This window comes from Amblyomma maculatum, chromosome 4 (genome assembly GCF_055883805.1).
Source record: "Amblyomma maculatum isolate TAMU_Amacu chromosome 4, ASM5588380v1, whole genome shotgun sequence".
Classification (NCBI taxonomy): Eukaryota; Metazoa; Arthropoda; class Arachnida; order Ixodida; family Ixodidae; genus Amblyomma; species Amblyomma maculatum.
Window position 1 is genome coordinate 158,944,315 of NC_139347.1, and position 72,089 is coordinate 159,016,403.

Here is a 72,089-nt window from a genome sequence, read left to right on the forward strand (position 1 = left end):
ATTAATTCAAGCACGCCAGCACGAAGACTGTGATAACGAACGCAGAATTCGTGACTCAGTAGCATCGCCTTCGCTCGCTGTCGACACAAAGCGCATGCGAAAAGGGAAGCTATCGTCGGTCGATAAGCCTACCCATCCTTGCTTATTCTGGGACCGTGCGTCGTATCCGCGTTCGGACTGCCCAGCTCGCCGTGCTTCCTGCCATTTCTGCGGAAGGGATTCTTCGCTCACTCTCACACTTCGTCTCTGCACGTCAAGAAGAGCTTCGCCAGGCACAAGCTAATGATAGTAAGTGCAACCTTCTGCTTGAATACTGCACTAAAGGCTGGCACAGGCAGTCAAGGCTGCCTCTTCACGTTAAGAAGTACTGGCAGCATCAGGGGGACGTCAGTGTTTGTGAAGGGCTTTTTCTGAAGGTAGTCCGCATGGAGGAGGAGGAGGAGGAAACAACTTTATTTACCGCATTACTAAGCTTCAAGAATGTCCTGGGCCAGGGCCACCAAGGCCAATTGATCTTTCAGCTGGTCAGATGCTAACCAAGCCCGCCACGTTGGGGCAGGAGGGTGTGGAAAGTGGGGTGATTGAATCATGAAAACACAATTTTCTAAGTTTGCATAGTGTTCGAAACAATTTGGGCATGCGGGGGAATGTATGATTCGGTATAGAAACGATCTGGCAGGAGTAAGCAGTGTATTTAGTTGTATGCGTCTAAGAATGCATATTTGCGTGGTAGCGAGATATTTATCAGGAAGAAGAAGTGTAGAAGAGTTTCTCTAATAGTGTCATAGTGAATGTTGATTTCTTTTTTGTAGTAAAAAGTAGTGTCGCACTTGGGTGGATAAGGCCTGGGAATCCCAGGCGCCCGGTTTTGAAGTTCGCGGGCGAGGCGATGCACTACCTCATTGCCTGGGCTTCCAGCGTGACAAGAAATCCACCTCAGTGTGACAATGTTATGACGTAGTTTGGTGAGAGCTCTGTGCAGATCATCCTACAGCTCTTTAGTAATACGACCCGCATAAATGTTGCGTATAGACTGCATTGAATCAGTGTATATGGTATATCCTGAAGGGTTAGGGGGCGCGTGTGCGAGGTCTTGAATACTGGCGACTATTGGCAGGGCCTCGAGAGTCGCTGTAGGAGGATGATCTTTGTAAGAACAGAGAGTATGCGTCACTATACATCGCTGTAGCTCTCAGCTGAGTAAGCAGCAGCTCCAACGTCAGTTCGGGATGCATATGTGTAGACGATCGTGGAATCTGTAGGGTGAACATGATTGGCAACACGAGAGAAATGTCTGCCTGGGTTTGTATCGGGTGCAACGTTTTTTGGAATGGGGGTTACTCTGAGGTTATCTGGTTAATTGAGGTTAATTAAGAAGAAGAAATGGGCATGGGCAGGACATGTAGTGCGAAGAGAGGATAACCGATGTTCGCTTGGAGCAACAAACTGGATTCCAAGGGAAGGAAGGCGTAGCAGGGGGCGGTAGAAAGTTAGGTGGGAGGATGAGGTTAAGTTCGCAGGGGTCAAGTGGATGCAGCTAGCACAGAACCGGGTTAATTGGAGAAATATGGGAGATACCTTCGCTCTGCAGTGGGTATAGTCAGGCTGCTGCTGCTGATGATGATATCCGGGAGCGAAGATGGAGGGTAATTATAAGGAGGTCGATAGGTTTGAATGCAACTTGCTGTAGTATCCAATGTCCTTGTTTAGTGCTAGAAAGACGTGCCATTTGCCGGTCCCGATGTTGTTGTGAGGTCTCCCAGGGGCAAAAACAACCCCGTAGGGTATAGGCGCTCCATGAACGTATGTACAGGGACGTTAAGTGCAGCCTTGTACAATATATGAAGCGCAACCTCAATCCTATGCCTTTGGCGACAAGTTAGAGTAAGGTAAGGAATTGTATATAAAATTTTGCTAAGTGCTAATTCGTGGAGAACCTGCCTGTCTTGATCCTCACGTAGCCCGGCGTGCTTATTGACTATGCGGCGAACTAGATGCGTAAGCTGATTGCAAACTTTAACGGTTGTAGATACATGGGCCTGATGGCCTGATTAGTTGACTCATGGATATGAAGTCCAAAGATCCGGCAGGACGATACATGAGGAATAGGTATTGTGAGGTTGATTAGCTGGTGATGTTGTCGTTGATAGAGAGTTTTTGCAATCAGCAGCAAATCGGATTTTTCAGGTGCTGGAAATAGCCCTACTTTATCAGGAAAGCTAACGACTGCATCGATACCTCACTGTAGGGTCTCCTCTACTGCTCCAAAAGACCCAGAAGTGGACCAAAGAGTAAGGTCGTCTGCATAGAATGTATGTTTTAGGTTTGGGATAGACGCTAGAATACGATATAGGGGAGCCATTCCAAGGTTAAAAAGGGTGGGCGACAGAATACCCATATGTGAGGGGGAAAGGATCAGATATAGAATCGGGGAGACGGAACTTGGCCGTGCGGTCGCGGAGAAATGCCGTGAGGTAGCCGTACATCTTTGGACCACAGCCAGTAGAGGCAAGGATGTTTAATAGAGGATCGTGGGCAAAGTTATCAAAAGCTTTACGCATATCAAGAGCCACTACGGCTTGGTTGTTACTTCAATAAAACTCTGCCTAGTTTTATTAAAAATGACCGCCCAAAATTTTGGAACTCTTTAAGCGACCGAAAGAAACAGGTTGAGCGGATTTTAGACAATGGTACTATGATTGACGACCCCGAGCTTATCGCACATCACTTTAATACTCACTTTAGTAGCGTCTTTTCTGATTCATCCGATCTTCAACGTGAGAGTTCATCACATGTTCCTGATCTTCACATCTCATATCAGGGCGTTCTAAATATGATTCTGTGACTAAAGGTTAAATCTTCGCCAGGGACTGATAATATTCCGAATGCCTTCCTCCGTCGTTATGCTGAGCCCATAGCCAGTTTCCTTGTTATCATCTTTCAAGCATCAGTAACATCAGGAACATTGCCCCTAGACTGGAAATTGGCTAGAGTCGTACCAGTATTTAAAAAGAGGGGCCGCCTTTCTGTTCTTAACTATCGGCCAATTTCGATTGTTTCATCCTCCTGCAAGCTCCTGGAGCACATATTGACCAATTACATTAATGACTTTTTGGAAAGACACCACATTTTATCCCCATTCCAGCATGGCTTCCGGAAAGGGTATCCTACCGTTACTCAATTATCTACAGTAACTCATCATATTTCTTCGATTCTCGATATAGGTGGTCAAGTTGACATGATTTTTCTAGATTTTAGTAGGGCATTTGACCGCGTTCCGCATGACAAATTAATCTATAAATTACAAATCATTGATCTTCCTAGTTTCATAATTGCTTGGGTATCTGAATATCTGACTGGCCGTGATCAATATGTGGAGATAAAAAGCCACCCTTCTAACATCTTACCAGTTACTTCCGGTGTACCCCAAGGTAGTGTGCTTGGCCCCCTTTCCTGATTTTTTGTAATGATATTGTAAATGTCATTAACGAATCTACTAAAATCCGCTTATTTGCAGACGATTGCATTCTTTTCAACGAGGTACAGAGTATCTCTGGCCAGCATGCCCTAAGCTCTAATCTTACAAATAATGTAGCCTGGTGTAATAAGTGGGGAATGAAAATTAGCACCGAAAAATCTGTCCAGGATCGTTGACTCAACGCAGAACAGCTACGAACATGCTCTTGGATTGAAGATTAAAGCATACTGAGTATTTTAACATATGCCACGAAAATGCAACCGTCTTCTTTAGATTTTAGTTTCCTATTATTAAACATTCTTATCCATTACCACGCCGATTACTGGCTGAAATTGTGGTCTTAACAGATTTGTTTTCCGATTTTATGGTGGTATTTCTCATCACTAAAAAATGCGAATGATATGACAAACATCGATTGTGCCAACGTACAAATAAAGCATAAAAAGGCCACTTTCCCCTGCTTTCTCGCTTTTGCCCCCCGTCCCTTTTTCTCCTTCTTCATTGTAACCTCAATTTTGCTGTGTGGCTCGCTCACTGTTTTCAGCCCGCAGTCACACTCGCTGGCCTCGTTGAAGCTGCGAAGCCCAAAGATGCATTTCCGGGGCACGCGAGAGGCCGGGTATGCGTTACCAACAAGAAAAAACCGTTTATATTTTCTTATTTTATAGAGGGCATGCTGTTAACTGAGGTCACTAAATTTAAGTATCTGGGTGTGACGCTAACGAACAACTGGAAGTGGAATTCCCATATTAGCGACATCTGCTCATCCGCGTTTCGCAGGCTTTATTTACTGCGACATAAGCTTAAAGATGCCCCTTCACAGATTAAAAAAACTAGCTTATACAGCCTTAATAAGATCCAAACTCCAGTACGCACGCGTCATCTGGGATCCACATACAAAGTTAAACATAGATGCGCTTGAAAAAATTCAGCGAAGATCTGTTCGTTTTATCTTCTCAAAGTACAGTCGCACTGACTCTGTTTCAAAACTTATGCATGATGATGGTATCAAAACTCTGCAGTCCAGACGCAAGTTTGTGCGTCTGAAGTTTTTATTTTTATTAATAAACTGCAAACGTGCTCTTGATCCTAACCTGTATCTATCCTTCTTGCAACGCGCATAACCAGCCATATTATCCCCTTTCTCTTACACCCTATTTTGCTAGGACAAACTTATTCAAATTTTCGCTCTTTCCCCGGAATGTTCATGACTGGAATGATTTACCTGTTCGTGCGTCTGAAGTTTTTATTTTTATTAATAAACTGCAAACGTGCTCTTGATCCTAACCTGTATCTATCCTTCTTGCAACGCGCATAACCAGCCTTATTATCCCCTTTCTCTTACACCCTATTTTGCTAGGACAAACTTATTCAAATTTTCGCTCTTTCCCCGGAATGCTCATGACTGGAATGATTTACCTGAGTATTGCCTTCACTCGCTTGACTTCACTGATAGTGTGCTGCTATCAAATGATTGATGTTGTCCTTATGTCTTGTTTTTGTAGCACTGCATCAATTCATTTTTTTTTATTTTTGTGCCCTGATCAGGTACCATTGCTCCACTTTATGTATCTTGTGCTTGTATTTCATCGTACTCTACATCTTGTATGCCCCTCCTGCCTGGGCCTTTCGCCTGCAGTATCTTATAAATAAATAAATAAATAAATAAATAAATAAATAAATAAATAAATAAATAAATAAATAAATAAATAAATAAATAAATAAATAAATAAATAAATAAATAAATAAATAAATAAATAAATAAATAAATAAAATCTGGGAAGAGGGCGGAGGGTAAAATTTGTGCATGAGGAGAAAAAAAAGGTCCTGAGCAGACACGCCTTTTCGGAAGCAAATTTGTTGAGGAGGAAAGAAATCTGTTGATTCAAGGCGAGCCTCGAGCCGATTGAGCACCTTCCGTTCCATGGTCTTTCCCTGGCATGATGTTAAAGAAACTGGGCGGAGGTTTTTAAGCGCAGTTTTTTTGCCTGGCTTTGGAAGTGGGGTTATAAGTGGTTGTTTCCAAGATGCTGGGAGCGTGCTTTCTTCCCAATGTAACAAAATGTTCTTTGTCCTTTCAGATAGATTTCGAATGAGTGAGTATACGTAATCTGATCTTCACCTGGGACTGACTTCCGCTTTAGCTGTTCTAGCGCCCAGTCAAAATCCCAGAGGGTAAGCGGCTCATCGAGTTCTGTATTGGAAGCACCAGTGTACGGAGGAAAAATACTAGGTAGGGGAGGAGGAATGTAGAGATCGCGGAGTTGGGCTGTTAAGGCATCCGCGTTTAGTTGCAAATAGTGCTTCTCGAGAGTGGGAACAGGAGCCGGTTGAGGCCCGAGGACTTCTCTGAGTAAGTGCCAGGTTCTTCTTTGATTTTGTGTGCCGTTGATGGCGTTACAAATTTTGTTCTATTGTTTCGTGTCAGATGTAACACAGTGTTCTTTAACCTGTCGCGTCAATTAGGTGACACGCTCAGACAGGCGAGAATTGTTGGGCTGAGTGCGAAGGGTGCGCAAGAGTCGTTTCCGCCTCTTCCAGATGCGTAAAAGGTAAGGGTCCGGATTATCTGACGGGGCTGAAGTGGAACTCTTCTGCGTAGCTTGTTTCTGGGCATGCTTCAGTGCTTTTGTCCAGCTCTGAAGACTGCCAGTAGTATGAAAGCTGTCGCGAATAGTGCGAAAGGTATTCCAGTCTGTGTGATAAATTTTACGTTTACGCGGACGGGTACGGCCAGGGACAATGATTTGAATAATGTAATGGTCGCTGAGCAGTTTTTCATCTGTAACCTGCCAGGTGACATCTCACAGTCCGCGACCCACTGTGAGGTCTGGCATGGTGGATTGTTGGTGCCTGTAACCTTCCCGAGTAATGGAGTTTGGAGTATTATAAACAGTTAATTAAGATCCGTTTAATGCGTCGTTGAGTATGCGACCAGGTAGGAAGGTGTGTGGGTAATCCCAGATAACGTGCTGGGCATTAAAGTCCCCACCTATCAAGAAGTCGGAGTCTCGAAATAACGTCGCTGAGGGGTGGTGGCCTTTGCCTTAGCTTGCCCGAAATATCAGTACTATTTACTATTAATCTAAGTGTCACCAAGAAACGTACTGAACTCTCCACTGCCATAAACGCATGCTTCGCTAACGTTATCATCCTGACACTTGGTTCCATGAAAACATACGAGACTGTGAAATTTTCGATTCTTCAAATACTTTTTGCTTCTATCGTTGTGACAGGACAGACAGGGTGGAGGTGTACTAATAGCAATTAAGAAAGCAATAGGATCGAGAGCCATCCACATAACATCGAAATGGTGTCTTTGCAACTACGTTATCGGAGAATAATCCTAGGCGCATCCTAAATTTGTTGCCGAGCTTCACGATGCCGTTAATACCGTGGTCACGCGCTACCCTTCATCTTTAATTGTTTTATTAGGTGACTTCAACTTTGCGGGTATCAATTGGTCTCTAGCACAACCTTACACGTCTTCGTCTACATGCCAGGAATTCGTTAACTTATGCTCGCTGTTTAGCCTTACCCAAATCATCAATCAACCTATCAGAATTACCGAAGTTACCGCAAGCACATTAGACCTAGTACTAACCAATTGTCCGGAATTGTGTTCAGAAATAACCTACAAGCCCAAATTAAGCGACCATTCTTTACCTTTACTAAATTTTTCTGTAAACATTCCTATTGGGAAACCTGCTAGTCACTCTAAAACCATACGTTTGTATCGTCGCGCTGACTTCAACATAAAAAAATAACGAACTAGGCTCGTTCTTGGAAACGTTTTTCGACGGATTAGACTTCCGATCGGTGAATACAAACTGGCCGTTATTCAAGAACAAAATCTCAGATCTCGCTAATCGCTAATTCCCACTCGTGCGATATCTTATCAGCAGCACGCACCATAGTATAATGTTCATCTTAAGCGCCTGTTTAGCCGCAAGAAACGTTTCTTCCGTATAGCTAAGAACTCACGCACTGAACATCATTGGTCTCGTTACCGCTCTGCAGCTGAGACTTACATTTTCGCCGTTAAAAGTGCCAAAACCAATTATCTGAATAATACAATACCGGGCATGTTGCTAAATAATCCGAGAAAATTTTGGAACATCATTAACCCGTCTGAAACGTCTAGAATAGTACTAACGAATTCAAGTGACCAACCGATATCTGATAGCGCATGCGCAAGTGTAGTAAATGATGTGTTTTCAAGTTTTTTTTTTCAAGTGCTGAAACGACGGATTTGCCTGATTTGGCTGATTGCAACTACCTTCCGATGTATCCTGTTGTAATCAATCCTCATGGTATAGCTAAAATTATTGACAATGTTAAAATATCCTCCTCTGCTGGTGTTGACTGCATTACTGCGAAATTTCTAAAAAGTACTAAAATGTATTCATCTCTTGCCTTAACTAAATTTTTTTCTGCAGGCATTGGACAATGGGGAATTGCCGGCTGATTAAAAACGGGTAAGGTGGTTCCTGTGCATAAATCTGGCAATAAACACTCTCCTTTTAACTGCCGGCCCATATCAATTACCAGCATCCCATGCAAAATATTGAAGCATATACTGTTTTCACGTATTGTCAGTTTTCTTGAATCCAACTCGTTTTTTCATCCCTCTCAGCACGGTTTTAGGAAGTCTTATTCATGCGAAACACAGCTACTTTTATTCATACACAAACTTTACACAATTTTAGACCGCCGCTCGGTTGCCGATTGCATCTAACTTGACTTCGCAAAGGCGTTTGATAAGGTTTCTCATACCCCCTTGTTACTAAAACTGCGCACGATAGGATTAGATACTAACATTCTAAAATGGCTGGAATGTTTTCAGTTCGTTGCAGTTAACGACGTTAATTCCACCATTCACCCTGTTCTTTTCGGTGTTCCCCAGGGCACTGTCTTGGGGCCTCTGCTCTTTCTTATCTTTATATACTACTTACCCCAAAAAATCTCTCCTCTTCTGTGCATCTGTTTGCTGACGACTGCGTTCTTTTTCGGGAAATAACAAACGACAGAGACCAGCACTTGATTCAAACTGACCTTAACACTATCTAATCCTGGAGTAAAACTTGGCACATGACACTCAATCCTAGCAAGTGCAAACTTATGCGCATTGCTCGTGTTAATAGGGATCTGCCCCACTATTCCCTTAATGATGTCTTTCTTGAACCTGTTACAACATATGAGTATCTCGGAATTCATATTACTTCCGATCTCAGTTGGTCCACACACATAGAGTACCTTACTAACAAAGCTATCGCATGCTCGGTTATTTCAGACGTAACTTTCACGCAGCCCTAGCTAACATCAAACTTCTTTTATACACCACACTCGCCCGCTCAGAGCTTGAATACGCTTCGGCAGTCTGGAATCCTGGTACTAAACGTTTGATCGACCTACTGGAAATGACATAACACAAATCAGCTCGTTTTATCCTCTCTGACTACCTGCGCACATCAAGCTTAACCACCATGAAACGTAACTTGAGCTCAAATTCACTTGCATCACGACTCAAAACTGCACGTCTGTGTCTTTTTCACAAAATGCTTCATCACGAGTCGATTCGCCGTGAGCTGCTCGTTCCCCCTTCATACATTTCACCTCGAACCGATCACATACATAAAGTAGGCATCACCATCTGCAGAACTAAAACGTTCTTGGACTCTTTTATACCTCGTACATCATATGACTGGAACCACTTTCCTTCTTCCGTTGCGGCAATTACTGATCCTGTTCTGTTTCGTTCTGCTGTGACCGTTTCTAATGTTTAATATTGTATTATTTACTTGTAATGATTTTTTTTTCTTTTGTTTTAGCGATTTGTTGCGTTCTGTTCAAGTTTCACATTTTTCAGTGCTTTTATATACTTTCCCACTCCCCTCTGTAATGCTTTGCCCTGAGGATATAATAAATAAATAAATAAAAAGGTGCATGAACGGTTTGAAAAGCATGTACTGTCTCGGTGGGTTATAAAAATTGAGAATGAATAAATGGGGAGGTGCGTGATCAGAATACTGAGTAAATTCTTGCAAGGGTAAAGGAACGGGCTAGTAGGTAAATCATCTTGGAAAGCAAAACAGCGCACTTCAAAACACAGACACAGAAAGGAAGCAACACAGCGCACGTGCAAGCTCAGCAGCTGTTATCAAATCATTCCCGGCCACTTTTCATACATATGTATTGTGTCGCTGTCTATTAAAAAACCAGTTGCAGCGCTGTGTTGTCATTCCCTTTCTGTGTCGTGTTTTGAAGTTGGTTGGTTGGTTCACAGGAAGGGAAAGGCGCAGTATCTGTCGCACTAGCTCTGTGGACACCTGAACCGCACCGTAAGGGAAGGGAGGAAGGTGGGAGTGAAAGGGGAAAGAGAGAAAGGGGAGCCGTAGTGGAGGGCTACGGAGTAATTTCGACCACCTGGGGATCTTTAACGTGCGCTGACATCGCACAGTACACGGACGCCACTTCGTTTCGCCTCCATCGAAACGCAGCGCCGAGGTTGGGTTCGAACCCGGGAACACCGGCACAGCAGTCGGGCGTCTTACCATTGCGCCACCCCGGCGGGGCATTTTGAAGTTGGTTGGTTGGTTGGTTCATAGGAAGGGAAAGGCGCAGTATCTGTCACACTTGCTCTGTGGACACCTGAACCGCGCCGTAAGGGAAGGGATGAAGGTGGGAGTGAAAGTGGATAGAGAGAAAGGGGGGCCGTGGTGGAGGGCTACGGAGTAATTTCGACCACCTGGGGATCTTTAACGTGCGCTGATATCGCACAGCACACGGACGCCACTTCGTTTCGCCTCCATCGAAACGCAGCCGCCGAGGCCGGGATTCGATCCCAGGAACTCCGGCACAGTAGTCGGGCGTCTTACCACTGCACCACCCCGGCGGGGCCGTTTTGAAGTCGCTGTTTTGCTTTCCAAGATGAGTAAATTCTGTGGGGTGATGTGATCAAGACGAGAGGAGACGTCAGTGGCCTCAAATCGGAGGTCCCGAGAAATATAAGTGCTCACCAATGGGGCACAATAGCTGTCATGCGCCGCATATGCAGGGCATGGTAGCCCGGAATACCTTTAAGAGCACGCGATTCTAGAATGAAAATGAAGTGAGGCTGTTAGGGTAAAGTCAGGAGCCATTGTATAGTGTTCGATTAGTACTCATGTTTCTGCTATTCCACTGTACAATCTGTATTTTATTGCTCACAGCCATTCTCAAGCTACGTTAGCACGCTTCTCTGGAGTGACGGAAGAGGATGCAGCAGTTGTTTCAGTGGATTCAGTGGATATAGATGGATGGGACCATTTGAGAGAATGTGTTAGGAATTCCATGCGTTTTGTGGGTCTCACCGCACCAGTGGCCAGCATTTCGTTGAGGGCACCATCAAACAGTGCTCTCTTGTGGGCGCTCAAAGGCCTTGGGTTGAACCGGATCGGACGAGCTCCGTCGGTGTCGATCCTGTGTCAGAATGTTGGCCTTCACAGGGGCCTCCGTGAACATTGTAGCGAAAGGCCTCAGTGTCCACTTGATTCTGCATCCTTCGGCTGGTGACCCCTTGAAAGACTTCAAAGCCGTGAGAATACCACTTCCAGTGGTGGCGTCCGAATCGCTGTTTGTGGCCAGCAACTGTGACTGCAAATCACCTGGTTGTGCTGTGAACTTAAATGCCGCAGTATTCATGCCGTACTGGTAAGTTCGGTTTCGAAGGTCTATCACGATTTCCGCCTTGGCTATGAAGTTACGGCGCAATATCACTGGACAGGAAAGGCCAGGAAGGTGTAGGAAGCGCTGTTTGATCTTTCGCCGATTGATAGTGACTATTAAACGGACTGCCGAAGTTGCGGGCTCTACGTGAGCAGACGCCAATAATAATGATTGGTTCACAGGAAAGGAAAGGTGCAGCAGCTGTCACACTTGCTCTGTGGACACCTGAACCGGGCCGTAAGGGAAGGAATGAAGGTGGAAGTGAAAGTAAAATAGAGAAAGAGGAGCCGTAGTGAAGGGCTACGGTGTAATTTCGACCACCTGGGGATCTTTAACGTGCGCTGACATCGCACAGCGCACAGACGCCACTTTGTTTCGCCTTCATACGCAGGTGTTTTGCATCACAGGCGTTTTATGCGAAGCATATTAACGTAGGTTTTGGGCCTTCGCGCGACGCCCGGCGGTGGCCACCATTGACCCTGAAGTGGGGTCACGTGACATGACGTCACGTTATGACGTCACACCGGCTGCAGATGGGGCCTCATATCGCGCCGTCGGTCGCCTCCCGGCGGTGGCCACCATTGACCTTGAAGTGTTGTTGTTGAAAACCTTTATTTCCACCGAGAAGCAGCTCCATTTCGGACTCCCCGGCACGCAGGCCTGATGGGCCTTACTCAGGAGCCTCGCGAACTAAGGTCTGGTGAATATGCATTGTTGCTTCACGGCCTCAGCCGCCAGGCGGATGGCTTGCTGCTGCTGAGCGGGGTCCTCACTTCGCAGCAGGGTCTCCCAGGCGTCTCTATCTATATTTTCTTTAGCTCCTGGGCTGTTGTTACATTCCAAATAATATGATCTGAGATCACATGATGTGACGTCACGTGATGATGTCACACTGGCTGCAGATGGGGCCTCATATCGCGCCGTCGGACGTCGCCCGGCGGAGGCCTCCACGCTTCGGTTCGCGCCGTCGCGCGCGACGCGGCGGCGGCACCGCCATAGCTGCATCACGTGATATGTGACGTCACGCCAGGGATGAAGCGGCGCGCGCCCGCCGTCGCGTCAGTCTCTGTGCCCGCAACTGTGCCAGCGTCTTTGCGCCGGGCGTGTATGCGGTCAAGATGCCTACGACGATTAACCTAAAACCACGTCTCCGTTACTTAGCCCCATCCACACTGAGGCAGCTGCTTAACATGCTTCGCATCCACTGGGCTTAACCTTGATAAGCCTCCAATTTTTTGACTCGATCGCCGAAAACAAACGGTAGAGCCTGTGTGTCGTGCACTGTGTGTTTCTCCAAACTCCCCTGATGGGGCTGGGACAGGTGGGTCACCACCGCCTGCAGCGGGGGCTGGCCTGCCACAGAATTTTCATCTGTTGTGGCCGTCGTTTCACCCGCCACCGCTTCGGTGGTGGACGACGGCTGTTGTTGCGGCGCGCGTCTTTCTCTCCCTCTTCTCTTTCTTCTCTATCGTCTGTCTGCACGAGGCAGCGGAGAGCGCACGTTAAAGATCCCCAGGTGGTCGAAATTACTCCCTAGTCCTGCACTACGGCTCCTCTTTCTCTCTTTCCACTTTCACTCCAACCTTCCTCCCTTTCCTTACGGCGCGGTTAAGGTGTCCACAGAAAACAAGTGAGACAGTTACCGCGCCTTTCCCTTCCAATCAATCAATCAATCAATCAATCAATCAATCAATCAATCAATCAATCAATCAATCAATCAATCAATCAATCAATCAATCAATCAATCAATCAATCAATCAATCAATCAATCAATCAATCGATAAGGCACCGGAGACGGCTCAGCTACAGAGCCAGTAGCAGGTCCGTGCATTTTCTTTTCCTTCTTCCTACAGCCAATCAACAACAACCTCCAAGCACTGGGTGAAAGAACGATCGGCTTTTTCGTGTTTGTGTATGCCGTGCGCCCCGCGAAGCGTTGGCGGACTAAACACATTCCCGAAAGCAGAGCAGCAATGCGGCGGTCTGGAACGGAGAACCGGCGCCGGGAGGACGGTGAGGAGGAGAAATTTATGCAAGGCCCGTGTCATCCGAGCTGGCCGCTGCCCGCGGCTGGGAGCGGTCGCCGGCTTCGGGGAAGTGTTCGAACCTCCGAGTTGTTGGGAGCTTCGGACGCGAAGACAGCCGTGTACCTGGCGAGGAGGACTCTCGGAGGGAGAGAAGGGTCGGAGCGAGCACGGTGGACGTAGGGACGAGAGAAGACAGTAGAGACTGGAGTGTCGTGCGGAGAGGCCGCGCTCCGAGTGATACGTACGAAATGCGCGCAGTTTGTAAATAAATACATAATAATCAGGAAATGCCAAGTGTGGGCGAGCTTCGTCGGAGAATGCCAGAGAGGCGGAGCAAAAGACCTTCCTGACTGACGCAGCCGATAGGACCTCCGACATTAAGCGGGACCGACCGGGAACTGGACGGAGGCTGTGGACCCACAGCTGAACGTACACCTGGATCATCGACGATTTCGCAGTCTTCCCCTGCAGCGCAAGTCTGGACAGGTGGGTGTCACGGCTCCTGTTTTGAGGGCACTATGACAACCCCGGGCTATAACATGCGGAGTCGCGAGGGTGAAACAGGGGCCCGAAGCGAGGAAGGGGACAGGCAGATGGAGCTGGTGGCGACTGCCGGGCTGGGAAGCGTTAGCGAAGGGTCAGCACTTTCCATCAGTGACCAGATGGCATTGTTGCAGATTAGACTCAAAATTGCGGATACAGAATTAGGTAGGGTGGAAAGGGAATTAGAACATGCAAGACTTTAACAACGGCAGTGCCGGTGCCGCGCTGATGGCTCCTCTGAGTGCGGAGGAAGATAGGAGGCTGAAGCATACTAACATGTTGAAGGGAGTGCTTTTAGATATGCCAGCGGAAGAGGCGCTTGTCTCGGGCTGGTTTGATGATATCGAGACAACCCTGGATGCTTACAGCGTCCCAAAGGAATGGAAAGCGGGCTTGTTGCCCAGGCTGAACGAAAAGGCTAGGGGAGTGCCGGAAGAAAGAACGATCTGCTTTTTCGTATTTGTGTATGCCGTGCGCCCTGCGAAGTATTGGCGGACTAAACACATTCATGAAAGCAGAGCAGTGGCGCGGCGGTGGAGACCGGAGAACCGCCGCCGCAAGGATGGCAAGGAGGAAAATTTCATTGGCTCCCGCAAAGCGCACTGCCCGTGTCAACAGAGCTGGCCGCTGCCCGCGGCTGGGAGCGGTCGCCGCCTTCGGGGAAGTGTTCGAACCTCCGAGGTGTTGGGAGCTTGGGACGCGAAGACAGCCGTGCACCTGGTGAGGAGGACTCTCGGAGGGAATGACGGGTCGGAGCGAGCAGGGTGGACGCAGGGAAGAGAGAAAACGACAGAAGAGACTGAACTGGAGTGTTGTGCGGAGAGGCCGCGCTTCGAGTGATACGTACGAAATGCGCGCAATTTGCAAATAAATTCATAATAATCAAGAAATGCCAAGTGTGGTCGAGCGTCGGAAAATGTCACAGAGGCGGAGCATGGGATTTGCCTTACTCTGTGTATAAAAGCGCAGGCACTTCTATTCCGGCCACACACCGCAACCAGCGGCGCATTGTCAAGGTGGGTCTCATTACTACCAGAGGTTGACGGAACAGCGGTCACCGTTTGTTCCTAGAGTTTTTTGGGTAATGCCAGTGGCTGCCACGTTGATCTGGGCCAGGTGAGCGGTTGTTATCCTTGCTTCACCGGCGGTCGTTCGCGGAAGTATTTTGTAGCAGCCGGATGGTGCGACGACCAAAATACCCTGCTTCTTGGTGTGGTTCCGGCCCGAGTTGCACCTCGAACTTTTTAAACGGGAGGGGGCGGACGGCAACTTGCACCCACAACTCCGTCAGCATGAGGGGGTGGACGACGACTTGCACCCACAACTGCGTCGGCAGAAGGGGGCGGACGAAGACTTGCACCCACAACTCCGTCAGCAGGAAGGGGCGAACATGTGCAATTGCCGGCTGCCTACCACCTCTGGAGCATCCTTCCCCTGTACAATTTCGGCGGGCTTTCGGACGTCTCTTTTAAGCCTGTTACACTACTCCTCGATGCTGTTTATGGGTGGAATTTCCTCGGCAGTTCTCCAGTCTCTAAACTTGTCTCACTCAGTGATTTTGCTTTTCTTAATTTTTCGAGCTTTCGTTCTCCTTCTATAATAATTACTATGATATTGTGAAAGAAGAAGAAGCGGGCAGTGGCGCGGGCAGGAGCGCGAGCGCTGGCCCCCTAACATTTATTAAACGTCATCTCACGACCATCGATCATCATCAATCTCCTGTTTTCATAGGCTTGCCGCTTCGTAACATTGCCGCTGCCTAGGTTTAATTCCAGGTTGTACCTCTCTAGGCCTTCTATGCTCCCCGCCACACCTTATCTTCCTCCAGTACAGGACCGCGGGAAGCGCGCGACAATATGAAGTTGCATATGAACGCTATATTTTCGCATATCCTAAAATCACATTGTAACAATAAATATACACGCAGCTCTTTCTTATACTTAACTTCTTGCTATTACCATTTTTGGTCTCGTCAAAAACATTACCTAGTGCTTTGTATGGCTACATGATGCGAGTGAAGGACAAACCTTGAAACAAGGATTTTGTTCGGTATTAGAATATTGGGTCGCTTGCATCAATGTGCAGTATCTTACAATATTGCACACTTTCTTCGCAAATAATATTGATGTCCATGAAAGCGGGATTTGGTACAAAAAATTTATTTTTGTTCAGACTTAAAAATGAAACCGAAAATGCGCTTCTAATTGGAGATTTCTTGCCAAGTGCGTGAAGTCACCAATAGTGTTCGTAGCCACTATTCCCTCCCCCCCCCCCCCCATTGTACAGTTACGACGAGGTACCATTACACGTTCGCTATTCAAACCAGATAAGAGCATGAAAACTATACGATAGCACGAGATATTAGAGGTACAGCAACACGTTTACCAGCTATCAGCGTGAAACAAGTGTCGGATAATTGCCAAAGCCAATGGTGCAATCTTTACGACCTTCCTTCAGTCGGAAAAGTTGTTGGGTGTAAGATTCGGTGACGAGCAATTAAAATGTCCGTTTATTTGGGAATCAATAATGACGCATCACAATTTGAAAGCATATGCGTGCTTTCATTTTCTAGTAAAGTGTATACATCTCCACTGCGTCCCAGAGGCAACGCGGAATTTTTTACACCCGATGTTAAAAGGTGACCGCTTAGAGCTTCTTAACGGCACCCATGAAGAGTGCGCGCTTTTCTACACTGTCCCAAATGAAGAACAAGAACGGATGTTCAACCCGAAATGTTATGGGTGGTCGAGGATGCGATCGTAATCGGCGGTTTGCTAACACACGAACTGAGCTGACAACAGCTGCCACGGTTCCTTCTTCGTTTACTTCGATCATGGCCTTGTGTTTGACGTCAGACACGGCCAGACCATTCGCGGGGCTCATTCGCGAAAAGTCCGCATCGTTACCAAACGTACTTTCAAGGCCAAGCTTGCGGAGTGAGGTCACTAGATCGTAATCAGTTTCAAGCTTGAACTTCGGGAGCAGCAAAATCACTTCCTGGCCCGCAAGGTCGTTGGCAAGCTTTTCCACGACCTCAACCGTGAGAAGACGCTGAATATTGGGAAGTCCTGTTCTGCTGGAGGGAAGCACGACGATCATGCTGAATCTCTCACCTGCGTAAGGAATTGAAAGAGCGCTGACCCCTATTTCCTGCATATAAGCGTACGCGAACGTTCGGCGGACTGACATGACTGGGACTTGGACCTGGTCTCTACCGTGGTTGTAGAAGGGCATCGACCTCGTTTCGCTGGCTTTGAACTTGGTGAGCCAAGTCCCCTTGAAGAAAACGGCGTTGGCGAGGTACGCCACTGTATTCTTCGGAAGCGCGCCTTCGAGGAGTCTGGCAATCTTTCCATGCGTCTTTCCGCTCACCCATTCGTTGACCTCGGCAGCCAGCCTGGAGCCGTCCCGGACGAAGTCTACAGAGCGTACCTCCGCCTCGAAGTAGCGGGCCGCGTCAGTCTTGTACTGATCCAGGATTTTGACGCTGTGCTCAATAAGAATTGTGCTGGCGATGTCCAAGGTCGCGTTCGGAGATTTGATCTCGACGAGAGATTTGTACGCAGACAGCACTGCGTTCCTTTCAACGAGCCCGGCATCAGTGAGTCCCAGAACGGAGGAGAGCTCCGAAAGAGTCTTGTGCTGGGAACCGGCGTACAAGAGTCCCAGGACGATGTTCACGCTCGCCGGAGAAAAGAAGACGTTCTGGTCTTGCTGCACGGAACAGAGTTCCCTGAACAAGGAAACTCCAAAAGCGTTGTTGGCTCTCGCGTGCAGCAGGGCAGCATCTTGCGTACTGCAGGTAGACATCAAGACAGCCGTGCAAAGCAGAATGAACGCTGAAGCTACTGGACTGGCCATTTCGAAATGTGTCCCAGCCTGATTCAAGTCGACGTTACTTGTTCTCTTATCACTGCCCCAACGGCATTCATTTCAAAGGTTATGCTGTACAAATATGATGAAACAAGCCATTGTGGCCCTCAAAGAGTCCGCTACGACGTTTGCGTTATCTATCAGACGTCCGCCCTCCATTGTTGGTTCAGCTGATATCAAGTAGTGCTTTACGCACCTCGGCTCAAACGGAAACAGGAACATGGTACCCTACTTGCAGCCCTGTTGCACCTGCCTTGCAGGGGCAATGGCATAAATGTCGTCGGGAGATTGTAGTACAAAGTTCCTCATATATCTTGCTGGCGGGACTACAAGCGCCCCAATGTGTATTTCTTGTGTGTTCTGCTGAATTACGACGGGGAAAGCTTATTGCATTTGCAGTCAGTAAGTTTAATTAGTCGCAGCAAGTCTCAGCCAGTTAGGGGACCTCAGTTCGGATAGGAAAGTTTATGGTTGTAGCATACGGACATAGACATAGTACGAGAATCACAGTACTGCTATAACAATAAAATTACGCGAAAAGAACATCATACAACAAAGAGCACTGAATGTCGAGCCGAACTGCAACATGTTGCTACAGTAATTGCTACAGTTGCTTCATCGTTGTAGCATACAAGCTGCTACATGGCAGTTCAAACGAATAAATCCTTTGTAACCAAGCGTACTTTGTATTATGCGATAGCGCATACAGCTTCTTCGATCGAGACGTGACTGTCGGCGGCGGCGTGTGGTGTCGAGGAAAATACGCATGTGATTTCATATCAAAATTGTGACGGAACAATTCTTTCTTCATCGTTCAGGCTGGTGTCGTACCATTTTGCTTCCCATTTACCGCTCATGTGCAAGCCAAGTTGGAGGCCAGTTTGGGACAGGGCTTCCAACCAACGACATGTGAACCTCCCATGGTACGCCATTAATTGTAAGTGTTGGCGTCTACGGAAAAGTGAGACAGATACTGCGCCTTCCTCTCCCCCAAGAACAAACATGTTTGTTCTTGGGCGCACACACACACACACACACACACACACACACACACACACACACACACACACACACACACACACACACACACACACACACACACACACACACACACACACACACACACACACACACACACACACACACACACACACACACACACACACACACACACACACACACACACACACACACACACACACACACACACACACACACACACACACACACACACACACACACTACTCGCAACACTATTCTCAATGTTAAAGTTTGAGTTGCTGCGTTTGTTGTGTGGGAAGTAGAAACGTAGCAAAACTAGGCAGATAGGGTGAATACTTGATCCCGTACTATGCATCTGCCAAATAAAAAGCAAATGCGCTGTTCAGCGCGCTTTCCGTGCCCTATATATCAAAGCCAACATCGTATTGGCCCTTGAGGTATATAGGTGAGGTTGTTCAGACAAGGGCCACATCATCTTCACCAACCAAATTGTGGTAGGCTGGCGCGCATATATGCTGCTCGCTTCAACGCCCTCCAGTAGTAGCCAAATTCAGCTGCACTGGACTTAGGCCTCCTTTCCTGCGCTCAGCTTACATTTGTCAGCGTCTCTACCGAGTATGGCACCGACAAAGCTTGAAGAATTCAAGCTTTCTCGCTGACGGTGTCTTGGACACCGGCAACTCAGAGAAGAATTACTAGTGGCGAAGCCGGGTTTGTTTTTACGTCCACGCAATCCTCTAAAGAATTCACAGCCAGGGCCTCACCCGTTTCTTGGTTCGTACCCTGAAACCTTGGAGCCAGGCGACGTATTGTTTGGACACATACGATTTTTGTTAAGCTTTATAGCCGTAATGGGGGGGGGGGGGGGGTTGTGCCAGCCACCTTGCATGTGACACGTGATAAGTGGCACGCACAGAAATTTACTTCGGAATTGGTGAAGGAACAGTTCCTGAGTATGATTTTGATGATTTATGACATACCGCTGTGTCCGATGCTTCCACGTTACAGTCGAGCCATCAACACGCAATCGAGCAGCGTCTCGATAGTATTCACACAGCTTCATTTGTTTAGGAGATCAATTGTAGGATGAGAGCAAATTGATCTAGGCCTAGTTGGAATGGTGTTGCTTCAATATGTAGATTAATCCCTTAGGGCGGAGTACACTTTTTTTTTAAAGATGGGGTAATTATTCATTAGCTTTAGCTCAAGCCCAAGCATGCGGCTATAATGCGGATATAGGAGATATTCAGGTGACGTCATGGACGCCATTTTGTGGCGCAGTTTACAGCTTCAGCAGTGGAAGAGACGATAAGGCGATAACATGTGCCCGCAGCCTTTCGCCGTGCTATATCCACTATAAAATGGCAGTCACTGTGACGTAGGCGCATATTTTCTATAACCCCTTTTGCGGAAACTGCGGAGTTAAAGGAAAATTTGCCCTTGTGTCAAATTCGGATGCTGGACGACGACCGCCTCACCTGGGCAGTCGCTCTACTAGTTCAGCTAAGGGCGAAGTCTAGCCGTGGTATGGAGAGCGATTTAATAAAACAAAAATTTTAAGCCGGAACCGCATTGGTACAAGTAGATTTTGAAATAGGGAAGTGTCTCCCTCCATTTGGTTGAAATCCAGCAGTATTATGCAATATGTTTAAAATCCTGACGACAATTTTCATAATGAGGAATGCCATGACAGCGATTAATAAAAATGATAGAAATCATATTTTTTGCTTTCCTAATATTTGAGACATAGTATTTCGTTCATCATATGTGGGTGTGTTGAGATAACAGCGGTACATGAGGTCCCTTAATTTTTGTTTTCAATGAAATTTTAGCATATAGTGGCCTGATGTGTCAGAAACAGAAATGACTCTTAGTTTTGAAAGATACGTACGCGTTGCTTTCTCGGGGAAAAAAAAATTGAATATTACAAAAAAAAAAACAAAAACGAAAAGCACAATTTTCGCCATTTCGTGAAATTGCAAGTTTGGAGTTCTGCGGTTTGCACGATGAAATTTTGTTAGGCAATATTTTTTTAAAGCTTAAGTCGGCGCAACACTGAAGCTTAGGTGGCCACGAAAACGTTCTTTGTTGCCCGCAGTCTTTTAGCAAAAAAATCGCTAACTTTGCTCTAGGAGCGAAGTGCTGCAAAAAATCCAATCTTCAGTCCTACATTCTTTCACGATGAACTCGGGTGTTGCCGCTGAAGCCGCTTCAATGCAACATGCAACTTCCCTTTAGGCAAACTGTGCAGCTTTAGAATGACAATGTTTTCTTCATAACGCGCTTCAAAATCAGCCAAAGTTCAGAAACATGAACGAATGGACAACTTTGATTCGAATTTTAAAGAAAACATCTGCTCGCAGTACTTCATGGTTAGAAGCCATTACCTCTGTTGCTTTTTTTTTTTTGAGTTAAGAATATCAGTGTAAAACTCGGCGCATAATTTTATTCTAGTTAGTTGCTTAGTGAGGCATTTTAGAAAGAGAATGCGAAATAGAAGCCTTTTAAATGCTTACAGTGATTTTCGCTTGTTGGCGGGGTTGATGATATGTAAGGAAGACAAAGAACAGGCAGCTCCGCGGCATCGCGATCGCCATCGCTTGTCTCTGGCGCCCATCTCTCGCGCTGAAGGTGTGATTTGCGGCTGGCAATTATATCCTGCTGCGCCCGAACTATACTGGCAGCATTAAACGTCGCACAAAGAATCCTTATTTTCTTTGGTGGAGGTCCATCTGAGGTTTTCAGTATCCAACTTGCCCTAGATCTTCGCAGCAGAACGCTGACTGCCCCAATAACGGAGCCGACCCCACTGCACCCAGCTCCTCCCGTCACCTGCGCTGGTACACTTCGTCAACGGGCCCCGCTACATTCAGTGGAAGCAGCGATGCCGACGTCGACGATTAGCTGTCCGCTTACGAGTCACAATGACTGGGACGGCAATCGTAAGCTCAACAACGTCATCTTTTACTTGAGCGACGTAGGTAATCTGTGGTCTCGAAACCACGAGTCGGACATTACTACTTGGGGTAACTTCAAGACCAAATCTTTTGAGGTCTTCGGCCGCCCTGTCGTTCGCAAACTCCACGCGGAACAGCGTCTTCGGTCGCGAGCGCAGCTGCCCGGTGAAACGTTCACCAGTTACATTGAGCACATTGTTGATTTGTGACGCTGCGTTAACCCGACCATGACCGTACCCTAAAAATACGTCATGCCCTCGCGGGTATCGATTACGGCACCTTCAATATGCTCATCGTCAAGGGCCGCACTACGGTCAATGAAGTATACGAACTGTGTAAAGCGGCTCCGCAAGAAGCGTGTTTTGATTCGCCGCCCGCCTGACGCTTCGCTTGCTGGACTGGCCGTGGAGAGGGAGTCATCTGGCCTCTCCGAAGAAATCAAGGCGTTTGTACGTGAGGAGGTCGCGCGACAACAGTCTCTGCAGCCATCTGCTAAGGAGTCAAAACTGGCCTTGCTCCGGAGCTTCGTCGTGCAATCCTGCGACATGTCTCAGAAGTCGTCCTTAATTCCGGTCCTTAACCAGCTCCGGTCGCAACTTTATTGTCAAAGTCGCTTGAAGTCCACCTCCTGCGCCAGCATATGCCAATGCCTCACCTCCTGTGCGTTCGGCACCAACAGCTTTTGCTCCTCCTTTGCCTCAAACCTCATCTCCATGGCGCACTTCAGACAATAGATCTATTTGTTATGCCAGCTGAATCCCTGGGCACACTGCACTGCCCGGCGGCACTTATCTGTGGCTTTTGCTGCACGGCCTGCGTTACCTTATTTGGCCCCCAGTGCCCAGTCCAATCGGGTCCCCTAACAGCGCCCCTTGATCATCCGGACTTCCTCCCTCGTCGTTCGCCTTCAGCACGTCGCCGCTCCATCTTGCCAATGCGCCGACGACCCGTTACCCAGCCGGAAAACTAACCGCCGCAGTTCGCAAGGCACAAACTGCGTGTTCGACAGAATTTCAAAGCCTTCGTCTGATAAGCGGTCCGCTGATAATTGAACGTGAGAGGTCATCGGCGCTTATGAGGAGCAATGCTATTTTGCGCGCCCATTCTGCGCCAGCCCACTGCGCGTATTCCCTTGCCGTTCTTGCTCTTCAGCTGAAACTCGCGCAGCCTCTCCGTGCGTAGGTGCTGTCGTATGTCCGACCGCAAATACGTCATGATACACTGAGACCGCAACGCCAGAACATATTTCACTCGCCCTCACTGCAACCCGAGTCTTCCGAATCACGGAATGCATCGTAGAGTATCGGTTCCTGCAGAAGCATCGCCGTTTTTCATACTTGGCGCCAATATATAGTAGCAGTGTCGACAGCGCACTTTTTTGTCACTTTATTTCTCTTTCCCTTCAGAATGCTCAACCAGATTGTGTGCTTACGTAACCTGGTACCTTCCTACTGCACACGTCACGCGTACGTCACAATTTGAACAAAATGGCGAATTGTCCAAAATCGGGCCCCAGGTGACTCGCTATATACCTGCAAAGTTTCTGCCTTCCGTGCTTCTGACGTAGATTACATGAACACAGTACATGCCCACAGGATGAGAAAAAAAGAAGACGATAGCGTACTTCCTGACGAGGCTTTCCTTGGGGTTCAAAGTCAAAATCCATCCGTTTATATTCTGGGATAGTTGGAAATTCAGATACATGGCAGTGTAAATAAAGAAAATACAACAGTAGCCATATAAAATTTGGCTGGAGGCCTTCGCCGCATCTGCGGTAAATATTTACCCATGGCCTTTTCTTTTGCACAAATTCGTCCTATGTCCCTTCTCCTTGCAGTTATTGCAGGTGCTCAAAATAGATCTCGGCAAACCTATTCTCCTGGTATTGAGTACAGAGGTGTTCGGGTCGCTTTCAATGACGGCTTGGCGGATTTCTTCTCGGATTACGATGTCATATGTGTTGCATATCATGCCTTTATTGGTAGCGTCGGGAGTCGCCACGTAGGGCGCAATGTAGAGAGTTTCTTTTCCCTTTAAATTGATCCTCACATAAACTAAGTATACCATACGTCGAACACCTACTGTGTTGATCGTGTACGTGGTTTTGCCGGAGTCCATTCTTGTAGTATTTTCTTCCTGTAAGACTTTACATGGTAGGTCTGTATTCGCGAACATGGCCTGCAGTAGATGACGTGGTACGTAGAGTCGTTCAAATTCCATCCTTTGGACCTGAAGATACGGGCAAAATTAAGAAACAACTCCTTTTTAATTTTCATGACCATCACACTAAACATCACACAAAAGTTGTCATTCAGAAAAAAGAAAGAAAAATGTTCAGACCACCACAATGAGACTCCAAGGTGTCACCACCGCACCCACTTTATACACAACGTAACTCTACATATTTGTTTAAAACTGCAAAGGAAAACCAAAAGCCGAGTTTATATTAGTAGCAAAACACTATCTAACAAGGCCGTATAAGGTCTAAATCGCAACACATCACGGAAAGCAACGCTGTAAGTGTCAGCACGACATTTCCTAAGCACTATATATGACAGCTTGAAAGGAAAGTGAGAGAATCAGAGAATCACCACAATCCAGCACCAGTTGTTGCAGATTCAGGCAAGAATCTGCAAACAGAACGACGAGAAAGAAGACGAGGTTGGAGACTGAGAGCGCGTGGTAGAGACTGAGCGCCATGTTGGCAATCAATAGCCAGAGAACAGTCGGGTATTAAACGCAGTGTAGAAGCGTCCTGGTGCCTGCTCTCCTTCTTCTATACCAGTCACCATGCAAGCCGAAATTTAGGTATGCCATCAAATAGATACTGCTGACTCAAGTAATTCCGTCCCATATTAAGCGAAGAAGACAGCATTACAGCTTTTCACACGATTTCATGATGTCTTTTAGATATTGTGACGGTACTCAGTCACGGAGACAATGACGAAGTGCTGGACTAGTGAAGAACGACGCTGAAGCTAGGCTGTGGTTGTCCTGCGTGTGTGTCCCTGCCGGCGAACTGTTGCGGCTACGGCGAAGTGTGCCTCGTAACATCTTGGTGGAGGGGCTGGGTGCGACACCAATACCACCATCTGGATCTTCGCAGTGACCGCCAGCTTGGTGCTAGCACTATGCTGTCCGACGCAGCTCCTCATACAGCGGCACAACCAGCGCCCACTATCGTCGTGGCACAGCCTCGTGATCCGGGCACCTTTTGCGGCACCGATGACGTCGACATCGAAGACGGGCTCGCTATGTACGAGCGAGTCAGTAAGCACAACTGATGGGACGCAACACTGATGCTTGAGAACGTCATTTTTTACCTGGCTGGTACGGAGCGCGTCTGGTTTGAGATGCACGAAGAAGATCTGGCATCCTGGGACATGTGCAGAGACGCTCCAGGATCTCTTTGGCAAGCCGATCGGACGCAAGCTCGGCGCTAAAATGGACCTAGTATCGCGAGCTCAATCGTTGACCGAATCATATCTGTCGTACATACTAGACGTACTAGCTCTATGCCGCAAAGTGGACAGCGCCATGTCCGAGCTGGGCCACATCTTAAAGGGAACTGCTGACGACGATTTTAACCTCCTCTTTGCAAAAACTGTACGACGGTCGACTCCGTCCTCGAGGTATGTCGGCGGTTTGAGCAAGCTTAACACCATCGTATTGCTCCCCGCTTCGACCACTTGCCAAACACAGTTGCTACGTCTTTGTGCGAGGATCTGCCAACACTTCAGCAGCCGTCCCATCAGCCAAACCTGACCAGGATCGTCCGCAGAGAGATTAAGGCAATGGCCCCCATCGAATTCACACCTCAGCCGGCGGACGCTACTATAGCACTGATCCAAGCTGTCGTTCGCCAAGAATTCGCGAATGTGGGCCTTAATGCGAACATAAGCCTCCGCTCTGGTCAGCCGTCCGGACAGCCATCTGTCCAGCTCACCATTTCATTGGTAGCTGCTGTAGCTCCGACTGCGCCCTTCCCGACACGATATCGCTACCGCAACCCGGAAGAATGGCGGACCTTGAACAACCGACGCATCTGCTTCAACTGCTCACGTGCCGGCCACTTTTCTCGCCATTGTCGCAGTCGTTGGGTTCCGCCATCTCGACCTCGCTACTATCATGATCGCAGCGCCCCCTACAGACCACACCCAAAATCTATCCGTGACACAGTGATACGCCCTCTCGTGACTTTAACTCGCCATCCCCGCGCGTGTCCATTCGTTCGCCGTCTCCCCAGACCCACCGTCCCCACTCGCCCCAACCTCGCCATTCATCGTCCCCTCACTTCTCTGTCCCTCTCCCGGAAAACTGATCCCGGAAAGCTGCATTGACGACCCGGCCAGAAAATCCTCTGCTAACCCTCGCTCATCGCCGCAATCGTCTAGATATCTGCGTGGATGGTGTCCCTGTTACCGCCCTCATTGCCACTGGTGCCCAAATTTCGGTCCTCAGCGCTTCGTTTCACGCCGTCTCAAAACATTGTCGTGCCCGCCTCTCTATCAGCCGTTCGTGTCGCCGATGGAGGCTACTGTGAATAATCGGTTCGGATCATTTAGCGATTAAAAAAATAATACTCGGGTTACGGGAAATGCGTAAGCGCCTGCGTAGACGACTGCATCGCAGCAAGACCTGAACACTCGAGAATACGACATGTCCTTTGTTTTTTAAGCTTCATATTGCAAACTTGCGTGAAATCAAATTTCACGACTTGTTTGATAGGAACTGGCTAAAATTCATTGTTATAGCCGCGCTCTCGCTCACTTAAGACTCAGCTAGACCACTGCCTTCATTCCCACACTTACGTAATTATTCCATACATGTCGTCACAGCTAAAATATCGTACTTCAATAATTGTTTAGGCTTTTCAGATGAAAACATCACTTAAAGCATTTCCGACAGAAAAGACCCAGAAATGATGACAGTACTAGTGTCAGGTAGTGCTGATCATCGGTGGGAAGATGGTCTTGACCATGGTCTGTACATGTCGAGCAATCTGAGATAGGCAGCCAGAAGGAGGCATTTATTCGGCCAAGGATGAAGACATATCTTACTCATCGCTACTCTGCTTCCCAGGAATGGCCGGTTCACCATTTTCTTCGATCGCAAGATGTCCGTCAGATGGATTGGTATTAATATGGCCCTACACTTTAAAACGTAGGAGCGACGCTACGTGAAACGTATACGCGCTACCTTTGACCGCACCTTGAATGAACGCTTTGGATATGCGTCGTAGCTAGATCAACTAGAGGTTCTGATAGATTTATTCTGATTGACGCCTTGCAGATAGTAATTTTCTGTTTCAATATAAAACTATTAATTGCACGACGTACAGCTTTTCTCATGGGAAATGATCTCTACGCATGCAGTTCCCGTGCTACTGCCATGGTTTCAAGTATGTCTCATTTGGTGATTTATGGGAATCGAAGCTATCACGTTGTTGACTACCAGGGTGTCAAATAGATTTCATTTGGTGATTTATGGGAATCGAAACTATCACGTTGTTGTTCTCTTCTAGGCGACCACATACGTCGAAACTCTTGCTGTGTGCTGTCAACTGAGTTGCGGGACCAGCAACATTGATATCAGCCTTCAAGTCTTGGTCACGATAGCAGCTTGGGCAAGTTGGATACCCGTTTGTATTTGTGGCTAAACAGCGCGGAGCAACGGGACAAGAGACAAGTTCTGACTCACAACTCAACACGAGTTAACATCTGCACGATACCTCAGATCACATGCGTAACAACCATATTATTGAAGCAAAGACAAGCAAAGACTTGTAATGAAAGCGGCGAATCACAATTTCATTAGCAGGTGAAACAGAAAACAACAAAGATCCAAATTGTAAAATTGGTTGGACATGCATAACGCAAATCAGTACAAGTGCATCTCGCCGCCTTCTAGACCTAGGTTTGCTTAACATGCGCAGCATGCCCCCAGCACGAGCCTCTTTTGCTGCAGCATGGTCAAGTCAGATTATCATCATTCATGTCAGATTATCATCATTAATGACATCGATATACTTCAAAGACCTAATTTGAGGAATTATTTCTTGCTGAAATGTTAGAGAAAGATTTGCCGGACCTTAAATTCGGAAAACAAAGACAGTGCACGTTTTTCCATTCAATGTAAATTGTAGGTCACATAACAAATTGGGAAGGGAGCTCAGGTACACGGGAGCATGTGCCCATTGAGGGCTTGAGTGTCAGGCGCAGGCATAAAGAACGCTATGCCATCCGCATAGACGTACGTGCGAACTTCTCGATAAATAGGAATCGAGCTCAATAAAATGCTAAAGAGCACGGGCGAGAGAACTACCCCTGGAGAAACACCTCTGGTTTGCTGATATCTGCCAAAATTCACACCATTACGCACAATAAAATTTGTTTTGTAGGAATGCTGATATGCAGGCAATTAAATATTGCAGGCCTGTAATCTTTGCAACAAACTTCTTGGCTGTACTCTGTCATAAGCTTTTGCTATATCCAGTGTCCCCAAAGCAGCATGTATTTTCTGGCGCCGCGCAAGGAGAATTCGACTCTCAATATTGGTATGTGCATTCCATATTCAACGTTTGGAGCGAAAACCAATTTGACAGGGGCTAAGAATATTTTCTTGTTTCACAAACTCTGTAACAAGTAGGGGTAAGACCCTTTCAATTAATTTTACCAAGTTGGATGTTAATGATATTGGTACAATATTGTCCAAACTATAGCCACCATGATTAAGTGTCAGGAAATGAATCACTTTGGCTAGTGTACATTCACCAGGTAAACAAGAATGATTAGCTGAGTAATTTATCAGCTATAATAGGAATTTGGAGACACCTAAAAAAGGATTTTTATCATTTTTGATGTTGCTTCATCAAGGGCAGTAGCAACAGCTGGCAATCTCATCTCCATTGGAGAAAGCTCAGAAAGTGTAATTTGGGGGTCTTACCTAACCGTATCTACTGGGCCTATGTACATAGGAGATAACGGAAGTGTCGTCAAAAACGCTTTTACAAGCCTTTAGCAATTGTTTCTATTATTTTGAAAGCTCCTTTAGGAGTCGAAACACATGAGGGTAAATTTTACGAGACAGGAATCTTCTTTCGCGATTTTAAAAACGCGAAAAATGCACCTGACTTATTAGATTTTGAAAGGTAATTGGAATGCTCAGTATCATAATCATCTCTTGCTTGTGCGACTGTGCGTTTAAATGTAGCTGCAAAATAGCTTATTATAATGCCAATGTTCGAGGCACTGGTTGTGAAGGAGCCTCTTCCATGCAGCCGTTCTTCTATATTCCCGCGAACAATCTTCATTTCACCATCTTGTAGATGTACTGCCTTTTGATGCACGCACCAAGTATTCAGACTTCTTACGACAGGATTCAATGGCCTGGAATAAGCGTTGTGATTTCAGTTCTTCAGTAGTGTTAACCACTAATGCAAGAGTAGAACTAAAAGATGACTGAAATTGGTTATAACTAGCATATGACTTGATAGGTCAGCGCAGTTAAGTGGTAGTTAACATTAAAAACAATAGGCATATGGTCGCTAGTGGTGCCACCATCAACAGCCGAAAATTGAGTACAGTAACACTGGGATTGGAGAAAGTTAAGTCGTTCACAGATTGACTGTGGGCACGGAAGAAAGTAGGTAAACCAGAATTCATGCAATAAAGGTTATTATCTGAAAGCCAATCCCTGCCGCAGAGATTCGTTTTGTAACCGCACAAAACATGGTGTGAAAGTCTCGAGCCAAAAATAACCGAAGTTTGGGCAATTAGCTTGTAGCGATCCCCTGATCTGAACCCGATGAGGGAAATACACATTCGCTTATGTAAACGGACAAAATCCTGGAATTTCAAAATCTATGGCTAATAATTGATTCTAAAGTAGAATATTGAAAAGAAATCTTAGCCCTAAGACAGAAGTCTGAAGAAACTAAGATTGGTAACCCGCCACCTCTTGTCTGCCGGTCTTGTCGGAATGATCGATAATTTTGAAAATGAAAATATTTTTCAGCTTAAGCCAAGTTTCTCGCAAAATCTTAAGCTATTGAATGGCAGCTTGCATTTCCAGTTTGTTAATCCGTTACTACTTTCGAACTACAACTCTACAAGATTTGCAGCGAATAACAATTTACTACTCCCGAAAGTTCGTACTAATTATGGAAAAATGACATCTTTTGCAGCCATTTCATTCTGGAACTCATTGCCTTTAACACTGAAAACTTATATGTCCTTGCCCACATTTAACAATAACTTGAAGGAATATTTGTTGAATTGCTGTTTTATAATTTTTATGTCTAATACCTGTGTTAGTGCCTTTGTCTGTGTAAAAATACTGATTTTCCATGTTTTGTATATATAATCTTTCGCTAACTTTGCTGTTATTATTTATTTTGTTGTAGTGATCTATCGAGGGTGCCGGTGAAGTCTTATGACTATGGCACTCTTGTCTGTATTTTTATGCACTTTGTAGATATGTTCAAGCTAATAAACTTTTATTTTCAATTTCACTTTCACTTTCAAAATATTTATCCCTGAATTCCGTTTTAAGGAAAGGTAAACTAAATGTGTAGTAGCTGAAAGACGAGACCTACAGTTCTACTAAAGAACTCTTAATGCTCCTATGGTTGTGTAATAAGGGCAGCAGCAACAGCTTGCCCTAAAAGGTTTTCCTTTGGTTTAGAGTCGAGCTGTTCATTTCTTGATTTTGCCCGAGGACGTGGTGATGACGGGTTAAAAATAGGGAAATCCTTAAAGAATTGTGCTTGGGAGAAGCGGAAGGAGATTCATCTTGCGGGCCAGGCATTGCAGCTAGGGAATGCTGCGCTGTTAATTAAGACACATGTGTCGTGGGAGAGGCCGTAGCAGTTTGTACAGCCTGAGTAATCTGGGACGTCAGAACGTTGCATATGCACCTTGTAACTGTGGTTACAATCCTATCAACCTTTTTAGCCAAGGCTGCTTCCACAGCAGCCGCTATGGCGTTAGGTAGCGAGGAATCAAATGTGGGGGATCACGCCTCATGCCGTGAGCAGAGTTTTTGGTCAATTATGCCAAGATTTTAATTCAAATGCAGCATTTGACGTTTTGCTCTGAGCATGAATTCGATTTATGGGCATCACTGCATTTAAAACATCTCAAAGAGGATTTCCAACCACCAGCAATATGGCCATAAAGCCAGGAATTGTTGCACTGCAGACGCGTTTATGGAAGGGGATCTACACGCAATATTAAAGGCCACGCTTCATTCTCAGTACCAGCAAAAGTAGCGTTTACTGATTCTATTGGCACCCGAGCATTATTTATTTCCCTGCTGCAGCGATAGACAGCAAAAACGTCTGCAGCGGAGAGAAGGTAAAGGGTTTCTACTGGATTCAAGAAGGAATCTACACCTCAGAGCTTTTGTGTAGGCCAGGTGGGAAAGAATGAAGCTGGTTACCGGATCAGATGTAAACTAAGAACAGTTTAGTAGATCATATACACATACCAGGTCTGGTGAACGGCGCAGGATCCCGCCACGATCAAATTGGCGTACCTTAGTAATTCTTACGTAAAAGGAAATGGCTTCCTGAACAGCAGCTCGAACAGTCGCTGAGGTGTTCATTTGAATGGCGCCACCACCCTTAGGTACGAGCGCCACAGCGATTCTGCGGACGCCGGAGCTCTGAAAAGTTTTCAAGTGAAGATCATTAGAAAGAAGGGAAGACGACCAAGGGGAGCTCCCTTGGTCGGGAGACTGCGTCTACATTGACTTAAATTACCAATTTCACCGCGTGCGTTAGCAGCAGAAAACAAAAGACGCAGAAGCGCAAAGGGAAAAACCAAAATGAGGACCAGCAACACAATACTCAGCCGATCAACGTGTGAACAGGCGGAGGAGCTACGTAATTCCACGCCAGCACGCTAAGATCGATAAGAAGCATACTTATGAATTCTTTCAGTATCACTGCGAACAACTCCCATACGATCTTCGTTCTCTTCACAGCATTACATAAATGTGCTCTTCCTTTTCTTCACAGAGGCGTCAGCTTAAGCAACACCTGTTTGTCGTCTCAGGGGCATCACAACAGAAACTCCCGCTGGACCAGATGGTGAAAGCATCGGTCATGAAGGTATATATAGCACATTTACACCACCCATAACAACCAGAGCTATGGCCGAGTGTGCAGGGCACTCGGCGTATGCAATGGCAGGTAGGTGTGCGGTTGAAATCGTGATGCGAGCCAGGTCGGCACGCATGCTAGGATGGATGCTAACCATACCGGAAGACTGTGCCAGAGCTGTAGCACTGGAGAGCTCCGCTTGACCCCAGCGGAAGCCGTAAGCAGTGCATACGCCCCAGCCCTACACATAAAGTAGAGGTAGTGCAGAGCCACTTGTCTAGGGGCGTGTAAAGTAATGCGATGCACCCCGCACCGCGCAGCCACTTAGAAGCCGTGACCGGTGGGCTTTGCGGTGTGGCCCACGCGTCCAGACCCTATGCCGGCAATGTTCGGCACCTTGTCCCGTCGAGGTCACACGGCGGGACATGACGTGGGAGGGACAAGTTGCTTGGGTGCTCCTCAGTCTTTTTGATTTCCGTTGCTGGCCTGTAAAGGAAGCAGCATTTTTTTTGAAATCAAAAATACTTTTATTTTATCAGCGTTCAAGGCTTCTAACGTTTTTCATTCCGTGGGACTACTCGAGCTTAGGCATGATTAGTTGATCACAGGTAATCAACAGAGGATCAAAAACCTTTATTCCGCAGGCAAACAGCCTGCGAAAGGCGAAAGAGCATATTTTGTTAGCATAGTTATTTATATTTGACAAGGAAGTAATTACTCAGTGACGTCCACCCAAGCGCAGGCGTACGGCTACAAAGAAAAGCTACACAGCTTTCTTAGAAACTTCATAGTTAAATAAAAATTCGTCAAGATCCGGGGAACGAACCTGGCACAACCGCCTTACCGGGGCCGTCGCTATACCGATTGAGCTAACCAGGACGGCCAGCATCTGACGACTTACTGTAACGGTGATTTCTTAATGATTTGTGATCAGAGGTGTTTCTTACGTGTAGCTCGAAGAGTGTTTATGTTTTATTTGTTTTCTATGCCGCCCCAATTCTGGTATTATGTAGCGATGTTAGAGAAATATCAAGACCTCTGCGGTTATTATAACATGTAATATCCCATGTTCATAAGTATGCCGGGTGGCGGCGGGCAGAACACGCGATGAGACGCTAATGCTTTCGCACTCACTGGGTTAAGTATTATGCGTAAAGGTTTGTTTATTCATTAATATTTATCTTTGGCTCAGGTAGAGCGTGCAAGATGTCTGTATGTTATCACACTTTACCTGGCTACTACAGGTGTGCGTCTGCAATTCTGGGATGGCGGAAAAGCCACTTAGAAGCCGTGACCGGTGGGCTTTGCGGTGTGGCCCCGCGTCCATACCCTATGCCGGCAATGTTCGGCACCTTGTCCCGTCCAGGTCACACGGCTGGACATGACGTGCTCCTCAGCCTTTTGTTTTCCATGGTTGGACTGAAAAGGCACCAGTATTTTTTTTTCTGAAATCAAAAGGTGAGAACTTACATTTTCTGAGCGTTCAACGAAGGCTGTTAATATTTTTCACTCCGCGTGACTACTCGAGTTTAGGCATGATTAGTTTATTATAGGTCATTAGTTTAACCCGAACAGGGGATTAATGAGCTTTATTCCGCAGGCAAACAGCCTGCGAAAGGCGGAATAGAATATTTTGTTAACCTAGGTATCTAAATTTTACGACTTAACGGTGATTTCCTAAGGTGGGGTTTGTGATCAAAGATATTTCTTACGTGTCGCTTGTAGAGAGTTTACATTTTATTTGCTTTACGTACCAGCCAAATTATGGTATCGTGTATTGATGTAAGAGAAATATCAATACCACAGTGGTTATTATGACATGTAATATCACATGCTTATAAGTATGCCGGGGTGACAGGGAACAGAACTCCCGTTGAGACGCTAATGCTTTCGTATTCACTGCGTTAAGTATCGTCCGTAAATGTTTGTTTATTCATTCATATTTATCTTTGGCTTTGGTAGAGCGTGCGAGACGTCCCTATGCTGTCACTCTTTACCTGGCTGTGCGAGGTGTGAGTCCGCTCTTCCGGGATGCCGGCAAAAGGTGACAGCCTTTAAAGATGCGTTACTTATCTTGGCTTCATCAAGCAGGCTCAACAGAAGGCAACGCACCGTAGGACAGGGCATTCAGGGTCCTTCACGAGACCTCTAGCATCAACTTATGAACATGAGGAAGTAGGCACTAGGAGGCCTCGCTGTTTATTTATATTCGTCATGTCATTCATTGCACATGACAAAATTATTTATGTGATAAATGTAGCTGAAGAGCCGGATCAGATACCATTATTCAATTATCGCTGGCCTCATAGATTGGTGATAAAAGCTTGGCAGCATTTTCTCAGCAGTGCGCACCAGTTGCTAAAGATGAAAATTCCAAGAGAGCCAATGGTTTTCTGGTTATATGCCTTTACAACACTCTGTTTTTCTTTTTTTTTACGTTTGCTGACAGATTGCATTTGGAACCAGATAGTTGCAGTGATAGTGTCCATTTGCAGTTAGACTCTGCTTCTGTACTTAAGACTGCTGTTTTTGCACTTCCCATATCAAGCTGGATGTCGAAGTAGTACCTCAAAGGAAAGGGAACGCTTATTTTCCCTGAACACAACAGAAGTAATATAATTTTCGGTGTTGCAGGCGAACCGAAACCAGAACTATTCAGAGAGTCCATTATAAACCGGTCTGGTGCATGGTTACGCCCCCACACATTTACTGGTTTTACGTTTTTGAGGTTACAACAGCGGCATAGAACAAGTTAAGCCGCCTATAGGCGTGGTAAGGAGTGCAAAAATTTTGACTGTTCTAGGAGGTAATAAAAATGAAGAAGAGTAGCGCTTTCGAAATAATCTATGCGCTTCCATGCAGTGCATTTGTTAAACCTAAAATATTTTATTGCTGCCCAATTAGAAAGCTTGTGTTTTATTGGACTTCGTATCTCAGCTATTATTTTAGAATTTTATTTCCATCTGTTTTTTTTTTTTTATTTCCACGTAGAACCACCTGAGTTCCTCAACGTCCACTGACATCGCACAGCTCGCGGGCGCCTTGTGTTTCGCTTTCACCTACAATCGGTCGCCGTGATCAGAATTCGATCCCGCCTCATTGGACACAGCAGTCGAGCGCCCTAACCAGTGCCCTACCACGGCAGGACGTTACTTCGGTTGGAACGGGGAATGCGCCTCTAAGGTTCCTAACAAATAACCCGCCGGGGTGGTGGAGTGGTTAGGCCTAGGCCGCTCGGCGGCTGTCCCCAAGAATTTGGGATTGAATTCCGGCCACGGCGGCCGCTTTTCGTTGGAGACGAAAAGCAAGGCGCCGTGTGCTGTGCGATGTTGGTGCACGTTAAAGAATCACAGGTGGTCAAATGTTTGGTGTCTTCCACTAAGGCATCTCTCATAGACTGAGTCGCTATGGGACGTTAAACCCCACAAACCAAACCAAACGCAAGAAATAATCGATTAGTGATTAAGTGAGTGTAAAAGTTGACATGTGGTAACGAAGGTCCGAAAGAGGAGCCGCAGGCGGGAGATGTTGTCTTTACTTGAATTAAAACAGCGCTTGCGCTTATAACTTGCACATGTAGCTCTATCTCGTCAAGTTTCTGGATGTTTTGTGGGCACAGAGCTTGAGTACATAGGCAATGCCACCGCCGATGGATGATTGACGCAAGTATTAAAGTATTCTCCCTGCAATTCGCTGGTATTATTCCTCGTGCTAACTTATTTTATGGCTAAAGATAGCTACCGCAGTCGAAAAATAAAAATCCGGGTTACAACTACCTACGCTGGCGACTATACTTGGCAATCTGAATATATGAAATAGAAGTATTGTCGCAGAATTAGAATATTACTGAAATCTTTTGACAGTGCTGTAATGCTAATTATTTATTTAAAGACTGCATATTTGGCCGCTAGCTAGTAGATGTGGACTCAATGTTTGTCCATTGTGCAGTGTGTGTTGTGTGTTGGAAATGTTAGTGCTAGTTCGCGCATTTATGTTAGGATTTCTTTTTTTTTTAGTTTCTGACGTTTTCCTTTCATGCGTTCTTCATGGCTACTTTATGCGCGCTTATTTTATATTATATTTGTCTTATATTTTTGTTGCACTAACTCTGAAAAATGATAGAACTGCTTCAACAGTACCTTGCCTGCTCTGCTGGTTAATAATCCTAGAGATTTTTAAAGTATTGCGAACAAATAAAATGCTTCATTAGTAAACCCTACATCTTTGAAAGTGTTGCATTTTCACCCAATGGTTGTGCCAGTGTTCACAATACTGTTTTTCTTCCCGTTTTCTCTATTAACGTCGGTCTTAACAAGCATGAGTGTCCTGTTGTTCATTCTGCTCCGATATAAAATTCTTTTTGATGCAACTGATAATCTGAGAATAATTGAAAGCCTTAAAATTTCCCGCTCCTGTGGCGTCTGAAACATCAATTCCAAATTTCTGGTTAATACAAAGATGTAGAGTTATAGATCCTTACCAAACCATTTAACTAATATGAAGACCCAGGTTACATCCCCAATCACTATAAGGTTAGTAAAGTGATTGCGCTTCTCGTCTGGCGATGAACATTTCCGAAACTTTCGCCCTGCATTGCTTACCAGCATTCCGTGTTAAATAATATAGACCATGTCACCTACTCTCATCTTGTTAGCTTTTTAGAATGCAAATGCTTTTTTAGTAATCCCCAGCACGACTTCCGTAAAATTACCAGAATTCTTGCATTAAAGAAGTGTAATTTGGCACGGAGTGATCGTCGCTACATGTTTGAATCCCACCTTGTTGAGTTGAGTTGAATTGTTGTTTGCTACAGGTGGGGCTAGCCTTGCTTATTCTGCCGGCAATTGCTCCATCGTATTGTTACTTATGTGTTAAAAAAATCCTAATATGTGTGACATCCCCCCTCCCCCCCATGCATGCGCACAGTCACTTATAACAGTACATATTATACTCCAGCCGTCATCATCTATGCACACATTCACTCACAGTGTAACATAGACCACTCCACAAGTCACTTCTATGCACACATTCACTCACAGTAAAACACAGTTCAATCCAGCTGCCACAATCTATACACACATTCGCTCACAGTATATTATAGTCCACACCAGAAGTCACCATCTATGCACACATTCACTCACAGTGAAACAGAGTACATTTCAGCTGGCACCACCATATATGCACATATTCACTCACAGTATAACATAGTCCACTCCATAAGGCACCATCTATACACACATTCACTCCAAGTAGAACATAGCCCATTCCAGTTGTCACCATCTAGAGTCACGATTAGTGTCCTGCAGAAATTGTAAGCCTTCCTTCTGCATGTCTGCTTTCTTCTCCGGTAGATAATGTCCTAAAGTGCACCATTAAGGGCTCCTGTCTTCTTGAAGGAAGCGAGCATATGGATGCTTAAAACGAGCATGGCATTGTCTCCGTTAGGTGTTTGCGGGGATATAGAACACTATATTAAATGCTGTCCTGAATACAACGTGGATCGCACCTTGTCGCGCGATATCGTTTCACGAATCACTGATACCTAGAATTTGCGTCAGCTGTTAACACATTCTCTGTAATTTTACTAAAATTATTGACCCTACTGCCGTTTGTAATGTTCTGATCGGTTTTATATTCATGTTTTCCTGTGAATATATTCCACTTCACGTTCTGCCAATAAAGTGGCATCATCCGCATATCTAACGTTGTTGATACATTTCCCAGCAATCTTCACTTCAGCTGAAGACTCGTCCAGACCGGACTTCCTCATGATGCTCTCAGCATATATGTTAAATAGGCAGGGGGACAGTATGCAGCCTTGTCTCACTCCTTTCTCAACTGGAAACCAATCAGTAAGACCATGCCCAGTTCTGACTGTGGCCTCTTGCCCTTCATACAGGTTCTTGAGGAGACAGATGACGTGAATTGGAACTCCCATCTCTTGGAGAGCTTGCCATAATCTGCTGGGATCTACGCAGTCAAACGCTTTCGCTCGCGTAATCAATAAAGCATAAGTAGATTGGTTTCTGGAACTCTCTTGCGTTTTCCATAATCCAGCGAAGGTTGACAATCTGGTCTCTAGTTCCTCTGCCCTTGCGAAACCCAGCTTGCACAGCTCCCGATCCACATACTGCTGCAGCCTACCTGGGAGGATTTTCAACATCACCTTGCTAGCATGCGAAATAAGCGTGATCGTGCGGTAGTTGGAACAATCTTTGGCACTGCCTTTCTTTGGGATGGGGATCTAAACTGACCTCCTCCAATCTGGTGGCCACTGCAGGGTTGTCCAAATTTGCTGCCATAATGCATACAGAACGTTAACAGCGTCGTCATGGTTGAGTTGTTGAAGCAACTCAGCTGGAATGCCATCAATTCCGCTAGCTTTGTCCTTAGCAAGGCTGGCTAAGGCCCATTCAACTTCGCTCTTCAGGATGCCCGGCTCGAGATCAGTAATCACAACCGTCTTATGTTGGGTTTGCACATCCGGGTCTTGTACAGTTCTTCTGTGTATTCGTGCCACCTCTTCTTTATCTCTGAGGCTTCAGTGAGGTCCCTGCCTCGTTTGTCCTTTATCGCGCCCAGCTTAGCACAGAAGCTTCCTTTGATATCTTTTATTGTCTTATACACAGCTCTTGTGTTCCTTAATTGGCTCGATCCCTATAAGCGTGAAAGTAAGTGAGTTCAAATACGGTGCAGTTGATTTTTTCGTCTCCACCAGCAGCGAAGCCGGCTAAGCAAGAGCCACCGCAAACCTTCGGTCAGCAAGGCTGGGTTCACCGCACGATGCCTTGTGCATAGAACTCTGGTTTTTACGCATGAAATAGGTGTCGCGTTTAAAACGAGCATGCCACACCGAAGACCACTCTCGATCAGACGCGATGTTTGCGTCGTTGAACGGTTTTACAGCGTTAACGCTGCCAGCAGGCGGCGAAGGGTGCGTAGCCTGCCAGCTCGCGGCATGAAAGGAGATCGTGGGCACCGTTATAAGAATCACCATTTGAAAGGGCGTGGCGAGAGTTTCGATATATCGAATGTTCCGCTGGACGCGAGTTCCATATACGCAAATACCATTCCTATAAATCTGCGTGAAATTTTCAAGAGGATATTATGAGACCTCGATATAAGTAATAATTCGATCTAGCTGGGTTCGATATATCCGGGATATGATGCGAGTCTTCGAAAATTCAGAAAGTGTGGTTAGCATAGGCATTGTCGCTCAGCAGACCTTGAACATTTCTCACGAAATTCAAAATTTGCGTCTGCGTGGCACACACATCGGCACCCATCAGTGAACGTAACTTGGTAGTAAACGCACCACGTACCCACTGGCATGATCACCGCTGCAGGCTGCTCTAGCTAAGTCGAGCTAGAGAAAGTCATAGAGCCACCAAGTGACGCTCACGGCTGGGCGCGGATGTGCGTGTCACGCAGGCGTGTGTTTTTGAAATTTCTCGACGAATGATCGAGATTCATTAAGCCACAACGCTCAGGCTAATCGGTATTTAGGATTACTAAAAATGTTAGTGCTATTATACTATGCACTAACGGTAGACGTAACACTCAATTCGGATTTTAATGGTAAAAATTTGGCACGAGATGTAACATAAAAAGTTGACGACTAAAATTTAGTTAACCTGATCAATAGTTAACACTGTAAAGTTGTTTTTATATGTCAACAAAGTTTCTGTTTTGGAATTCAGGATAAGCCATCTGTAATCTTGAAAACGGCCTATGTTTAAAAATTGTGGCACAACGTGACTGTGAGAACCTGCACATATATTCATTTATACTGTAATCAAAGAGACATCTGGGCGAGTTGGTACGGTGACATGATGAAAAAACAGCGCTACAGACGTGGACGGAGGTCAAAAACAACCAGGACGGGCGCTGAGTCAGTTGCGAATCAGTGCCCGTGCTGTTTGTTCTTGACCTCCGTCCACGTCTGTAGCGCTGTGTTTTCGTCATATTCATTTACAATTGTACGCGTCGTACGACGCACTCATCGGTGTGGACACAGCTGCACCTTTAGTAGTCGGCGCTGGCTGTGCATGAAGGTACAAAAATAAACTGAGGCGAACGTTTTATGGCCAGGAGAAGCATTGCAGTACTTTGTTCTCGCTTTCGCTGCAGCTGTATCTGTTTCGCCAGTGTTTCGCCAGTCATTTTTTCCTCAACACTGTTTGTAGCCAGTGTGCATCGTCGTCAGCCTTTGCAAGCGGGGTTTCGGTACGTCTTTTTCGGCTTTATTCTTAGTACGTCAAAGAACGTCAAAGAAACGTTGTGATAGCACCTAAATTAAAATCAAAATTCCTAATACGATGGATGAAATGTCGTGTTTGTAGCTTCTGAGGACACGGCATCTCATAAAAGCCACTGGCAAACAAAGGATTCCGTCGACGTGAGCGCGCATTAGTCGTGGTTTCTTCCTTAGACACGCACTTTACAATGTAGGCTCCGAGAATGCCGACGGAGAGTTGATGGCAGTCGCTCTGCGATAAGAGCCGCTTCAGTGTATAAACCTTCGTCAGGAAAAGATGCGTCGGCTTAGTGGACGGTTGTTGTAAACTGCATATAGCCAGCTAAAAAGCGCTGCGTGAGCGGCGACACATGCGTACCAATACAATAAAGAAAAAGATAATCATCGTTGCGAACTTTGAGGTTAGTAACTCGTTATCATACATGTTAATACATGGGCAGTATTTGCAAGCGATTACTGTAGTACACGTAAAAACTTGAAAAGGAAAATGCAAGAGCGCGACATCAAGGCTTATTTTGAGCGGCGTTGTTTTTTGACGCCATAGTTCACACATAACTACGTGGAAGAAAACAAAGACGCATGAAAATGCCTAGATTTCAGCCCCCAACAATAAGATTGGGTACCGAGTGCGCAGACTACTAGGCATAGGCACGCTAGGTTGTGTAGGCATTCGAGAGACAGCCTGGCTGACGAAAGATAGCCTGATATACGAATCACAGATAGTGTCTGCGTATATCGGTCGCATTTGTAGTGTATGTAAATGTTTTATTTTTAGCAGAAAATGGGGATTCTGGGGCCATTTTAACAGGCTGTCACAAGTCTTTGCATCTGCTGTTTGTGTACACGATGAGAGAAATCGCGCTGTTATTCACTTGAGAAGTGCTCAACTGTGTATGCACTTAAAGCGCAACACTTCACAACCGCAATGAAATATACAGGGTCTTGAATATTTGGGGGCTGGAATTTAAAAAAGTCCTATGCAAAATCTACTGCCCCATTCGAGCTGAAATAATGTTCACAAAGTAGCAAAATATCGTCTACGTTATCTGATAAGTGATTCAACATCGGTACCTGCCTAGATTTTCTGAAATCGAGAAAAAACTGCTCTCGGCGGCGTGCACAATTTTCGCAGAAGTGAGTCTAAAAGCTATTTTGACATGATGCGTCATCTGTCGGGCAGCGAGGCAAGCGCGCCAACGGCCGGGATGGAGCTTGTCTCACCGCTCGACAGATGACGTATCATGTCAAAATAGCTTTTCGACTCTCTGCTGCGAAAATTGTGCACGCCGCCAAAAGCAGTTTTTTCTCGATTTCGGAAAATCTAGGCAAGTACCGATGTTGAATCACTTATCAGATAACGTAGACGATATTTTGCTACTTTGTGAACGTTATTTCAGCTGGAATGGGGTAGTAGATTTTGCATAGGAACTTTTTAAATCCCAGCCCCCAAATATTCAAGACCCTGTAGAGGTGTTAGGTGAAATGGCGAAAAGCGACATTTTACGTCGCCTTTTGCGCATTAATTAAAGGCACAGGTATTGCAATCCATAAAAGAAGATACACATGATGCCATACAGAGACGTTGTCAGCAGCAGTGCGCTTATGCTGTCGAAGCATTTTTACATAAGGAATAGAGTAACAGATGCTATATACCTGTTTTTGCGTGGTAGTATGACGGTAGTAATGGTCAAGATAAGGTAATAAAGGAACTGCTGCGGGTTTTTGTACCTTTTTCCTTGAGTGCAGCTCTTTTCATAGACTTTCTCTTTTGAGTCCAGCAATAAAGGAAACACGCCATCGCCGGTCATTTATATCCCGGCACTTTCTAGCTGGGATGCACAAGTGCTATTGCGCTTGTGCGAACGGCCATGTTAACTGAATTTGCGCTCTCTCGCTTTTTCCCCGACAGTTCTCAGCACGACTGCATGTGAGCCAGCTCATGGCGCTTTAGCTATACGAGAAGTGAGCTTCCATTTGCCGTCTATATAATGCAGCTACTCAGTTGTCTTGTAGTTTTGGTACGGGTATTGACGAGCTACACGTGCCTTCAGGTCTGTTTTTTTTTGTGCGCATAGCGCGCAACGCCTACCCGAAGTTGTGGATGCGAAGAGAACAAAGACAGCATTAGTCGATGTCCTGTAATAACCGGTTTTCAATATTTTACTAGATTGAATAATTTCACATTCGTTGCTTTCGAGAGTGTTCGTGCTCAGAAAGCCAATGCATGCCAGAAGGCGCGAAGTAGGTTAATTTATCGCTCCGACATCCGCATTTACTCTCAGAATGAACGCGTTCTGTGTTTAATTAGAAAGTTCATAAAATTTAGGTGATCTGGTTTTGCTAGACGGGCTTAGCTATTCTGGTAAAATTTATACAAGTAAAAACGTAAAGAAATAGGCCAGTGGGGTAACAAATGTTTTATCCAGCATGGTTTCCGTGGTATAGAGCACGAGCAGCAAATGTAGCTGCCCATAAGCCAGGTCGTTCATGGAAAGACCACGTCACTCGACAAGCAGCAATATATAGCTGCCCATAAGCCGTCAGCCAGGTCGTTCATGGAAAGACCACGTCACTCATGCCGTTCAAAGCGTGGTAGGCTAGTGCGCGTCCACGTCCTCACCGTGGGGATGAGATGGAGCTGGGCTGCAATCCAGCCGCCATTGCCTCCCTCCTTTTGTCTCAAGACGCGCCTCTGCAGTATCCAAAGCTTCATTTGTCAGGGAGATCAATAGTAGGGCGAGAGCGAATTGATAACGCCCAAGTGAGAACTGCGTTTCTCTAGTGTTTAGAGGAATCCCTCCGTTGGTGCAGATTTCCTAATATGGAAGCAAATTACTCATTAGCATTAACTCAAGTGCAGCTATATCACTAAAGTTTAAAGCTGCTGCGGATTTAACAGTAACTTCGCAGTTGAAGAATATGTCGTGATTTCGGGTTACAACTCAGGGCCCACCGCCCAACCTGGACAGTCATCCTACATGTTCAGGTAACCGCAACGACAAGCCAAGGTGGGGATGCAATTCTATCAATAACCATTAGTTGGCTCGGCGTTGGTGCCATTATTAGAGTAAGCCCTCAGACTGGAATATGCTTCTCAATAGCAGTTAACCTCTTTAAACGAGCTTTATATGCCAACAGTAATCAAGCGGAGGATTCTGCGGCATGTTTTAATTGTGAGGCAAATGTTCGAAAAGTTTGAGATTTTGAGATTTTGATGCGTGACAAATGTTTTTTAAAGCCCTTTCTGCCCTCGCAGCGAGTAATTAAATCTGTCATTCAAAACCAAAGGGCTGCGTTTTTCAAAATAATCAGGAAGCGACTCTGAATTATTGCAACATACCTGTTATGAATATATTGACAGAAATGGTCCGAGCTTCTAATGCATAGCAAATATTTGTCCTGAAGTTCGAGCACCGCGCAGAATGAATAATCAAGTCTACAGTACCAAATCTATGGGGTGAATTTTTAAGTATATTAAAGTACATGTGAAAAATTATAAGACACCGTTATGAAGATATTGATATTCCGAAAATTAATAATAAATAGCTAGAAGCCCGTTGAGAATGGACCTGCGGATAAATGGAATAATTGCGGCCGTGGTTACATATATTATATAAAATTTACCCTCAAAATATTCCCGAGTTAGGAATGCCTAGTTCTGTGTGTAAAATGCTTAAAATAGTAGCGAAAAGTTCTGTAGTGAAGAAAACTTTGAGATCGAGTTTACGAATAACAGGATATATTAATAATTCTTTAACTGATTCCGCGAAATTCTTCCTGCGTACGTTATTAATATTTAACCAAAAAAACTTCATTCACCCTAATGCAGTTAAATAAATAAATTATATATATATATATATATATATATATATATATATATATATATATATATATATATATATATATATATATATATATATATATATATATATATATATATATATATATATATATATATATATATAAATTTCTAAACTTAGGAAAGGTATTCACAGAAGACGCCCCGCGATGGTGTCGGCTGTAAAAGAAAAAAAAAGGAATCCGCGTGGCGCTGGAATTAAACAGGTTTGGGGTGCGACATCTCCCGTGAACATGTCCGGAAAACGCACACCCTCATCAAAACAAAATTTGGCCACTCTGATGTAGTAATTGGCCACAACCTTCTATGAATAATCCAACAAAACCCCGGCCATCAGTCCCCAGGGGCTGGGAAGCAACTGACCACGGCGGCGGTCAGACCTGCAACGCAAAAAAGGGTGCTAAGAATCTCTGGCTCCGGACAGGCCACTATTGGAAACTGACCCTAGCAACGCTTAATGCTAGAACACTAGCTAGTGAGGCTAGTCTAGAAGTACAGTTAGAGGAATTACAGAGCATGAAATGGCATGTAACAGAGCTTAGTGAGGTTAGGAGACCAGATGAGGCCTATACTATACTGAAGGAAGAAACAAAAGGTTGCCCATCGCAAGGGGGAACAGCGCAAGCTACACACGGACAAAAAGGGGAGGACGAGACATGCACAGCGCTGACTTGTCAAGCCTCCGGAAGCGCGCTAACCAGATGGGTCGTGAGCACACAGGATGCACCGTTAATCATCGCGACCAGTTCGTTTCCTGTGCTCAGGGCGTTGTATATTCCATCCCATTGTCTTGCGGCCATGCATACGTAGGCCAAACCGGCAGATGCCTCAACAAGAGATTCTCCGAGCACTATAACAATATTACGCAACGTATCTCGGGCCATCTGGGCATTAATTACCGAGATTGCAAATGCACCCCTGAGTTGGGCAACACGAGCGTGATAAGCAGGTGCGGTGACAAAACCACGCGAGAGATTATTGAAGACTTAAACATTGCGCATCTTAAAGAGCATTGTGTCAGCACCCCCTCCATAGCCCTAATATATAAAGAATTGCAGTTGTTATCGGGAGCTGGATGATCTGTGTTCTCCTGTATGTTTTCTGGTGGCGATGACTGTTTCTAACTAGGTTGCTGCTGTATCCCTTGATGCTACTGTATATTTAACGAGGTGTCGAAAATAAACCTTCAGTTGTAAGTCAGCACTGTGGGTGTCTCGTCCTCCCCTTTTTGTGCGTGTGTAGCTCTCGCTGTTCCCCCTTGTGAAGGACGGACATGTATTGTGTCATCGAGGTTTACTGCAGAGGCGAGAACTAGGAGAAGGGGTTTTGTCAATACGCATATAACTGAATATAAAGTGTTTGACAATATAAAGTGTTTGACAGGTACTGGGTAATGTCTTGGTAAAACTTGCATCTCACACACCGCACTGCAATAGTAAACACTAGATGCACTGACACGTTGTCTCTACCACATTTTAGAACAGACTACTAATTACAATTCTTGGCTCATAATCTTCCCGTTTTTCCCAACAAATATAAATACACTTTTGGTTTTAGACCTTAGTAGTTAATAACCTACTTCGTGCAAATATAATCTATCCATACATGTGCTCTTACATTACGTTTATTAGTCGCCTTTACGAACTTTCGGCCTTGTTGAGCTTTTTCATTGATTTTATTATTGATCAGCCTTTATCTTTTGTTTTCATATTGTGCTACAGCGATGTATGCATTGTATAACACTTTTGGATGTCATGGTCGTATTGTTAATCAACGTCTGGAACTTACTGGTTTTTCCTGCTATGTTGTGCGCGGGTTTCTGGGCCTTTGTCAAGCTGTTAGTACACCTTTTAGCCCAGGCGACCATCAACAATTTGGGAAACAAATTTGATTTTATTTTATTTAATTGGAATATAGAGGGATTTTATAGCTATAATGAGAGGGTGATAGGGATCGCAATTAAGCATAATATGTGGTATAAACTGAAGGTTATACAGGCCTTAGTCATGATGATCAGGTAGTTGAAAGCTTCTACAAATATGTAGAATTGGTAATAGGGAAAGTAAAGACGCAGTATATTTTACTAAGGGGTGACTTCAATGCCAGTGTAGGCAAAAAGAAGGCTGGTGGCCAGGCAGTTGGTGACTATGGCATTGGTTCTTCGAATAGCCCGAGGGAGCAACTAGTTGAGTTTGCAGAGCGCAATAATTTAAGAATCATGAAGAACTTCAGCAAACGGAAGAACCGGAAGTGGGCATGGAAAAGCCCTAACGGGAAGACTAAAAATGAAACCTATTTCATACTGTGTTCGAACCCCCGCATTATGCAGGATGCAGTAATCTGAAAGGTGCGATGCAGTGACCACAGGATGGTAAGATCTCGAACTAATCAAGATCAGAAGGAAGAGCGAAACAGATTAGTTAGAGAGAATCCCACCAACGAATTAGCGGTGACGAGGAGAGTAGAATAATTACGGATCTCGCTACAGAATAGATGTTCAGATCTAACCGAGGATAACGGCCGTTGACTAGAAGCGATGAACAATAGTTTTAGAGATATCATAACTGACTATGCGGCAGAAGTAGGCGGTAGGCGGGAAAGATGATACCGATAAACTATTGAAGGAGACGAAACATTTGGTTATCAAACGCCAAAGTATATGAAAGCTTAGAGCCCTGCAGACTTGATAGACCAGGCAGAGATATCAAAGTTGGTCAATAAGCTTAAATGGCCTACATGAGGAAGCATAACTTGGGCAAAATAAGCATGCTCTAAAGAACTAGGGCAGCCTTAAAGCGGTGAAGAGGAAATTGAGCATAGGAAATAATCAGATGTATGCTCTAAGGGACAAGGCGGCCAATGCCATCACGAATATGGACAGATAGTCAAAGTAACCGAGGAGGTCTATACTGATGCATAATGTAACCGAAGTAGTCAGGACAGTAATGAGATTGGCAATAGTGAAAAGCAGTCAGTATTCCGCCAGTAACGAAGGACGAGCTTAAAAAAGATTTGGAAACTGTTAAAAGCGGGAAAAAAGCTTGGGAGGATCAAGTAATTACAGAAGATGTATTGAAGGAAGGGAGACGGGTATACCACGCTAGAAAAACTGGCCACTCTGTACATGCAACGCCTGGTGACAACGATTGTACTGGAATCATGGAAGAACGCGAACATTCTCTTAATTCATAACTAAGGGGACGCTATGGATATGAAAAATTACAGACCAATCAGTTTACTGTCTGTTACGTATAAGGTGTTTGCTAAAGTAATCGCTAACAGAACCAGGACAGTCTTAAACTTCAACCAAGCAGAAAATCAAGTAGGTTTCCGTCAAGGGCACTCCATCGATCATTTTCATACCATCAACCAGGCGATAGAAAATGCTTGAAATATAACCAGCCTTTGCACATAGCATTCATTGATTACGGAAAAGTATTCGACTCAGTAAAAACTTCGGCAGTCAAGCAGGCATTGCGAAACCAGGGAGTTGACGAGCCGCATGTGAAAGTACTGGAAGATATTGTCACCAACGCACGTAGCAAAGAGAAGAACAACCGAGCGGCCCTTTTTTAATCAAGCGAAGCTCGAGACAGACGAGGACGACGCTCAGCCACGCGCCAAGACATTCGGCCACTTGGTGGCACTAGAAGATGGGCAGCGGTGTCGCATTATCTATGGTGGCTGCACAGCAACCATAGTTTTGAATAAAGAAAGTGACAAAATGCCTATAAAGAAAGGTGTTAGGCAAAGAGACACGATCTCCCCAGTACTATTCACAGCTTGATTGGAGGAAGTATTCAGAGACTTGAAACGGGAACAGTTAGGGATGAGGGTTGATGGAGAGTACCCCAGTAATATGCAATTTGCTGATGACATTGCCCTGCTAAGTAACTGAGGGGATGATCTGCGAATAATGATTGATGACCTTGACAGAAATAGCAGAACGGTAGGCCTTAAAATCAATAGGCAGAAGACAAAGGTAATGTGCAACAGCCTTGGGAAGAAACTGCAGTTGAGAATATGTAGCGAAGCACTGGAAGTGGTAGACGAATGTGTCTAGTACTATAACCGCAGATGCATAGCACGAAAGGGAAATAACTATGAGAATAAGATTTAGATGGAGCGCATTTGTCAAGTTCTTGCATATTATGACTAGCAGCTTGCCGGTATCACTCAAGAGGAAAGTATACGCAGCGTCTTACCTGGGCTCACCTATGGTCCTGAAACGTCTGGAGGATAAAGAAAAGGGGTTCTACTTACATCGAAGACAATGCATAGGGCTATCGAACGAAAAATGGTAGGTGTAACGTTAACAGATAGGATTCGTGCAGAGTGGGTAAGAGAAATAATTCGAGGTATTCACATTCTGTGGAAATCAAGAAGAAGAAATGGACATGGGAAGGACATGCAGGGCGAAGAGAAGATAACCGATGGTCGCTTAGAGTAACAAACTGGATTTCAAGGAAAAGGAAGCGTAGCTGGGGGCGGCAGAAAGTTAGGCGGGCGGATGAGGTTAAGAACTTCGCAGGAGTCCAGTGGATGCAGCTAGCACAGAACCGGGTTAATTAGAGAAATATAGGATAGGCCTTCGCCCTTCTCTGGATAAAATGCGGATGATAAGGATGATGATGATATTTATAGCGATGAGAATAACGGAGCTTACTGTATACAGTTCCATATATATCTTCTGAAATTATTCAAGCCTTTTTCTTCGAAGGTTTCAAGATTTTCATACCAAAGTTTGTGAGGCAGCCATGCACACAATATTTTTTTTTAAAGGTGATATATGCTTTAAAAGTTTTGCGTCACTGAACATGTGTGGATATATTCAAATGATGCGCGATAATAAATACAATTCAAAATTTCATAAATTCATTTTTTGCTTTACCATATAAAGTTCTTGTGGCCGAGGGGGTTGTTTGAAATGTGCGGAACGCAGTACCTTCTCTGGGAAAGATATGTGGGGGAGTATTGCGCTATAGTAAAGAAATATCTGCAGAAAGCAGTGTTAGCCATTAGGTCTTTTAAAATTAGTATCTAAAGCAATGAATGAAATCTCGGTGCGCCGAGGTAAAGATTTTATGAAATGATAGAAGATATATTAACCTATTGTTTAGGGGAATGCAGTAGGCGCATTAGATAGGCACTGCATATGCAGCCGTCTGGCTTTAATTAGGCAAATTTAGTGACAACTTTCTCATTACAGAAAAAGGACTAAACATCAAGATTTCCGAACCGTAACTAGGCACACTGTAAGGCATTCGTTGTGTTTCTGTAAAAAACAGAAACTTCACGACGTAATTTTTGCACATATTTTCAGTAATTTGCCATCGAATTTGACAAAGACACAACTGTGCTTATGCGTGATGGTCGCTCTATTTACGAGCTGTATTTTTTCTGCTTTAAAATGTACCTTTACATATCTTTCAGATTTGGTCTTTCCAGTAAACAAGTATAGTGGCTTAACAGCATGAGGTAAGTGTGGAATGCTCACTAACCATAAAGTCCACGGTATTACCAGAAGGTACCTGACACCAAAATGCTGCCACCGTTCCACATTGTCATTTCCAACCACCCTTGGTCTGCATTCCATCGCTGTAGCGGCTGGTGCCGGCGGGTCAGGCCAATTAGTAATCTTTTTAATAATTTCAGGTGAAACAGACACTTGTAGTTAGGAAAAAAAAGCGTTTAAAAACATATGCGCAGCTTTCGATTTATTCACTAAGCTCACTTATTGATCATTCGATGACTCGATGGAACCGCTCATTGCTGGAACAGTCCGCTTGAAATTCAACAAATAGGTCAATCTATCAACCTGACACATCTATGCATTTATCACTCAGCATGTTATACGTTTTCGTGTGCTATCATGGTGCATAAAACCATGCGCTCTAATTTAAGCTACCCGATGTTCATTAATGATGCACAAATATCTGGAAACCCAAAGAAGGTTTCGCATTTCGACTTCGTATAAAGTGAAGCCAGCGCTGCTGATGTTGGATAAGCTGTGCAGGCGTGCACAGCTTTCCGCAACTCTGCAGCTTTCTTCTAATTCCTTCTGCTTTAAGTAGCGGCTCGGTGGCTTTGGTCACGGAGCATTCCTGGAAAATGAACAGACGTACCGCCGTTGGCCGTGCATGCATGGGATCGAGCACGGTATGCGCGTTGGCTATGTCACAGGTGCTTTGACTGTCTATATGCGATTAAAACTAACGCTGCGATATGACGGTTAAATGCGTAAGCCGAGGTTGAGCTCGGCGCATCGTTCAGACCAGGAGCTCCTTGGGGAAATTTAAGCACTGAACAGTTAATTTGTAGCGACATGCTTAGCACCAGGGGAAATATCGCACAGCCCAACCGGAGCTTATTTATTTATTAACAACATACTGCCAGCCTCACGCAGGAGGCGGTTGCATGAAATGAACTAAAATATGAGTAAAGTTTGCTTTCTCAGCATGAAATGAAACAGGAAAAACTGTTTCTTATAAAGTACCTAGTGTCAAGAGGAAAGGCACTGAAGCAAGACAGCAAAAAATCAGAAAGGTAACAAAATCAACCAGTTTGAAATCAAGGTACATACGATCAACTCAGGTTTGACAAACCGACTATAAAAGAATGAGATGTCTGTCTCGTATGGTCTAAAAAAAGTGAAAATTTGAGCGTGTCACTATATGATATATGTATTCATGTAAGGCCTCTTGCTATATATACAACGATGCGAAAACCATTGAGCTTGTCCACGAAGGTACATCACCACCGTTCTGCATGAACAAAACCCCATGAATGGTAGCGTAGGATGGTAAGCGTTTCGAGTTATTAGGTCCATGTACAGCAGTTCTTTGCGAAATCTTGGGCCTTTATTTTGCTTTAAGCTGCTATCATATTGCCGCGAAACCTTCAAAACAGTATTTGTTGTTTTTTAACAGCCGCCGGCATACAGGCTTATCACTCTGATTCTGGACCGCGTATCAGTTCCGTAATCTTTGTTTGTTACTGCTCGATGTCGCGAGTCACACCTTTATCAGTTTTGTTGTAGCGCAAGACGCACCGAGATCTGTCTCGAAGGTTCCGGCCACTCGCTTGTCTTTCCACAATGTTCCAGCCCATGCTGGTAGCTGTTTGCGACGTTATCTAGATTCTTCTGTGCAGCCTTTAAATTGAGCGTTGCCGAGTGTGACGAGCATTCTTTGTTCGACGATCGACGAGCACGTTTGTTTCTATCGCCGCCGCCGAGTTGCTTAGTTCTTTTGCGGGCGCAAGTCAGCCCAAATAAAGAGTTTCTTCAGTGCAATCATCGACCCTTCACTTGTGTCGTCGACCTCGTCACCACTACGTGACATCTGGTGGAGGTGCTGCATTTGATCCTTCAAGCGAAGACCCAAGCCGTGTTCCTGTCGCCCTGGAAGACCAGCCTACAGGTCACCGAGCCAGCCGCCGACTTCAAGGCCTACAACCCGAACACGGTCTGCTGCCTGACCCCATTCGATCTCGGAAGGCATCGACGCTTACAATGGCACAGCCTACAGCACCGGTTGTTCTCGTCCAACCCCGTGAACCCCCCTGCTTCCATGGACGACCGGATGAAGATGCTGGAGACTGGATGGACCTTTTCAACCGTGTGGCAGAATTCAACGGCTGGAATGACGCCGCGAAACTTAGGCAAGTCTACTTTGTTCTTCAAGGACATGCCCAAGTTTGGTTCGAAAATCATGAGGCAACTATGAAGGATTGGGAGACTTTCAAGGAAGCGTTTCTGACTGCCTTTTCAAGCGCCGTCCGTAAAGAAAGAGCCCAGGCCCTCCTGCAGTCAAGACTTCAACTCCCTAACGAGCCTGTCCTGGCGTATGTTGAGGAGATGAAGCGCCTTTTTCGCCGCGCAGACCCAAATATGACCGAAGGTGAGCAAGTCAAACTTTTATTGCGAGGCGTTAAAGAGTCGCTCTTTGCGGGTCTTGTGCGAAATCCACCAAGAACTGTGGCGGAATTTGAAACGGAGGCGTCTACTATTGAGAGGACGTTGGCCACCCGGATGCACCACTACGAGCGACCACTTCAGCCGGACTGCCCAATCCACTACCCCAGCGCATCTACAAGCGGAGATAACCTTCGGGACCTCATCCGGGAGATCGTGCGAGAGGAGCTCCGCCGACTGATGCCATCATCGCAACAACCGCAGGTGGCGACGCTCGCGGACGTCGTCCGTGAAGAAGTTCAGCAGGCGCTGGGCGTTCCTCAAGCGACGGCTGCGACTGTTCCTGCTCAAGAGGCAACAGCAATGAACTACGCTGGTGCATTACGTCGCCCTCCGCCCCGACGTGATGACTTACCGAGCCCTCGCCGCTATCGTGCTGTTCCTGAAAGCCGCCCCTTGGCCCCCGCCCGCCAAGCCTACCAACGACCCCCAAACCCCAGGAAGTGCGACGCCTGGAGGACTGCAAACAACCGGCCATTATGCTTCCACTGCGGTGAGGCCGGCCACATTCTACGCCACTGCCCGTACCGACGAATCGGTCTCCGCGGATTTGCAGTCGACGCTCCACGACCACGCCCAGGTGAACGGCCACAAGAAATTGACAACTACCTGCGTAGTGGTGAGATTGCGCCACCAAGCCGTCGGTTCAGATCTCCATCGCCGTACAGGGCCCGCTTTGCGTCGCCAGGCCGTAACTATGATGAGAGTATGCGCGGAAGGTCCCCAAGCCCGCGCAGGGGAAACTAAAGGCAGCAACCTTTGGAGGTGAGGTTGCTCAACGGCGAAAAGACGAAGATCCTCCGCCGCCGACGACCACTAACGACGACGCAACCATTTCATCGCCGCTCCACACGACGACATCGACGACAACACGACCAGAGTGTAAGCAGACACCGCCGCCCAGCGAAGTAACAACGGTATGCCCCAGCCATGACCTGAAGAAACGACGCAGCCGAGATCGGGCGCCAAGGCCCACGTGCAATGCGAGGACGCGAACAAGTGACCTTGAAGTTGATATCGACGGTCGCCGAGTCACTGCCCTTGTAGACACCGGAGCTGACTATTCAGTCATCAGTGGACCGTTAGCCTCCCATCTCAGGAAAGTTACAACCGCTTGGGATGGCCCGCTGATTCGCACCGCAGGTGGCAACCTGATTACTCCATCGGGACGGTGTACTGCAAGAATAACCGTAAATGGGTGTACTTACCCCACCAGCTTTGTGGTCTTGCAGCAGTGCTCCCGCGACGTGATTTTAGGCATGGACTTCTTAAATGAAAATAGGGCTATCATCGACCTCCGATCCAAGCTCATCAAGCTCTCTGCAGACAAAGCCATACCTGCTACGACGACTTCGACGCAACACGTCGCTCTAAACGTCCTCGACGGAGAATTGACCGTGCCGCCCCGATCAAGCGTCGCCGTCAGCGTAGGTAGCACAGACATTGAAACCGCTGAAGGCATCGTCGAAGGAAATATCCAATTGCTCTTGGAACGAGGTATCGGCATCGCAAGAGGCATCGCGAAATTCCGGAAAGGACAAGCTCAGGTGCTGGTAACAAACTTCACTGAAGAATACCGGCATCTAAACAAGGGCACGACCATCGCTTTTCTCGACGAATTAGCGGACCTCAAAGACGTATTCACCCTCCACGACCAACCACTGGAAGACGCACCGGACCAATTCCGTCAGCCCACGTTTGACATCAATCCAGTATTGACCCACAGCAGGAAAAACCAGATTCGCAGTCTTCTTCGAAACTACAGGGAGTGCTTCTCGTCATCATCGAAGGTACGACAAACACCACTGGCCAAGCACCGCATTATAACGGACGAACACGACCGACCTCTGCGCCAAAGCCCTTATCGTGTATCGCCGCGAGAACGGCAGGCCATTCGCGATCAAGTTGAGGAAATGCTGCGTGATGACGTAATCCAGCCATCGAACAGCCCCTGGGCGGCGCCAGTCGTTTTGGTCAAGAAGAAAGACAGCACACTTCGCTTCTGCGTAGATTACCGCCGCTTGAATAGCATAACGAAGAAGGATGTCTACCCGCTTCCCCGCATCGACGACACTCTCGACCGACTTTGCAATGCAAGGTACTTCTCATCGATGGACCTAAAGAGCGGATATTGGCAAATTGAGGTCGACGAAAGAGATCGCGAGAAGACCGCATTCATCACACCGGACGGCCTTTATGAGTTCAAGGTGATGCCATTTGGCCTCTGCTCCGCACCAGCCACGTTTCAACGAGTAATGGACACAGTCCTGGCAGGGTTGAAGTGGCAAATTTGTTTGGTATATTTGGACGACGTTGTTGTCTTCTCGTCCAACTTTGAAGACCACCTAAAACGACTACAGACAGTGTTGGAAGCCATCAAGTCATCGGGACTAACGCTAAAAGCAGAGAAGTGTCACTTCGCCTACGAAGAACTCCGGTTCCTAGGTCACATCGTTAGCAAGGACGGTATTCTCCCAGACCCGGAGAAAACAGCTGCAATCGCACAATTCCCACCGCCTGCCGACAAGAAAGCTGTGCGCCGATTCCTTGGGCTGTGCGCTTATTATCGACGATTTGTCAGAAACTTTTCGCGGATCGCCGAACCGTTGACGCAGCTTACAAAGGCTGACGTACCTTTTAAATGGGAAGCGCCGCAAGGAGAAGCCTTCGACGAACTCAAGCGCCGCCTGCAATGCCCTCCCGTACTTGGTCACTTTGATGAAAACGCCGAGACCGAAATTCACACCGACGCGAGCAGTGTGGGCCTAGGAGCCGTTCTCGTCCAGAAGAGTGCCGGACAGGAGAAAGTAATCGCCTACGCTAGCAGGTCACTCACAAAAGCCGAAGTCAATTACTCGACGACCGAGAAGGAGTGCCTTGCAATCATCTGGGCCACTTCTAAGTTTCGTCCATACCTATACGGCCGACCATTCAAGGTGGTAAGCGACCATCACGCGCTCTGCTGGCTGGCTAATTTGAAAGATCCTTCCGGCCGCCTTGCCAGATGGAGCCTACGACTTCAAGAATTTGACATGACTGTAGTCTATAAGTCGGGCCGAAAGCATTCCGACGCAGACTGCTTATCCCGCGCTCCCGTCGATGCTCCCCCGAAGGACGATGACGACGACGCCTTTTTGGGACCGGTAAGCGCCAGCAGTTTCGCAGAACAACAGCGATCAGACCCTGAGCTGAAAGCGCTAGCCGATTACTTGGAAGGAAAGACCGCTTCCCCTCCTGGTGTGTTCAGGCGACATTTATCATCCTTCACGTTAAGCAATGGCCTCCTCGTGAAGAAGAACTTCGCACCCAACAAGATCGCGCAGCTTCTCTTAGTGCCTAAAACCCTTCGGCAAGAAATTCTGCAGGCGTTGCACGATGAGCCCACAGCAGGCCACCTCGGATTTGCGCGCACGTTGCGTCGAATCCAAGAGAAGTATTACTGGCCGCGACTGCCTGCCGAAGTTGCCCACTACGTGAAGACGTGTCGTGAGTGCCAACGACGCAAGACGCCACCGATCAGACCAGCAGGACTACTAAACCCGATTCCGCCCCCAATCCTGCCCTTTCAGCAAATTGGGATGGATCTCCTCGGCCCCTTTCCATCTTCGTCTATGGGTAACAAGTGGATCATCGTGGCCACTGACTACCTTACCCGTTACGCCGAAGCAAGAGCACTACCAAATGGTACCGCGGCAGAAGCCGCCAAATTTTTTGTCGAACAAATTCTCTTGCGACACGGCGCCCCAGAAGTGCTCATCACGGACAGGGGAACGGCGTTTACGGCAGAGTTGACGCAAGCCATCCTGGAATACAGTCACACAAGCCATCGACGAACAACTGCATACCATCCCCAGACCAATGGCCTCACGGAGCGCCTGAACAAAACGATCTCGGACATGATCGCTATGTACGTCGACGCTGAACACAAGACCTGGGACACCATCTTGCCGTACGTGATCTTCGCGTATAACACGGCAGTCCAGGAGACGACCAGAGCGACCCCGTTTAAGCTTGTGTACGGAAGGGAGCCCACGACGACGCTCGACGCAATGCTGCCGCATGTAACCAGCGAAGACAACCTTGACGTCGCCGCCTACCTCCAGCGTGCAGAGGAAGCCCGACGACTCGCACGGCTGCGTATTAAAGACCAACAGCGCACCGACAGCCGACGATACAATTTACGACGACGCCATGCAGAGTACAATCCAGGAGACCAAGTATGGGTTTGGACACCAATTCGCCGTCGCGGATTAAGTGAAAAGTTGTTGCGTCGATATTTTGGGCCATACAAAATCCTTCGCCGCGTCGGGCCACTGGACTATGAAGTCATTCCCGACGGAACGTCAGCATCACAACGGCGACGCGCACGCCCAGAAATTGTACATGTTGTACGACTGAAGCCATATTACGCGCGTTAAAGAATCTGTGGTGTTTAAACTTTCCAGTGTTTATGTTTAAGTTTCTTTGTTTTGGAACATCGAGGCGATGTTTTTTTTAAGGGGGGAGTAATGCCGCGAAACCTTCAAAACAGTATTTGTTGTTTTTTAACAGCCGCCGGCATACAGGCTTATCACTCTGATTCTGGACCGCGTATCAGTTCCGTAATCTTTGTTTGTTACTGCTCGATGTCGCGAGTCACACCTTTATCAGTTTTGTTGTAGCGCAAGACGCACCGAGATCTGTCTCGAAGGTTCCGGCCACTCGCTTGTCTTTCCACAATGTTCCAGCCCATGCTGGTAGCTGTTTGCGACGTTATCTAGATTCTTCTGTGCAGCCTTTAAATTGAGCGTTGCCGAGTGTGACGAGCATTCTTTGTTCGACGATCGACGAGCACGTTTGTTTCTATCGCCGCCGCCGAGTTGCTTAGTTCTTTTGCGGGCGCAAGTCAGCCCAAATAAAGAGTTTCTTCAGTGCAATCATCGACCCTTCACTTGTGTCGTCGACCTCGTCACCACTACGTGACAATATTTAAATGGTCGCGTTTGGTAATCATTGCGGCAGAACTGTTATTGCGCAATACACAAAGCAGTTTTTATTCAGCATGGTAGCTTTTATAGTCGAACGTGTGAAAAAGAGAAAAAAAGGGGCCATCATATATATTGTTTAATGATTATTCAATAGGTTCATCACAGCGAGAGCTACCAATGAGCCATTATGCTTCAAGCACCTAGTTTGGGATATACCGTGGGACCTATGTCGGAGGCTGATGGTGTGGCTTCTAATGTTGGGGCCCGTTCCTAAGCGAGCCTGCATTGTACCGGATGGCCACCGACGCTTTTGCAGGGCTACAGGCACGGATCTTCGTGATGCGTGCGCCACCGGAAGACGCAACATTTCTCTGGTGGGCACATTTATTCGAACACCTAATATTATTTGAATTAAAGGCGATGATAGCGCGTATGTGAAACAAAAGAATACAAATGCTTAAATGATAATGACGAGCACTGCTTTTATCATACGCAGTAACAAAGGAAAAAGGTAGGCTGATGTGAAGACAGCAGTCCATATTACAGAACTATGTCGAATGTGGCATCATCATAATCATCATCATCAATCCAAATATACCGACTGCAAGGCGAAGGTCTCTCTATATTCCTCCAATTAACCAGGTCCTGCGGCAGCTGCCACTCTCCCTTATCCCTGTAAACTTTAACCTCCTCCGACCACGTCATTTTAAGGCGAAAGCCTTTAATGGCTCATGCTCGCGGCTACTATTGTGTCCGCTTGTCTATCGTCCGTCCGTCCTTAACACTTTAGTTTGATGACGTCATCAGTAGTGTAGTGTGTCGTACCTTGAAATTAATGATGACGTCATCAGTGGTGTAATATTGTTATGATGGGGGTTTGATGTCGGAACGCTGAACAACAGGTCGAGAAGGCAGGGAGCTCAGGTGACCAACGGCAGCGCGTCCGGCCCGAGTTTCCAACGTCTTTCTCCTCGACTTGTATTATCAGTTTCATCTTCTTCAGGACTGCTACAATATGTCGTGCCTTAAAATTAATGATGACGCCATCAGTGCCGTAGTATGTCGTACCTTGAAATAAATGATGACGTCATCAGTGGTTAATGTGTCGTGCCTTGGAATTAATGATGACGTCATCAGTGGCGTAGTATGTCTACCTTGAAATAAATGATGACATCATCAGTGGTATAGCATGCATGACGTACACTGAAAGTAATGACGACGCCATCAGTACTGTAGCATGTCGTACTTTGAAATAAATGATGACGGCTGCCTTCTTCCCTTTTAAAGCTCTTAAAGCTTTCTTAACTTCGTGATTCGTTACTGGCGGAACGTCTGATTGTCCTGTTGCCAATCTCATTATTCTCTTGACTAAATTGGCTACTATATATGTGAGTATAAAACTGCTTGGCTACTTTGACTATCTTTTCTATACTAGTCATGACATTGCCCGCTTTGTCCCTCAGCGCATAAATCAGATTTTTGCTTATGCCTAATTTGTCATAGAGTTGCCAAGTTGGGTTGGATGGACAGGATCAGTGTGAAGAGCGAGGCCCAGCGTGAACGCAAGCTCCGCCAACCTACGCGCTTGTTTTTATTTGCATGGTGGTAACCTCAAAGCCGACTGGGCACGTTGAAGTAGCCTACAATAGGAGGGGGTCTCCACCCGCGATTCTCAGCGCTCAACTGAAGAGGCCTACATAAGAAATGTGTTACAATTTAGGGCAACAGTATACAAATAGCATGTGAAGTTGTGGGTCCTGCCTGCGGAGAGGGAGGAGAGTCGCCATCATGTAGAAATATGCAATTTGGAGACCGAGATTGACAAGATTAGCTGGATAATTTTTTGTGGATGCAAATACAAATTGGGGGTTCCTGTTGGAATGTCATATAGTTTGTGTGTGGCTCCCATCTCTGGCTTTTCGAGGGCTACCACAGCTGGTAAGCATTCAAAGGTTGCGACTTAAAGACAGAGTTTGGCTCGCATGCAGCGATCACATAGACCTCTGCAGTCCCACTATGGTAATCGGGGAAGCCGACTTTGAAGGTGGAAGGAGCCTACTGTTGGGGGGTCCCGCCATTATTAGAATTAAATATAAATTTTGGGGGAGCGACTACCCCAGAGCCAGGGCTCAAAGGCTGGACCGGAGTCTCAGCCTACGGGTGAGGGGTAGCTTCCTCGGTGTCGGAGTCCGTGACTGGACAATTTGTTCTCGAAAGTCAGAAGGACACGTCTCGAAGGGGCCCCGACCATCGGAGAAGGCGGGAATTTTCAGCGACATGTTTTGAGATCATAGCCGGAACAGTCTCCATCACCTTCGTAAGGATCTGTTCTATTGCTGCACTGATCACTGAGGTCAGTTTCGCAGTGAGGCTGGCCCCCAACGCAGCGAGGACAACCACGAAGGCCGGTGATGATGCCACCTGCTAGCTCTCAATGTTCTTCGAGCAAAGGGAGCTGGAAGGATTATTTTATTATTGTTTAAAAACATACTGCCAGCCTGAGTGTCAAGCTTTAGGCAGGATCAGGCGTACAAGTACGCATTATAAGAGAATCTACCTTCTAAAGCGTGAATTTTGCTAAGCAGAGCCTCATTTTGAGCCCGGAGGGCTGCCATTTGTTTTTGAAGCTCGGCTGTAGTGGATACATCCGCAGTAAATTCGTACATATTTAGAGATATCACACATGCACTGAAATCGGGCAGCAAGCAGGGCCTCGCTGAGAGTAAATGTAGGGAGGGAATCCATTACAGGAATGGCATGTATCGCATTCCAGGGAGCTTCGCCAACGACGGCAGCTGGATTCGTCTTGAGGGAGGCCTCCGCCACTTTTCTTAACAGAATGCTACAGGTGAACACCGCGCTTGAAGCATTCGCAACTTTCTTTCGCACCTGGACGCAGTGTAGTGAATCTTGTGCCTTCACCAGAGTACGAAACTGAAGTTAGCTTCGGTTTCAACTATTCCAGTCGAAAAAAAAAAAAACTACAGAACCATGTCAAAAATACGACAAAATATTCTGTAGTTCTGTCGTAAACGTCCGATTTTTCTGTAGTTCTGTTGTTTCTTTTCTGTAGGTCTGTTTTTTTCTATAGTTTATTTCCATTGTCCAAGTTTTGTAGCACTTGTCTGTTGTGACTACAGAAATTTCTGATGTTAGTATAGAACGTTCTGATGTCACAACAGGTTTCCCATCAAAAACCCCGCATATATTCTGTCGTAACAACAGAGGATGTTTTGTAGTTTATTTCCGACTGAGTAATGCCGCGTAACTGAAGGCTCGTGGAGAATGACTGTCTGATACCTGTTCTTTGTCGTAGGTTTCCGACTGGTTCTTTTCCGCTGGTGCAGAGGTGGTCAGCATGTTTGCCTGCGGCAAACGCAACCTCGCTCGCGACCAGTTCGAGATGACAGCTGTCTGACACGGCCAAAGTATTCTTCGAGCACACAACGGATAACATGTAAGTGGAGGAGTGAGACTAGAGTATGCTGCCTATAAGATTGTAGTCAGCGATTAGGATTTCAACCGGGTGTTACCTGGTTGATCTAAATTGAAAATGACACCGGTTCTACCTCCTGAGAGCTCATACAATTAACCCGCCGCAGTAGCTCTGTGGCTACCTCGCTCGGCTACTGGATCACAGCAGGTGGCTTCACGCCCGACCGCAGTGTCCGCTTGTCGATAGAGGCTCTGATGCTAGCGAAACGCAGAGGCGTCCGTGTTGCTGTGGCTGTAGGAAGAAAGGAAAGAAAATGCATGAGCCTGCTACTGGCTCTCTAGCTGAGCTATAGCTGAGCCACCTCCGCTGCCTTGTGCAGACAGAAGAGAAAATAGAGAAGAAAGAAAAGGAAGAGGGAAAGGAAGACGCGCGCCTCAACAACAGCCGTCGTCCACCACCGAAACGGTGGCGGGAGCGATGACGGCCTACAACAGATAAAAAAACTACCGACGATTACGTTACTTCCTAATGCGAAATTTGAGCGCAGCAAATAAGCTGTTTCACCTTTTCGATAGATTGAGGCAAAGAAATCGAGCAACACATGTATTCGCTATCACACATTTTTTTATTTTTCACACGTATTCCTTTAACAAAGACTCCACTAACAGTTCTTGACAGTCATGAAGGAAGCTTTGTGGTCGGAGAAATAGACTGATATATGTTCGACTTGGTACACCAATGCTTGATTCTCAAAGACGAGATCTATACAAGTGCCTCGCGCGGTTGTCACAGCCGTGAGACGCGTTACGAGCGAGAGGAACGGGATACGAAGAGGCGTCCGTGTGGTGTGCGATGTCAGCGCACGTTAAAGATCCCCCGGTGGTCGAAATTAATCCGCAGCCCTCCACTACGACTCCTCTTTCTCTCTTTCCACTTTCGCTCTCGCCTTCCTCCCTTCCCTTCCGGCTTGGTTGCGGTGTCCACAGAAAACAAGTGAGACAGTTACCGCGCCTTTCCCTTCCTATAAAAAATAAATCAGTTTTTCTACGTGGTCATGCCCCGCCGGGGTGGTACAGTGGTAAGACGCCCGACTACTGTCCGGAATACCCGGGTTCGAACCCGACCTCGGCGGCTGCGTTTCGATGGAGGCGAAACGAAGAGGCGTCCGTGTGCTGTGCGATGTCAGCGCACGTTAAAGATCCCTAAGTGGCCGAAATTACTCCGTAGCCCTCCACTAGGGCTCCTCTTTCTCTCTTTACACTTTAACTCCCACCTTCCTCCCTTCCCTTATGGCGCGGTTCACGTGTCCACATACTCGTGTGACAGATACTGCGCCTTTCCCTTCCTGTGAACCAATTATCATTATTATCTACGCGGTCACGTTGTCTTGACTCGCTAGCGGCGGCAGCGGCATCAGACAGTCGCTGCTAGCGCTTCCTCCGGCGACCCCCCCCCTCCCCCAAACCCCCTTCCTTTCCTTGTGTTCTCCGGCTGCTCCGCGCTTCCTGCGAGGCTTCGGTTGCCAAGCTCCGGCTCGAACGGGGGGATGAAAGTGGGGAGGCGCTGGTTACGAGGCCGACGCCGACGCCGACGCGAAACCCAGGAACGAGCGCCAAAGAGCTGCGCTCTAAAATTTTGTGGCAGGCTAGCCCCCGCTGCAAGCGACGGTCACCGACCTGTCCCAGCCCCATCAGGGGAGTACATGTCGTGCGGACAGAACAGAGAGTAGAGAAGAAAAAGAAGAGGGAGAAAGACGTGCGCCGCAACAGCCGTAGTCCACCACCGAAGCGGTGGCGGGTGCAACGACGGCCTACACCAGATAAAAATTCGTTGGCAGGCTAGCCTGCGCCGCAAGCAGCATTGACCTTCCAGTCCCAGCCCCGTAGGGCCAGGAACAGCCTCCCTTCACCACCTCCGTGCTGTGCGGTGTCAGCGCACGTGCGGCGTCAGCGCCTAGGTGGTCGATTACTCCGCAGCCCTCCACTACGGCTCGTTTTCCTCCCTTTCCACTTTAACTGCCACATACCCTATCTCCTAAGGCTCAATTCAGGAGTAATTTCGACCACCTGGGGATCTTTAACGTGCGCTGACATCGTGTGCTGTGCGATGTCAGCGCACGTTAAAGATTCCCAGGTGGTCGAAATTACTCCGTAGCCCTCTACTACGGCTCCTCTTTCTCTCTATCCACTTTCGCTCCCATCTTCCTCCCTTCCCTTACGGCGCGGTTGCGGTGTCCACAGAAAACAAGTGAGACAGTTACCGCGCCTTTCCCTTCCTATAAATAAATCAGAAAAAAAGGTGTCCTGAGAAATGTGGGAGATACAGCACCTTTCCTTTGCTGACGACCAATTACCATTATTATTAGGTCAAAATTATTATTGTTCCTGGCCGCTGTAGACGCAGTGCAAGATAATTCCCCGCCCTCACAATACGGGCCCCGTCGCGGTGGCTCAGTGTTGAAGACGCTCAGCTACTGAATTATTTTACCTCCCCCGCCGTGGTGGCGCAGTGGGTACTGCGCTCGACTACTGTGCCCAAGGAAGCTGGATCGAATCCCGGCCTCGGCAGCTGCGTTTCGTTGGAGGCGAAACGGAGTGGCGTCCGTGTGCTGTGTGATGTCAGTGCATGTTAAAGACCCCCAAGTGGTTGAAATTTCCGGAGTCCTCCACTACGGCGTCTCATAGCCTGAGTCGCTTTGGGATGTTAAACCCCCTAACCCCAACCCCAACCCAACCCAACCCAACCCAACCCAACCCAAGCCAGCCAGCCAGCCAACCAACCAACCAAATCATTTTACCTGGATTCAAACGCGATTGCCGGTGGCTGCGTTTTGATGGAACCAAGGAGGATATATCCTCCTTGGATGGAACCGAAACGGAGTGGACGTCCTTGTGCTGTGAGATGCCAGTGCATGTTAAAGATTTTAGGGTGGTGTAAATTAACCCGCACATCTCCAATACCGCACCGTTTTCTCTCTTTCCACTTTCAGTCGCACCTTACTCCCTTCCCTCACTGTGCAGGTGGCAGTTCCTGGCCCTACGGGGTTAGGACGGTAGGTCAACGCCGCTTGCGGCGGGGGCTAGCCAACCACTGACTTTTCTGTTGTAGGCCGTCATTGCACCCGCCACCGCGTCGGTGGTGGTCGAGCCCAAGGGTAGGCAACTGTATAAGGACATACATGAGCTCGCCCTCACTCTCCTAACGGACCCTAGCTTTCTGTCCAGGATGGGAAACAGCGTTTGTGCAGACACCACCCCGGACCTTACCTTAGGAAAAAACACGGGAGATGCAGTCTGGAAAAAAACACCTCAAAATTTAGGCAGCGACCACTTTGTTCTGGCTCTCACCCTCAGCAAGGGCGTCAAAACGCGTCGCTTCAAAAAGCCCAAGATCACCGATTGGGACAGGTTTAGGCAAATCAGAGAAAACAGTATCGGGAGATGAAATCCAAAACATAGAACAATGGGCAGAGACGCTTAGGAAACAAGTAGAGTAGACAACCACGACCCTACGGGTGACGATGCGCCAGTGACGGTTGACAGCAAACTCCTTCATATGTGCGATGCGAAATGCGGCATGGAGAGGCGTCTCCGGTCGCAAAGATTGAACAGGAACCTTAGGCGAAGGATAGCAAGAAATAACAAAGACATTGAAGATTACAAAGTAAAACTTTGCGAACAAAACTGGCGTAGGCCTTGCTAATACGTGGAGCCTACTCAGACACCTACTTGATCCTGACAATTCAATAACTCAATCGGGCATAAGACTGAAGAAAGCCAGACACGCGTTCGAGGGCACGGACGGGGAACTCATGGCGAAACTAATTAACATGTACGTAGGCGACACACAAACCTTATTCCTGCCGGATTACTAAGGACCCTTAAAGGAGGCCCTAGATGCGCCAATCACGGAGGCGGAGGTTCGCGCCGAAATAGTAGGCCTAAAAACAATATCGGCTCCCGGCCCAGACTGAATCACAAACAAGGTTCTCCGAAATTTGGACGATAATTGCATCCACACGCTCACCAAATACATGAGAATCGTGTGGGACAGAGGCCGCCTCCCACAACAGTGGAAGACGGCAGACGTAATTTGATACCGAAGCCAGGCCATCCCCCTAAACTAGAGAACTTACGACCAATCTCTCTAACATGTAGAAGAACGGCTGATTGGGCGAGTTGGCGAACCATGATGGACAGTAAAATACTTGCGCAAAAAGACAAGATAAAGAGAAGTGGACAACGACGGCGCAGAACTGACAACTGATTTAATCGATGAACGCGGAAGAGCATATATATATATATATATATATATATATATATATATATATATATATATATATATATATATATATATATATATATATATATATACACTTGTACCCACATGCGCATAGTCAAAATTTATAAAAATATGTATCAACACATGTAAAACTCCTGCCATCAAACGCACGTGGTGAAAACCGCCGACGCACTATCGATTGTGCAGCATGGTCATCTCTTTTTCTGTCAATGCGACGGACGTTTTACTAACACAAACATTTTGCTTTCGACTAATATCGAAAGCCTCGGCGATTTCATGAGTAGTCTGGTCTTTATAAAAAAGCAATATATTAGTATCAACAAAGAAAGGTACACACTCACACGCTTTACAATGTTTTGCTAAGTTTGTTTCATTCTTTTTTAAGGACTGGGCATGCTCCATCAGCCTAATGTTGATGCAACGGCCTGTCTGCCAATGTATGTACGGCCACAGGACAATGGTATTTGATATACTACACCCATCCTATAACTAATGAAACTCTGGCGTGATTAACCTGGCATCTGTTCTTTCTTCTTGTGCCCCCAGCTTTCTTTAAACTGCTGCACCTACCTTGCCAATCTTATTTGGAGCTGAAAACAACACCTGTACGCCATAATTTGCGCCTACTTTTTTAAACCAATGTGACAATGAATGTATATAAGGCACAACTGCAATTTTATTTCTTTCATTTTTTCTTTCTATCTGCCCGGAACACTTCAGACAACGCAGAACCTTATCAGCACTAGCTACAAGCACTGAGTCTGGATAACCAGCCTCCCTACATCTATTAGCTTGGATTTCAAGGCTAATAAACATTTGATGTTCACAAGACTTATTGACAGCTATCCTAAAACAAGCTGTTACTATTCCAGATTTAACAGGATTTAACAGATTTAAGTTTGGAGTGACATGAGTTGTAGTTTAAAAGAGGCTTTACACCCCTAGGAGAGTACCGCCAACACATACGATTCATATTAAAAGTCAACTTTAAACCTAAAAATTGCAATACATTTCTCGGAGGAACCTCAAAGGTGAACTTCAGTCCCGTACCATTCCGAGCAAAAATGTCAAGGATCTGAGGCACTCTTACAGCATCCAAGGATCTAACTAAAACAAGGAAATCATCTACGTATCGGAATATACGAATGATCTTTCCTGGTAGGTCGCTCTCTATTTTTCGGTAGACATAACTAAGATAAATATTGCTGAGAAAGGGGGTTACTCTGGCTTCCTCTCTAACATCCTGTATAGGTAAATTGATGGAGCGTGTAGTCCAAACGCGACTAACGCGTTTCATGGAGCTTAACGACCTATGGCCACACGAAATGGTTGGGTTTCGGCCCGGCCTGTGCACACAGGACTTAATGCTCCGCTTGAGACACGACATCATAGAAAGCGAAACCAGGGACACGAGGGCACTACTAGGTCTAGACCTGACAAAGGCGTTCGATAACGTAAAACACGCGGCAATTCTTTCTGGCCTCCAAGAATTGGGGGTCGGAAAGAAAACGTACGACTACGTAGAAGACTTCCTGTCGGGTACTAGGATAAAGAGAAAGTTTCAGGACATTGAATCTCCACCGTCAAACTAGGAAGCAGGGGCACGCCACAGGGTTCGGTGCTGTCCCCGTTCCTCTTTAATGGTGCCATGCGAAACCTCCCGGCAGAACTGAGGAAAGTGGAAAATTTGAAATTTAGCATGTACGCGGACGACGTCAACCTGTGGGCCACCCAGGGGAGTGACGCGAGCATCGAGGAGCGCTTGCAAGCGGCGGCGGACACCGTGCTGTCCTACGCGGCCGTAAGGGGCCTGTCGTGCTCTCGAAAAAATCGGAACTGTTTATCTACAAACCGAAGGCGCTCAGGTGCAAACGCCAGATAAACATAAGCGTAACAGAAGACGGCCAAACAATGCCAAAAGTCGAACAAATTAGGATCCTGGGGCTGTTTCTACAAGCAGATGGGTATAACAATAAAATAACGGTAAAGAAACTGAACGCGCACGCCACGTAAGTCACGGGCCTGTTCAGGCGAATCGCACTCAAGGGTCGGGGCCTTAAGGAACGAAGACTCCTGAAACTAATGCAGGCTTACATCACTAGCCGCATATGTTACGCCACACCATTCCTAAACATGAGATCTGACGAAAAGCAGAGAAAAGACGCACTCATCAGACGATGCGCGAAGAGGGCTCTGGGACTACCCATCTCGACCTCGACTGAACGCCTCCTCGAAATGGGGGTGCACAACAATTGGACGAACTAGCGGAGGCTGTGTGCATGGCGCAACAAGAAACATTGAGCAGAACCACCACGGGCAGAACCATTCTCGGCTGGGTGGGACTGCCGAAATGTAGACACGGCTGAAGAAGTTGCAATAGCGCTCGCTTGCGTTGGAACGGAAGCCAGCATACTTATTCAGTTCAGTTCAAGCGTTCAGTCGTGTCCGACTCTTCGTGACCCTATGGACCATGTCACGCCACGCTTTCCGGTCTCTCACTATCTTCTTAACATCCCATAGCTTCATCTGCAATGCCTCGAGAATGCCATCTAACCATCGCGTTCGCTGCCTACCCCTTCTCCGGCGACCCTCAACCTTTCCCAACATCAAATCTTTCTCCAGCGACTCCTCTCTTCTCATCAGATGACCAAAGTAGCTGAGTTTTAACTTTAGAATTTGACCCTCCAATGAGCAGTCAGGGTTTATGGTCGACAATATCGACTGATTTGATCTTCTGGCAGTCCAAGGAACTCTTAAGAGTCTTCGCCAGCACCACAATTCAAACGCGTCAATTCTTCGGCGGTCAGCCTTTTTCACAGTCCAACTCTCGCATCCATACATCACAACTGGAAAGACCATAGCACGGGTTATACGGATCTTGGTTGGCAGAGTAATGTCTCTGCCCTTTACTAGGCGGTCAAGGCTAACCATTGCTCTCTTTCCCAGAAGCAGGCGTCTCCTAATTTCATGGCTGCAGTCTCCTTCCGAGGTAATCTTGGCGCCCAAAAACAGAAAATCTTTCACAGCTTCCACTTCTTGTCCATTGATGCTCCAGGACTTGATAGGGCAAGACGCCATGATCTTCGTCTTTTGAATGTTCAGTTTAAGCCCAAACTTCTCACTCTCTTCTTGTACGCACATCAGAAGTCTCTTGAGTTCTACTTCACTTTCTGCCATTAAAGTGGTATCATCCGCATATCTAAGGTTGTTGATATGTTTTCCAGCAATCTTCACTCCAGCTGAAGACTCGTCCAGACCGGCCTTCCTCATGATGCACTCTGCATATAGGTTAAATAGGCAGGGCGACAGTATGCAGCCTTGCCTCACCCCTTTCTCAATCGGAAACCAATCAGTAAGACCATGCCCAGTTCTGACTGTGGCCTCTTGCCCTTCATAAAGGTTCCTGAGGAGACAGATGAGGTGAATTGGAACTCCCATCTCTTGGAGAGCTTGCCACAATCTGCTGTGATCTACGCAGTCAAACGCTTTCGCATAATCAATAAAGCAGAAGTAAATGGGTTTCTGGAACTCTCTTGCTTTTTCCATGATCCAGCGAAGGTTGGCAATTTGGTCTCTAGTTCCTCTGCCCTTGCGAAACCCAATTTGCACGTCCGGAAGCTCCCGTTCCACATACTGCTGCAGCCTACCTTGCAGGATTTTTAGCATCACCTTGCTAGCATGCGAAATAAGCGCGATCGTGCGGTAGTTGGAACAATCTTTGGCACTGCCTTTCTTTGGAATGGGGATGTAAACTGACCTCCTCCAATCCTGTGGCCACTGCAGGGTTGTCCAAATCTTTTGACATAATGTATGCAGTGTGTTAACAGCGTCGTGGCTGAGGTTTTGAAGCAACTCAGCTGGAATACCATCTTAGCATACTTATTAGTGACAGTAAAACAGCTGTCTGGAACTTTGGAGACGGGAGGGTCTCGAAGGAGGCAGCCAAAAGTTTAGAGAAAGGAAAATTTGAAATAAGGATTCGAATTTTTTGGACCCCCGTGCACGAGTCCGTCCCCGACAACGAGGCGGCGCACGAGCTAGCCCGAGCTCTCTACTTCCGGGCAGCCGTAGAGCCGCCTGATTGCGATGGTATGGACGAGAGGCTGCAAACGTATAAGGAAATTTTAGAACACTAAGGACTTAGCAGAAGGTCCCTGCCACCACCGGACGGAACGCTAACAAGGAGGCCGTCGCTTGGCGGCGCCTGCAAGCTGGGAATTTCCCAAGTCCTGCTGGCTTTTCCACACACAAGTGGAGGAAAAGTCGGACGATAAATGCGAAACCTGCGGAGAAAGGGATACTCTGGATCACATAATCTGGCAATGCCTTGATTCCCCTGGCGCCAAGGAAAACATAAAAAGTAGAGAAGCCTGGGAACTGCTACTGTGGAGCGAGTCCCCCGCTAACCAGCAGCAAACTATCCGCCTGGCGGCTGAAGCCGTGAAGAAACACTGTCGCTTCGCCTGTCTTTAGTCGCGGAGGCCCCGGCCTCCGTCTCTATTAGCCCCGAGAAGTTTGAGTGGCGCCCTCTGGCGGTCAGCCCGACGTGACGTCACGGCAAGGACTGCCTGCGCCGATCGCTCTGGCTTCTCCGGGTTGCCGCGTAGCTTCGAGTCTGCGGCCTCGGTTGTTCTCATAACAAAGCGTTATGAACAACCCAGACAGCAAAAGTATTTAATAATGATTCCTCTTGCTTTCAAAACACGAAACATGGGCTCGTCGCGGTGAGCGCAAGTCTCGCGACTGCCCGAGCGCTCGCCGCGACGGGCGCAGCTGGTGCCATCGCCGCGGCAGGAGCCTTTCGTGCGTCGTCCCTTGAAACTGATGATGTGCGTGGAGTCACTGTCTTCATGATTGTATTACGAATGTAATACAACCATGAAGATAGGTCTATATGCCTGCGACGCGATAAATTTGTACCGTTTTACTGTGGACGTTGCTTAGAGCGCGCATTATGGACTGCGCGCTGTGAAATTAGTGCACGGATATTTATTTAAAAGAGGCTACTGATTAAAACTTTATTAGAATCATCTTACTTGTCGAGCATTTTTGAAAAGCAATTACGCATGATTTGCCAAGAGCAACGTGCATTTTGATGGCCAGAAAAATGAGTTATTAACCATGTCTTCGTAAACATTTCCGTCATTCCGTTCGCCTCTGCCTATTGCGCCGCAGCCGTGCGCGCATGGGATGTCTTGGGGGCACTGCTAATTTGCAAATTTCTTTCCAGTCTCCCTTTCACTGAGGAGCATAAATTCCTATGTGGACAAAGCGTGCGAAACAAGTCGCTGCCTTAATGAAGCAAAGAAACCACTTTCGTCAATAATTTTTGCAACCGTTATTAGCTGTTTTTGCTTGAAGATGTCATTCGCACTGAGCTGAATCCCTGCGTCCTTGAATAGCTTCTGAACCTTCACGGTAACTCCTGAAAAGAAAAGCGCAAACTCTGTAAAAAAACAAAAAAACAAAAAAAACAGCTGCAGGTGAAACAGGCAAACAGTGTATAAAACTGTATTACATACCTTCAGAACTTCCTGTGCTTTGGTTAGCGCTGTGTGTTGGTCCTTGAGAAAAAAAAAAAAAAAACGACAGAATTATTATGCCATCTAAACCACTCTTTACAGATACAGAGATATCACTAAATTTCCGTCACGCATTGAAAACTTTTTCGTTTTGTTAAATACTACAAACAGCTCATTGAATCCATATGTGAAGAGGATGAAAAATGGGTCTTGTTTAAACAGGCCAGTCCTTCTCTGTTCTTAGGGTAACATTATGCTTATAGTGATAAGGTTGAAATGCAGTATTTTCATGTACATTTGGTGACGTGGCTAGATAAAAGAAAATTCCTCGTGTATCTACGGATGACTTGCGGTTTTATTACTTCATTTTATGTTGTAACAAGCTCTCCACTCGAATTTACTGCAGTGATATAGAGATTGTTTAAGGTATTAATTGTTTGTTTTGATCAATAGTAGTGCTGAGGAAGCAAAAGCCGATAATTTATCACGATTATAGCTTACTCATGCATTTCAGTTTCATAGTCAGAACTAAAGACAATGCGGGATATATAAATGTTGTCCTTTTTCCTGAATGCTTGATAAAAATCATTCATGTCAATGTGAATCATCACAAAGGAATAGTGGCCGCATAGCGTATCCATAAGTAGACATACCGTCTCAATCTATAACTTCCACCTCCTCTTCTAGTTGTGTAGCATCGTCCATTGGAACGGCGCTCGAATTTTCACTACTGTCCCCATTCTTGTGTTGTCAAAGCCTCTACGTGTGCGCAGAACTGGTACGACTTTGCGGGAACGCCTCTTTCACCTCGAATCAGATAGAGAGATTCAGGCTACAACCTCAAAAAACACTGAAACAAGGCCTTAACGAAGTTTGGGCATTACCTCAGAAAAGCGCAGAGCAGCTGCACATCACGTGCACTTTAAAGCCACGCTTGTTGCATAGCACACAAATCTGAGACGTAGCTAAGGCAGGGCTTCACGGAGCCCGAAAAAAAAAAAAAAAATTCCCTATCACAACCGTTACTGAAGTGCTGTTTTTAGGGACGCGTTGCATTGAATCTGCGCCCCATGTCTTGGAAAACTTGGAAAATATCAGCATTCAAACAAAAAGACCAGCACAGCTGTGCGGACTGTGTCAAATTTCGCGGCATGAATGCACACGAGAACACCACTGCCGTAAGACACATTTTAAACAAAAACTTCAGCAGAGTCACAGTTGATTTAGCTTGGACATTCCGCTACTGAGCAAAATGTCTGAGCACTCACTGACACAAAGATCGAGGAAACGAAAGTTTGAGCAATGGCTGATTTACTTACGCCGCCGCTTCGTCGATCCCGGGAGCGATCGCCTTGCATCGCTAGGACGCACGGGAATGTTGACGGATGGAACAGCGTCTGGCAATAGTTTTGTTCTTGTACACTAATAATAATAAAAAAAAAGACTAGTTGACAAACAGCCCGTAAAAGCGTCGCTACACGTACGGCTTACCTAGTATCTTGTACACCGGCTACACAGTCTTCCTTTTTGAAGTGCTTACTGCACACTAGTGGCAATGCCGACGGTTGCTTCCCCATTCTTAACTTTATCAATCTAACCTCCTTCATTTTGAACAACTTTGGGTAAAGTGGAAGCTTACACCGGCTTTCTTCAGTGATTTTCACTGCGCACTGAGCAATAAGTTACCATCATGATTATTCGTGAGCGAATACGAACGAAAGGAGCCGGCATCGGCCGGGAGGAGCAGCAGCCCGGCTGGCGGAGTCCTTGCCGTGACGTGAGACTGCGGCGATCGCAGCGGCGCCAGTGTTCGCTCTCGGGGCTAATATAGGCCTGCTTTGCGGGAGCGGGGAGTACGGGGCCTCCTACATCGGTGAAAAAATAAAGTTCATAACAACAACAACTTCGGTGGTGGTGGACGACTGCTGTTGTCGCGGCGTGCGTCTTTATCTCCCTCTTCTTTTTTCTTTCTTGATTATTTTTTCTCTTCTGTCCGCACGAGGCGGCGGAGATGGCTCAGCTACAGAGCCAGCAGCAGGCCCGTGCATTTTCGTTTCCTTCTTCCTACAGCCATAACAA

General features: G+C 46.5%; 2 long non-coding RNA genes and 1 pseudogene across 2 annotated transcripts; all 3 read right to left on the bottom strand.

Annotated features, from left to right (window-relative positions):
- Positions 1–16,228: 16,228 nt before the first annotated feature.
- LOC146193357 (iripin-2 pseudogene) lies at positions 16,229–17,659 on the bottom strand (annotated as a pseudogene).
- Positions 17,660–30,843: 13,184 nt separating this feature from the next.
- LOC146193358 (uncharacterized) lies at positions 30,844–33,134 on the bottom strand. The gene is made up of 2 exons (XR_014706446.1): positions 32,924–33,134; positions 30,844–32,178 (listed from the first exon to the last, which is right to left on the bottom strand). It is a non-coding gene; the product is annotated as an uncharacterized LOC146193358 (long non-coding RNA).
- A 36,875-nt stretch (positions 33,135–70,009) lies between these two features.
- Positions 70,010–71,779, bottom strand: LOC146193359 (uncharacterized). Its single transcript, XR_014706447.1, has 3 exons — positions 71,502–71,779; positions 71,330–71,432; positions 70,010–70,052 (listed from the first exon to the last, which is right to left on the bottom strand). It is a non-coding gene; the product is annotated as an uncharacterized LOC146193359 (long non-coding RNA).
- Between the last annotated feature and the right edge of the window lie 310 nt (positions 71,780–72,089).